Raw genomic sequence first — 72089 nt, 5'->3', positions numbered from 1 at the left:
TTGCATAAACCCATATCCGGACATTAATTCTTAAGAAGGATGCGAAGTTGTATTAAACATCTAGAAACGACTAGTCGTTTCAGGGATAGTATTTCGGTGCATACACACGTACTCGCATAAACAGCTCTTTTTAGAACCATCAATGATGTATAAAGTCTACCGGAGAAATGGATAACGCCAATAATGTCGATATATCAAGTTTGAGATTTAATATTTCGATAATATTTTATGCGGAAAGTACGTAGTAGTAGAAGCAGGTAATGTTCTGAAAATGTTTTGATGTTGTATGGTGGTTGCAGGAACGTGGAATAAGAAAATATTGGGCTTTTCAAGGACTCTTCGGGGTGAAATAAACATCACCATGATAAACCCCTCGAAATCGTGTAATATCTGTTTTATTGTTCTCGAGATACGCACGTGTTTCCGGGTAAAGTGGATAAAACCGTAAAACGTTGATAAATGTATGTTCGTGTTGATTATGCTTAAACCAAAGAGTATTGCCCGTATGAATAAACGAATGAAATAAGATAAATTTCGAAAATTTGCGAAGAGAATGGGGAAACGTATGTTTACTTCCAGAGTCAAAAAGCAATTGAGGTAATAGGCTGATCGACGGCGTACTGAATTATAAAGCTGTTTTTTATCAAAAGAGAATAAGAAACTTATCGTGTTCTTTCCTCATAGTTTTCAGTTGTGACACTTTTAGAATATACGTGCGACACTACGAACGCAAGGATGTAACAATAAAGGCAGCTCGCGATCGTATTTTTCTAAAATCGAATTAGAAGATTCGAGAAAATTCCTTTGATCTCGTTCGAATCGCGAATGCATCTCACCACCGGTTTCCTAAATAATGTAATTTCTGAAAGCTTTTCATAGACCAGTTCGATGTTAAATTAATCGAAAGTGCTTCTGAGAGAGAACGAGTCGGTTTCTTACGCGTTGTCTGAATGCAACACGGAATTCTTCGTCGGTGCTGGCAACCTTTGTGTTACGTAATTCGTCGTCCATCTTTGCAACCTTTGTGTTACATTTTCATCGATTCGACGCCGTAAATGTGGCGATCGGGTGCAGAATGCCGGAAAGAAACGGGAAATTTGTCGTAAAAGGTGCGCGATCCGATAACGCGAGCTGGGGACGCATAAAAATACGAGTTAATCTAACCTTAAGCATCCTAAGCAAGCCACGATCCAAATATTGATCGTCACGGAAGCAAGGAGGCCAAACACGATAATAAGTCATGGAGAATCATTCTCCCGTGGAACGTTCAATTATCAAAATAACCGGAATGTTAAAATATCGTTAGAGACGTTCTATCGATCGAGGTTCAACGATCAAGACGGTAGGAAAATGCCATGGACGAAACCTTTACGTAGGAATTTTCCATTTAACACAAAACAGATCTCTATCAAAAGAACAAATCTGTGTTTGTTTCTCTGCACAAAATTAGCGTAGTAATTCACAATGAAAATCGATCAAAATTCAACGAAAAGCATAAGTTCTAAAGGAAAGGCGAGTTTCCTTTAAGTAAAATTTTCAGATTGAAAAGCATATAAATTTTTCACCACAAGGATGCAAGTTAGAAAATTTCCTATTCAACGTGTCACAATTCTATTTCGAAAGAACAATCCTAATCTGTTATTGAATCTGTCAAACAGATAACACGGTAGACTCGTATAGAAATATTCTAATGAAAATCTTAATCGAAACAAGATTAAGACAAATATAATGAACAAAATTTAAAAACACGAATAAAAATATAAATTTCCATATATTAAGTTATACCGGATAAATGCAAATTACAAAATACCCCTACGTACTCTAACACGTAACAGTCCTCGACAAAATAATTCTGATTTGTTTCTCTCTAGGAAATTGCCACTTGTAATGTTAATTAATCAGAATTTCTCGACTAATAGCTTTGGTAGAAATCTCTACCTACGCTCTGCTATCCCCGACACGGCGTTCTTTGAATTTATTAATTGTAGCGTTAATGTATGAGTTAGGATAAATGTTACATTGTAAATAGTTTAAAGGAATACAGCTTCTGTTTAGTTTTAAAATCAGCAGACAACAACGAGATGGTACAGTTCTTACGAGACACGTAGGCTTAGGTTAAGATATGTGCATGTGTGTACAGCTAGTGCCTGCGTGAGGGTAAGGGAGTGTTCGCCAGTGAATGTTTCTTTTTATCTAGCGATAAAATAATAATTCAATTTCCAGAAATAGTCATCCGCTCTGTCATCCTTAGATAGTTCAGCTTCTGTCTAGTTGTATTAGTTAGAAAATGCAAAGCAAACTGCAAATTCCTAACCTCTTGTGTCCGATTCAAAGTTCGTGTCGTTGAATTTTCACGTTGATATCGAACATAGATGTCGTGGTCCGCGCGGTAACTTCGTCGGAGCGATAACTATCCAACGCGTATTTGCATACAATTTGAATAAAACGAAGGAGACATCATTGAGTGTCGAACAAGAAGATTAGTGACGAGATCTGGCATGTCAGTTACTCGTTAAATTAGCGGCACAATTTCGTGCGCGTAATTAAAATTGATCGTTTAACCGACGAGGGGGGCGTGTAATGCAATGACGTGACTATAGACATCGCATTGTTAGATGCTGCGGTCTGGTCTCACGCGACGAAAAACTGTGGTTTAATCTAAATAGACTCTATGGAACAGATTGCCCGTAGCCAATAAAATCGATGAAAAGCACGCACCGTTTTTACAAAAACATCATTTACGCGATACATGCAAGTTTATCGATTAAAATGTACACTTTGTGCAACGTAACTGCGTCGGAACGTTAGGAGTTGATCGACTGTTTTACCGATCGAACGTGCAGCTTTTATTTTTGAATTGAGCGCCAGAAATTCCACACATACCTAGAAATATCAATAGAGCAGAGTATCGTTACACAAACTTTTCCTCACTTTTACTTTGATCTACGCTTGATTTCCACGTCCCGTCATTGATCACACAAGACGCGCGAAAGGACAAAAGGAGGCAAAGTGACAAACGGGGCGAAAATCCGGGAGGGAAGATTCAAATGTCTCGAGGAATTTACGTGTCGTAGAATAGTGACAATTTACTTACGATTGATGAACGTCGTTTCGAGGGTGGCCGTAGCGGATACTGAACGAAAACCAAGAAATCGGCGAGAAAGGTAGAAGACAACCGCGTCTGCTCGTCACCGTGATACTACTGGCGGTGATTGCTCTACCCACACCAGAAAGTGCGACCCAGGAAGCAACCCCCACCGGCCGTCGACCGGTCGCGATATAGCAAGCTACCCCTGTGAATCGGTGATCCTTCGATTTCGATCAACCTGATCGAGTTTCACCATTGACGTCGTTTACCACGTTGATGTCGAGGTGGCCGTCACGCGGTAACCAAGCATAATTCATTCCATCGATCAGATCTCGATGGAAATTAATATATTCTACCGATAAGGAATCGCTGAATATAAGTTCGCATAGAAATGTTACAGCTACGGTGCATTAAATAGATTCTTGATTTATTGCGATGATATTCATGGAAAGTTAATATAATTGTAATGGCAGAAGGTGATGGGTGGATGCAAGCGACATTCAGTTACACGCATAACATGATATCGATGTGTAACATGTATACGTAGATGGTACTATCGTACTTTCGCGTTGAAAACTTTATAGTTCAATTCCATTGTACCTTAAGTCGTCCTTGGATTTCTGGCATACGCCCCTATAAACCCTAGAATATCTTAGGAATTTGCAGATCGTTTCCGAGTCAAGACATCGTGCAATTTGCCCCTCTCCTTTTCACGTTCTTTCTTTCTTTCTATCTCTTTCGTCGATAGAATTTTCTTCTCCAATACCTTCATTTATCGTTGCAATCTCTTTTAGCAATCTCTGCGCCTTTTGATCGATGATATCCGTTTGATTTTGTATCTTTACGTTGGTTTTTCTACTATTTCCTGGTATTGTTGTAATTTCTTCTATTCGTAATCGTCAAAGTGTCTCTCTCATTTCTAAAATCCTCCTGATATTGTTACGCCCACTTAAACATTTATTTTCATTGTTAGATCGTCCTTTTTGTTACGCGTGTGCTGTTTTCTTTTTACTGCTAGAATTTTACTTTTTGAGATCGATGCTGTTTTTCACTGGTGGAGTTCTTTTTCTGGCCCAAATTGATTGATATCTTCCGTGGGTGTTTAGGTTCTCGAAACAATTATTATAGATATTTATTAATCCATGTGCACGTAAATCGAGAAAGAGTATAAGAAATATTCATAACATCTATTGTTTTTACGGCAGAATTCACAATAAAGGAATGCATGCCATTATGGTTCATTAGATTGCTTGAACAGGATTAAAAGCTTTATGATTCTGTTTCATACAGATTGTATACAAACGGACTAAAACGTATCACGATACGGTTAAATATTGAAACAACTGCAGATTGTAGCGAATTAAAAAGTTGCTCGTCGATCTTTCAAGCGAAAAGATCCCCTATTGACTCTATTGCTGTACGAACGCCGATATTTTTCCAAATTAACGTGTGAGAAATGTTAGCCGAGTTATAATTCGCTTATGTGATATATGTATCGCACGTAGGGTGTGTAAAACGTAAAATTTTTTTAGTCAAACTATGAGAGCATAATCTACAAGTGAAAATAAGAAAAAGATATTACATAAAATTTAGCAGTAAACTATTTATGCAAATGCATATTTTTTATGGATATAAAATTGATTTAAAAAATGCACCCGAGGTAGAGAATTATTTTATTTATTAAATATAACAAATAACAACATTTCGTTAGTGAGACCTGACATGAACTTGTAAATAAAATACTCAAATACATTTTTTATGTTTTATATTCTGTGTATTTTTGCAGCTTGAAAATTCCCATAAATGTGTAAAAATAGTCGACCAACTCGTCATAAATCATAAATAAATAAATCAAATTTATTATATTGAAGATATCGCGAGAATATTATCAAATATCAACAACTAACTTATTAATTAGTTGTGTTAATTCTTCCTGCGTTGTTACTTTTATATATTCTGCAACAACAAATTTGTTCCCATGCTCATATTTTATATTTCAAACTGTGTTCAATAGTGGCTGATAACTTTGTAATAAAGCGTTTACTGTGAAATTCGCTACAACAGATTTCTCTTATTTTCGCTTGAACATTCCCTTACCTTTTTAACGACAAAATAGAAAATACCTTGTATAAGAATTATTGAAGCTAAAAAGCGTGGTAATAGCTACGTTTCGTTGCATTATGATTCTTCTGAGAATACTCAAAACGCAAGGACTCTCGCAGTAGAATAAGGAGCCACGAACAGACTTACTTCATTCACGTGATCGTAGTTGTATTGAGGTGCACGTCAATGCCATCTGCACATATCGACTTAGCGGATTCCACTCCGTGTCCCATCGTAATTAAAACGGTTTAAGATAAAGAGTTGGCATGCTTGAACGAGTCCTCGTCGCCGGGAATTTATCCACTGTGCGAATATTCAAACGTCCATACGTACCATCGTAGTTGGCCTTAATTAAAATTTCTTAATCGCCTTCAACAGTGGTAAATGGAACTCATTTTACGGTTACTTGAACCGCTATTTCAACCACATAATACGCAAATTGTTAAATACCGATGACACAATGAAGGATTAAGCAATAAAGAGGATGGAGAGAGAATAAGGAAGTCGTGAATAACTGAATAAATCATGATTTAAATCCTGTTCTACATTGTAGAGTGCATTGTGTAAAATATATTCCTTCTTGAACAAATTCACCAATAGTTCCGTAGATGTTATAACGACCGGGTAAAGAACCATAGTTTCGAAAATATCTAAGAGAAATGTTAGAATAAAAATTAAGAATTTCCCGCGTATTTATTTCCGTAATTTTGTCACAAATTTGAACTGATATCAGTAATTTCACAAAAATTACAAAAAACAAATTCACTGTTTCAAACTCTAAAGTTAGTGTGTTCCCTTGAACGACGTCAAATACAATTTTCGTATCTGGGAAAACCACTCGACTTGAATTACAGAACATGCTGTTACATAACACCAGGAGGCAAATAAAAATGTAATATTCGAAAAGACTTGTTGATGGAATATGAAATATCGTCCCGGTGGTTCGATATTGGAGTTTCAACGATGGTAATATCATGGATTACATAATAGCACCGCTTTCACGAAATCGCGACTCGATTCGAACATGTGTTTGAATTTTGAATACACGAAAGTTGGCCGTCTTCTGAAATATGGATCAGTGAAGTGTACACCGTGTGGCCTCGAATGGAGGCGTTTTCTCGCCCCTCTCCCCATCCCTCTCTCTCGCTCTCTCTCTCTCTTTCTCTCTCTCTCTCTCTTTCTCTCCTCCCTGCCATTTCGTTCTCCGACCAAATATTTGGTGCAAACACTCGACTCTGATTTTATAATTCCGGTCGAGTGGGGCATAGCTCTTTCAAAGAAACTGCCTACCATTTCAAACTAGTTTCGTGCTTTTCCCACCTGGCCATATATGCATAGCTACACAGTGATCCGTGAAACGAATGAATTTACTGCGACGGAAAAAGCAACTGTTTGTTTCTCTTGCGGCACTAAACGAATCCACAGCGAAACAGGCGCCGCGAGGACCTTACGCCCTCGTTCGTTTGGCTAACCGATTATACGAGCAAACTTTTTTATCACGGTACAAACATAAGCCGATTATAGATCTGTCGGTTTAATCTGCTGTATGGCGAGATAGCAATTTTGTAAGTAAACTTAGCGAGGAGCAATTTTGAGGTATTATCGCTGTACGAATGAGTAACTTTAAAACTAGCACGCAAATCACGTCGAGCGAAAAATTTGCATGGTTAATTCGAAAGTTATTCGACAAATTACGGACAGCCAGCAAATACTAAAGTGTGTCGTTTCGTAGATGTCAGTAACAAAAAGCTGGCAAAAATTTCGCTTGTTTTTCCTGGATCAAGCGTGTATCAGATGGCGTTCAAAGCTTACTTTTCATGGAAGACATGTGGGATATTCAGATTCGTGTTTTATCGTTGGTATTTTACTCTTGCGGTAGAGAAAGGTGCGATTGTTCTTATCCAGGAGGGATGATGGAGCGCGCTGATTCTGGGTTTCATCGATCAGAATCTCCCGCATTGGGAATAATGTATGTAACGGCCACCAGATGGAGGTAGTGTTAGCTAACGGAAGCTATCTTCAACTCTCTCGTCGAATACTCAACTGAAAAGTTTGGCTTGCTTTTACGATGAAATTGCAGCATAGATGGCACTTATTTACGTGATATAACCAAAGGAAATGGATATTAAAAGAACGTCTACTTTTTCATGGTTCCAAAAGGAAATTTTTATTAAGCCATCGTAAAATACCATTTCTACGCATGTAAAGTATCACTTAATTAAATTCGAAAAAATATGTGGGATAAAATCACTTTGGAATATATCATGGTCTCCCGGTGTTCCTAAAGACACATAAATCGAAAAAAATGGCGGACATTATATCCATTGGAATACTATAAAAAGACATAAAACGTATTGTCAATATTTCTCGAAGTTTTACCAGAGGATTCAATAACCGTACCGTGAACCGTAGTAAAGGTCTTATTTATGAGTTTAATACCTATCGTTAATCCAGCCTAGCAATTGCTGCTAAATTAGAAAAAAAAATATTAGGGATATACTTCTGAAAGAATGCCTGTGGAAACGCCATGCAAAGAAATTTGACATTTTCAATTGGAATTCGATGAGAGGAAAATGTTACCGTAATAACACCTGTTCTTTCATGAGATTTGTTGTTTTGAAATGCATACTTTCGTCGAATTACGACTAGAACGGCGCAGACACAGAATTTCTTTTAGAATACCATTCCCGACTCTATGAGAGGACATCAGTTACCATATATCGGGAATAACGGTGATTGCGCGCAAAGTGCGACAATGTTGTGATATCGTAAATTTCTGGTCAGTTGAACTATCTATTACGAATTAACCAATGGCAATAAAAGAAACAAAATATCAAGAATTTCTCTAAAAAATCGGAAACTACATGAAGATTGCTAAAAACCAAATACCTCGAAAAATTCTGTGAGTGAATTGCATAATGTCTGTCCCATTTCGACCAGAATACTACGAATCGACGTTTGCGATTTAACGGATAGTGGTTGGCATAAGGTAACGGAATCGTTTGGTATTCCAACGACGCTCTGGTCAACTTAAATGCTCTTGATTGCATCGATTGTAGCGTGAAAATGGCATCATCGAACCCGATAGGTCGTATCGTGTACATACCATGTCACTTTGATTCCGAAATTGACCGCGGAATTGTTTCCTTCGTAACTATGCATAACTCTTAACGCGCGGAGCAAATAGTATCATTTTAATTTGTATAGAGACATTGTAATGCAGTTACAAAGTCTCCTTGTATAATTAAACTTACTAGTAACATTATAAGTTATTATTGTTATAAGTTATTAGTATGCAAAAATGAGTATGTAAAGAAAACGCAATAAACAAAAGTATAATATAAAATATTCAGAATATAGTACTCGTTATAATGTTCAGTGAGCGAAATCTTTAATTAAACTGTAATTAAACTTGATGTCTTTAATTATATCAAAAATATAAATATGCATAAACATTCGTAGCTCATAATAGAATTAGCTTCAATTAACATAATTAAAAATATACCGAGATTTTGGTTTCTTTGATACACTTCCCAGTTTTACTTCGTTTCAATTAACTCCTATGTTTTTAGTTTCTCTTTTGTACACGCGACCTCTATGAAACACAACAAGGCGTCTTTTCATAGCGTTAGAGAAAAATGGCATAATACTATTATCGAGACATTTTAACTTCGATAATAACATAGGTTTCAATCATTGCACGCATCAGGATTGCTTTAATTCCTCTTCAATAATTTCCAACAGATAGGCTACGTACAAACTACTGTCGCGTCGAGTGCGATAAAACCACAGCCGTCATACCGAAAGTTATGGATTTGAACCAGCGGCGAAGTTCTACTAACTCGACATCGTGTAAATTAATCGCGGGAAACTTCGAGCGGCTGCACTGAAAAGTTACCATACAGAATTTAAAATAAATGTTGATTCATTTTTCCCTCGTTCCTTGTTAGCTTCCTTTATTCTTTTTTTTTTCTCCGTTACTAGAGTACATACACTACCATTCACAAGTATCTGGACGCTTTTGGTTAACTAGAATTTTACAGAAATGTACGCAATAATAAATTAAAAATCGGAAACAGCACTGACTATGTTTCTTGTAGAATCAATAAATAATTATACATTTAAATGATCTCTTTAGATCCTCGATCCTTAACGTTTCATACAATTATACTTCCTCAAACATTTATTTCTATTGGGAAAACTTCAAACCTTTCATTTCATGGGCGTATAGTATAATGAATTGTACAGTGTAAACGAGATATCGATAATTAGAAATTTTTCAAATATTTAAAAAATTTAAACGGAGGGGAAAATTAAGCTTGGATATACCCAGTTTTCTCTTGAATTTAATTTATATTGCAAATTGGAAAATCTGAAGATACGTAATTACAAAATAGTAGCAGATATGCAATTAATAATTCCATTAATCATTATATATAATTATTAATAATTTATATTAATTATTCCATATTGGTTTCTAAATGTCAATGTAATTGTATCGTAATATTCTATTATACGCAGTTATGGCAATTATAAAGAATAAAAAGCTTGCAGGTTCATTTAAATAACTCTTTGATTAAAATACATTTTATATCTATATACTAGTCTATATACTTAGTCCATATACCTAGTCTATATACTTATAAAGTCTATATACTTTAGAACTGCTGAACACATAAAATAAAGTATCAAATGTTTTCTTTTTTTATAAACACTGAAACACGTTCAGATATCTCATAATGTTAGTGGTATTTAGTATATTCGATTATTAGAAGCTTTCTTTGAGATAGACACGAAATCCATTAAGATTTTGCGTCGACGGGTCTTATTCCTCTTCCCTCGGGACATTCATCGACCAATGTATTTTCCTTTCATGCTGTATTTTCCTTTTGCGTTGGCACGGAGACCAGACTGTACCGTGTATACCTTTATAGCAATTTCAACGAAACGCCAAACCCGCTTAGGGTATCCCTATTTGCTTCCTACTTAACCAAACCAGACAGGGTGGCATAACGATTGGTAAATAAGCGGCAAATCTGGACAACCCACTATCGTTTTGTAGCTGAAGCATGTGGGTTATGAAGATGACAGTGATTGCGGGGCGCCCATTTTATTCGTTTGGATGGAACAGGGTCAATCATAACTTGGTGACAGAAGGAAGGGTGGTAAAATTTCGGATAACCTGAAGAAGATGCTGTTCCAAAAATACCACAAAATTATCTCTCTCTCTCTCTCTCTCTCTCTCTTTCTCTACCTCTCCCTTTCTGTTTGCTTGTTTAGTAGAGACGATATAAATGGAAAAGAAAATGAATGGAACACAAAAAAGGAAAAATAGATAGCAAACAGGAAATGACGAAACACGAATCTGTGAACATACGTATCACTGTCAATTCAACGTTTTAAACCGAGATAAAAAGGATAAAATAAATATCTATCAAACGAGTTGAATATATAAAAACCACGAAGCTTCTGTTTATATTTCGTTTGGAATTGAACGGTTGAAAGTTGAATTTAAATACACTGAAATTTATCAGGACTTTAACGAAACGATTGTGAACACGATACAAAGGACAAATCGCAAGTATCAGTGAGGAAAAGGAACCATCGAGCAAATCGAGAATTAATAGGATTAATTGTTACAACGGCGAGTCAATATCTCTGCTTACCTCGAAGCTTGTTGAACGAAGATCTTCTCCTTTCAATGGATCCTGTTCCTGGCTCTATAATTTTATTAAAAGTCCGTCTTTTTATCGTAATCGATCAAACGGACCTCCAGTAGCAGCTGTATACCGACAGGATCCATTTCTGCGTGGTAGATGATTCGACACTTGCAGAATTATATTCACGCTGGAAAATTGATCGACACTCCCGATAGACCGAAATTACATTGGTATATGCGGCGAAATTTTTACAGTAATTTAGAAGCGAAGCATATTAGAGTAATTCGTCGATTAATCGCGAGCAAAGGCTACGAAATTTCCAACGAAAGCATAAATTAACCAAATATATAAATTAACGCAATTTCCTATCTCACCATCGATCCACAATACGAGTCGTGTACGAACGAATTGCGATCGCAACCAACGAAACTCGAAGATTAAGGGATTAGCGGAATTTTATTTTTTCGTGTTACTCGTTTCGACGTGGCAGACTTGAAATCCTCGTTACATATTAATGAATCGTTCACGAACGTCCCAAGATCGCGACCAACGAAATTCGAAAACTAAAAAATTAGCGAAGTTTTATGTTTTTGGCACATTTGCCAATTATTTCTACGCGAGAAACTAAAAACCTTCGTCACATGTTAACGAATCTACGAACGTTTCGCGACTAACGAAACTCAGAGCCGGAATTTTGTTTCCTTCCTTCGTTTTATCGTCGTCGTCGTTCGGTCGTCAATCGTTTTGACAGGAGAAACTTGAAATCCTTGCCACGTGTTATTGAATCTACAAACGTTTTGCCATCCACAACTATCGAAACTCAAATATCAAAAAATTTGCGTATTTCTTTTTTCTTCGTGCAGTACGATTAGCAATTATTTCAGCACAAAATGCTTGAAATCTTCGTCACGCGTTCGTACACAATTCACGGTATAACAGTGTACAACTGGCGATCGTAGCTATCGAATCTTGCAGACTGAAGAATTAGCGTGCTTTTCTTTCTTCTGAACACGGTTACCAATCGTTTCGGCGCGAGGAACTTGAAATTCTACAACTGTATGCGTCACGGTTCGATGTGTATCTGTTGGTTGTTGTCACTTACCATAGGAATTCTAATTGAATTCCAAGTGGATTCGCAAACGCAACAAGGAACGCGGCGCTGCGTAGTCGTAATCTGGTCGATTCTAGAAATTCCTGGCGTGGCTAACCCGCCGGAGTGACCATCGGTGACGATGCTGAAAGAAAAATACGGTGGAGGATGCAAAATAAATAACGCCTCTGTTTGGCTACTGTTACGTCGTATTGATTTAATCCAGATCGACCAGATGCAACAGATGCATTCCTACGGGAAATCATTGCCACTTATGAACGCGAGCTCTCTTCAGCGATTCCAAATTGGCGCGGAATATTTATCCTCGCGCGGTTTATGTGTACTCCTAATTCATTATATCATTTGCACGAATGTTGCATCCAAGATAATGTAATTAAACCGATTGTATAATTAGATATTTCAGTTATGATTTATCCACAATTCAACGTGACTGTCTATCGTGAATTTCTAATTAACTCCGATTAAATTACATCATTCAGTATACAAGGAAATTCATCGTACGGAATTTGCTTACCGAATTTGTTGATTTGACAAAAATACAATTGGAATATTGGGTGGTTGATTGTAGTATATGGTAGAAAAAGGTTGAACAGAGAAATAGATTAACGTGAACATTCTTCCTAGATCGAATAGGTGTGTTTTTGATTACGATTTGAAAAAAAAAACGGGTGGTTCGAGGAGGCGCGCCCTTCAGCCAATGTCAGGCGTCGAAAGAGGAGAAAGAGTAGACAAAACGATGCATCGTGTTTTGCGACTGCGTCGAGGGAGCGTGGATCCTCAGCGAATCCCAGTTCCGCTTCAGTTTACGGCGCGCTGTCGATTTCGACGAATTGATATCTCGGAGTGCATCCATCGGTGGATTTTCTCCTTGTAACAATAAATGATTACGACCTACTCTAAACATCCTATTTGAAAAAGTTACCTGTAGTAATGTAGTATCGGGGCCAAAAGGCCTAAGGTATCGGCCGAACTGTAAACAATGTACCGTTGGGTCCTTTAAGTGGACAGTTTTCGTGAAAAGGCTGCGTGACCTTAACCACGGGGGTTTTCGGGATACCTGTTCCGAAGAACGGGAAAAGGCAGAGTGTGTAGAGTGGGTAGAGCGTGCAGAGCGTGCAGAGTGTGGAGAGCGTGTAGAGCGTGTTGAGCGTGCGGAGTGGGCAGAGCTTGAATTGGGAGTCAGAAAGCCGCATGCGAGAATAGAACGTAGAACAGCATTATAATCATTTCGTTGCTCTTAATAATATATATTAAATCAGAACATCATCACTTGTCCTTTCTCTCTAAGACCCATTTGGATACTACATAAATTTTGGGGGCTCGAGCCGGGATCTAGAGCGCTAAGTGACAAGTGAGAGGGATATTTCGGAACAATGAGTGACTACAATGCAGGAGAAGCAGTGTTGACTGACGAGCAGGTGGCTCAGATGCAAGTACCGGAGTTAAAAGACGAGCTGAGAAGACGACGGCTGAGATTAGCGGGTAGAAAACGCGAGCTGGTAGCGCGATTGCTGGCTGCGGTACGTTTAGAGCGGGAACACGGTGCACGAGAAGAAGACGATGACGACGACGATGATTTAGAGGACGACGATGACGATGAGATGGGCGTGATTGGGGACAGTTTAGACGGCAACGATCCATGGAATCACGATCTCAATAGTCAAGTTCGGGTGACTCCAGTGGGAAGACGTCGAAGCCAAGATGAGCGTAAGTGCACAGTGTTAACGTTTGAAGACGTGGAAGGCTCGTTAAAAAAATTCAGCGGAGATGACCTACCGAATGTAACTCAGTGGATAAGAGATTTCGAGGAAATGGCGGAAGTGTGTGGCTGGTCGGACATCCACATGGTGGTTTTCGCGAGGAAGCTTCTCACAGGCTCTGCTCAAGCTTTCGTACGCCAGGAACGATGCATGAAGTCCTGGGCGAAGTTTAAAATGGCGCTGGTAGATGAATTCGAAGACGCAGTGAGTGACCGGCAGGTACATCAAGAGTTAGCGCGTAGAATGAAAAGAGCAGACGAGAGTCTGCTCCAATATATGTATAGTATGCGTGAGCTTGCGGGGCAAGGAAGAATCGATACACAGTCGGTGATCGACTATATAATCCAAGGTATTCCCGATGGAGTCTCAAATAAAGCTATACTATACGGGGCCAGGAATATGCAGCAGTTGAAGGAACGCTTCAAGCAGTATGAAGCGATGAAAAGAGATATGAAGGCGAAAACAAAATTTGGAGAGCACAGGGACGATAAAGCAGAACGATCAGCAATGCGGAATCAGTCGAGACAAACGAGCAGTGATCTCAAAAGGTGTTTCAATTGCGGCGGTGACGATCACTTAAGTGTTACATGTCCGAAGAAAGAGAAAGGTGTGAGGTGCTTCGGGTGCAACGAACTTGGACACATGGCGTCAAGGTGTACAGCACAACCGAAGAATACCTACATCATTTCAAGACCCGAGAAGAAGAGATTCATGAAGGAGGTGACGATAGATGGATGTAGGTTTACAGCGTTGGTAGATACGGGTAGTGATCTCACGTTCATACGATCAGACGAGTATGCGAGGTTAGGATCACCACCGCTAGGAAATGGTAAGCTTAGGTTTGATGGTTTGGGTTCCATGGGCAATGAGACGTGGGGCGATTTTACAAAGATAATGATGGTCGACGGGTGTGCATTCACGGTCACGTTGCACGTCGTCTCAAACAAGGTATTGAGGAGCCACAGCCTGCTGCTGGGTACTGACTTTTTGGATCAGATAGAGTTGCGGGTCAAATGGAGCGAGGTGAGCTTCCTACGGCTTGACGGGCAGGATGATGGTCACGAAGACGCGTCGGAGGTATTGATTGTCAACGCGATAGAACAGACCGACGAGATAGATCTAGCGCACGTACAAGAACCGCACTACCATGAAGCGATCCGCGATATCATTAGGGGGTATAAGCCAGAGAAGACGCGGGAGGTCGGGATAACCGCGAAAATCGTGTTGAAAAGCGACAAACCCGTGGTACGAAGATCGCGACGGCTGGCGCCGTCTGAGAAAAGGGAAGTGGACGATTTGATGGAGGCGTGGACAGACGAGGGTATTATAAAACCAACGGACTCGGAGTATGCGGATACCCCGAGTAGAAATCCACTGCCGGGTGCTGTGGATGTGGCTGAGTGTGAGGACGGGCTGATTGCACGGTTGAGAAGCGCACAGAAGAAGGGCATTGAAGTCCGTAAGATTTTAGATGCCGCAACGTGCAGTCAGGCCGATGGATATGTAACCAGAAGATTAATCGACGAAGAATGGGCTGCAAAATTCGGGGAACAGCGTCGTGAGTTACGCGAGGACGCTAAAAGGAAGATCGCTGCGACGCAAGAAGAAAACAGAAAGAATTTTAGCAAAAGACGGAAGAGCGCGAAGCAGTACCTAAGGGGAGATTTGGTAGCCATTAAGAGAACCCAGTTTGGCCCAGGTTTAAAACTCGGAGGAAAATTTTTAGGTCCGTACCGGGTATCACGAACAATGCGGAATGACCGGTACATGGTGGAGAAAGTAGAGGAGCATGAGGGGCCTGCGCACACATCGACGACCGCAGACTTTATGAAGCATTGGGTCCTCAACGCCGAAGATGACGCATCCGACGATAGCGAAACTGAAGACCACATCTGAGGGCAGATGTTATTGCAGGATGGCCGAATGTAGTATCGGGGCCAAAAGGCCTAAGGTATCGGCCGAACTGTAAACTATGTACCGTTGGGTCCTTTAAGTGGACAGTTTTCGTGAAAAGGCTGCGTAACATTAACCATGGGGGTTTTCGGGATACCTGTTCCGAAGAACGGGAAAAGGCAGAGTGTGTAGAGTGGGCAGAGCGTGCAGAGCGTGCAGAGTGTGGAGAGCGTGTAGAGCGTGTGGAGCGTGCGGAGTGGGCAGAGCTTGAATTGGGAGTCAGAAAGCCGCATGCGAGAATAGAACGTAGAACAGCATTGTAATCAATCTCGTTGCTCTTAAATATATATTAAATCAAAACATCATCACTTGTCCTTTCTCTCTAAGACCCATTTGGATACTACAGTAATAATTACCTGTAATAATAATAAAAAGTATTAGACGTACGATAGCAATCACGATAATAGATAGAAACGTTAGAAAAGTAATACGTAGATTAACAAGCTTTGACATTTCATATTTTATGTTTCGGCAAAGTGATTTCCTTCTAATCTCCACCATTTTATCACAGTGGTAAATAAAGAAACAAATTCGAATTTTTTCATGGAAATCTGAATTTCTTTACGGCCGGCTGATTTTCATTTTAATTTCTTATATTCTGGTTCCATAGATTCTTGTTTGAATGCCAAAGAAGAGTATCTCGTCGACTTGAAGGTCTAAGGAACGTGAAACGACGAAGCACCGGGTTGCGACAACGTAACGAGTGAATAGCACATAAGTGTGCATTGTAGGATTGCCAGAACTGAACGCGTGTGAAACGCGGCGAATTTAAGCGGAGCGGATCTACGAAGGCCAAAGTCCTACAGTGGTGGAAAGAGGAAGGCAGAGTAAAAGGTATTATTTACGAAATCTCTGACGAATCGAGTTACCGATAAACAGGACACATCGAGTTAAGTCCGTTCGACTTTATTTTACAAGATGACCAAACACGAAAGCGTTCGTAAAATTCTAATATCATTAGAAATAATTGCAAGCACATTTGCAGCTTACACAGGAGTTACTTTAATAATTTTTAACGGAAAATCGGTCCGAAATAAAAACTATAAGATAATTCTCGACGATAGATTTTTAGATAGACTTTTAGATTTGACGATAATTAATATATAGAATAAAAAGTAGTGCGGAATATTGAAAATAATTTGATAATCGAAGGATACAAAAGGATCTGACAATTAAATATTTCGTTTATGACGAATCATCGAACTTGTGAAAAATTTAAAGATACAAAAATGCAGACAAATATTGAAAAATATGTGATATAACCAAAGTAGAGTATTCTTTCCAATATTTATGATAATTTTGAGATTAAGATGATTTATGGTGTTCTGAAGATGAAACAAATCTCCGTTTACATTTAATTGTTGTATACGTATCTTTAAGAAATATGTGTTTGTGGATCAACTTGACCGAGAAATCTGCCAATTATGAGTTCACAAGAAGTGTGATTTTTCATGAACCATACGAAAAAGATTTTGTCGTGCGGGGTAAAAAAATAGAGCGCAACACATATGTACGCAAATACGTGCAGCAGAAGAAGTGGCGAATAATTGATAGGCAAACATTTTTTGCTCGGCCAGAGTGTTCTAACACGCGAATATATAGCCAGACTTGCAAGTGGTTTTCTAATTTTAAACATTAATGCCTTGGGTCCGACAATGTGTGATCACGATGCTGTTAACGTCGTTTTAAATTAACAACGTGGTCATTTGCAACGTGCATCCATTTTCACGAGTAATTCGTATTGAATTATCGTCGAACCACTGTCTTTTCTTTGCATCGCGCTTTCGAGACAATATTCTTCTGTAAATTATCCATTAACGAGTTTCCTCAATATAGTATGTGTGTTGCGCGAAACATGTTAAAACTTGATTAACCCTATATCAAAAGAAAGACTGGCGATTATATTGGGAAAATTTGACAGAAATCTGAAAATGTTTACGAGCAAGGGATTACGAGCTTCATAAAAGACACCGACGTATTTGAACAGTCGTTTTTCGTTATATTAGACATCATCCTTTGTTTCTTCAAACAGAAAATTCATATGCATGAAACTACCCCTCAAAACGATTGCGAGTAGATTTCATATTCATTTAAAATTTTGCAAATATTACAGTCTCATTACAATGCTAATAAAGTTTCGAAATGTTTTATACGACACACGTACAAGTGGTTTGATAATTCTCCGAACACTTTCATGAACCATCGTATTTTACCCGATACTACGTATAGTGTGCAAAGAAATACAGCGAATAATATTGCAATGTGCGCGAATAATTTGATAGAAATTATATTCTGACTAGGTCCGATATTTCATGGCATTTAAAATACGGTCGAAAAAATTCGTGTAAATGTGGACCGTCGAGTTGATGGTCATATAAATTGTATTTCACGAATTGTAGTTCGTGCACGAAGAGCGAAATTAAACTCAGCTGCTTATACGTGACAAAATTAATACGGATGGAAGGGAATTTTGATTAAAACTAAGGAAAAAATTCGACTGGAATAAGCTCGAATAAAGCCTTTGATTTATCAACCTATGATCATCGAAGCGAAGAAGCGTTTGCAACAAAAATGGAAAAACGAATATGTATAGAGAAACTAGCGCATGTATGGAAAGTAGAGCGAGGGAAGAAGTTTCTAGTTATTTTGTTCGATAAGAGTTTCGGCGAATCGGCGTGGCTTGCCGCTTGCGGCAAATTTCCAGTTTATTAGATGAACATGCAGAAATCTGCATGATAAGAAAACTCTGTTAATTTTAATTCGCCTGGCGTAAGAAAACTACGGGAATAAAAAAACATTTTCTACTTCTTCGCAACTAATTTTTCAATTTATCTGAATCGGCAGCCACTCGCTTATTTATGAAAGGAATAATTCCATAACGCGAATTTTATTCACTTTGAATGCAGATTGACAAACATTCCACTAATTGTTCTAAAATTAAATTCGTAACAAAGTTCTCTATTTATATTTAAGTTTATCGAGAGAGCTAGTTGTTCCATCTAAAGAACTGTGTTAATATTAAATACCAAAGTGGTTTCCAGAGGTAGGAGAAAATCAAAGGTAAAGGGAAATCAAGCAGGAAGATTGTATCAAGAAGTAATGTATTCCGTGACCGTCAGTTAAGCGTACAGTGGTTGCTTCTCGTGTCAACTAAGTTTGACATAGTACCTCAAGTTTCTTGGAAATGGTGTTGCTAACACTTACCGTTTCTCATTTGCATCAAACTAGGTAAAGGTGGGCCTTGGTAAACTGCTGAATAAATTTATTTTAGATTAGCAAAATAAAAAGTGGCGAGTCATTACTGTCTCTCTCTTTCTCTCTCTCTCTCTCTCTCCCTCTTTTATTTTGAGTTTAGAAATATTTAATAAATACTTACAGTCGATGGATTTGTTTGCTTTGAATCTCTTACGTAGATTGCCAAAAGAACAGTTAAATTTGATTGGAAACTAATAATACCACATCAAACACGACTATTTATTCACATGGCACACGTCATACTAATTATTCGAGAAATTCTATTATAATAATTGTCTCCTCTAAATTGTTTTTTACGATGTTACTTGAACAACGCGCACGTGTTACTTCGACAATCTGGACTTTTACGACATTTCCAAATTTTTCAATGCCAGTTGTGGTTAACAGCTGGACGTTTTATTGCTAAGATTTTCCGCTGAGATTGCGTCGTGCAAGGTCCTTTAATACGCACAAGAAATACGAAAAGCGGCAGTAAATCGAGACTCACGGGAATCCATAAAAAGGATTCACAGAAACCTTACGATACCCTTGACGTTTCCAAATTTCGTAAGTTTACCGCGATCTTCGCGATTAAAAACGTATGTAGCTCCTTCTATTTATTGTACGAAGGGTAAGCTTGCTCCTCCTTTCTGTGTAGAAGAAACTGGAAAAGAAGAGAGTATCAGTCCCTCTTTGGACTTTGTCCCTTTAAATAAGATGCAAATAAACCCGAAATAAATTATTCCAGAGCTCTCTTATACAGTTGGATCTTATTACTAAAATTTTGTAAGTCACGCGAGACACAAATTGTTGCTGTTAAATTCTCATGACGAATAGTAAAGAGCTTGTTAAGAAAAAAAGGGGCGGAGCCTCTTGTAGCTCTGGAATATTTAATTCTGTTCTTTTGTTTATCTTTAACAAATGTACGTGATTTATCCAGGATTTTAAAATGATTGGTAAATACTTTCTTACTATTCCTGGTATTCGGCTTCGAGCTGTTCGTTGGACGTTGAGTGAAATCACTCGAAGTCACGAAAGTCACTCGATTATCGAGTACCCTCAGCATCTAGCGAAAAGAGTAGAACGGTGAATACGCTATAGACCTTGTCAAATAAACAGGGGTTTACGAAAGTATTGTATCTGAATACGTCTCATAAACAAAATTTTATAAACATGTTGCGTGTATTATAAATTATTTTATCTGTTAAATTGCACATTTTCCTTAGCAGATTTAATTTTATAAAGTTACATACCGCTTGTCTCGCACCATTTTAATTTTCTTACCCTTATATCCACGTTCCAATTGATTATTCGATGCAGAGATAAACCTAGCGTCACGATTAATTAAAAGAATCATATTAAATCCATTCAGCCATTGTATCATGTCCATATTATCATAATCATCGTACTATATTTCTACTATATTTCTGTGATATCTGTTGAAATATTATCTTCCACTTTATCCTATATATTATCTTCATTTAATATCTACCCAAGTATAAATATACGCTGATTCATTAATATTACAGCAAAGCACGGCTTCCTTGATGACGATCAAATATCAGCACACGTTCCTTGAAACATAATAACTTTATTAAAATCCAGCCAAGCGACTTCATCTTTTTAGGGAAGTTAGAAAGATTAGATTACTGGATGACGTGTAAAGATAATTTGAAGAAATAGCAATACGGTTGGAATTTCGAAATAGGAAGTAAAGGTCACTTTTTACGTCATTTTTATCTGGGCCTGTAGTAAAATTTAAACAACACATATTATATCAGTTAGACTAGACTACGGATTTTTATATAAATTCATATTTTCGAGAATGCAATTAAGAGAGAAGAACCTCGGTAGAAAATTGTTTTACCTAACAAGTATTAGAGAAATCATAGTACTTTGAATATTTTAACTATTTTTTATATTATTATATATATAACGTTCAATAATTGGATAGTTCCGGGATCGATTCTGAAGTCTGAAAATCGAGTTTTTTTCTATTATGAAATAATTAAAAATACAAAAATAAACAACAATTAATATGCGTTTATAACAATAAATAACGATAATTATCAACACGGGAAATAACAAGTCTTTGGTAGAATGTTTACCTGAAAATCGAGAATCGATTTTCAACGTCCTCAGCTACCGATATTTCTTCTTCAGTCTTTAAATCTTAAATCTTCAGTCTTTAAAATCTTAAATAACTATTCTGTAACCTTGCCTGTCTCTAATGTAACTCTCTGTCCGTCCGTTTGGGAAAACGTGCTTCTTCAAATGGTCGTCCGTAAAACAAAGGAAGATCGTTCTATCCGTGAAACACAGCCTGTCGTGCTACCCCTAAAACAGAAAGAATCTCTATCCTACATGAACTCTAGGGAGTTTACATCTCCCCTCCTCGTGTTAATAATTACATCGTTAATTATCTTCTCTATAAGGGATCAGCTTACTTGAGTGGAAGAAATTCCCATCAGATCTCCGATTACCGTTATCCACTTCATATATGGAGTTTGAAATCCTTCTTAGAATTTCGAGAGGTCCTTTCCTAATTTCTTCCAGCTTATTTCTATTCATTTTGTTTCCGTTGTGGATGAAGACTATATCACTGTGGCGGCACTCGACAAGTATTCTTCATATTCTCCATTATTCCTTTAAGGACGATTTCAATCATTTTTCCATACAGTAAATGATTTGGGGCAAATCCCGTTACACTGTGTCTGGTGTTATTGTACTCTTCTACGCTTTCTTCTGCGATTTTTGTCCAGTTTCTCTTTTTTTTTCGAATTGATCTTACATCTGATGCTGTTTACTAATGTCTGATTTACCCTCTCGTTTAGTCCATTGGAGGATGGACAGTCTGTCGAGGTGAAAATTAATTTAATGTTCTTCTTTCTCGCATACTCGAATTTCTTTGGATGTCATTACTGGGTATCGATCTGCACGGATAATTTTTATGGAATCAGTTTCTCCAATCTTCATATTGTCCCAAAATTCCCATTAGGTTATTTGTTGACTGTATACTTTCTCTTTCGATTTTATCTTGGATTTCGATAGGTAATCCAATGACAATCAGGTGCACCCTCACATCTTCAGGCATTCTTCTTTTTACTTCTTTTACTTCCAATATTAGTCGTTCTTTCCCTATTGCATATTCTATGAACGAACCTGAAAGGTATATAAAATTGTAAGCATATCGTATTACCGACCAACCTTTACTCTTAACCTTTGAGTGCTGAATACTCGCGGCCTATGCCGTCCGTACTTACGGCGCGTATCTAGCGCTGACGACCGCTATGGACGAAATAATTTTTCGGTAGATTGAACTCTGTTGATTGACTATTCAAAGCACAAATCGTTATAAGTTATAGCAATTCTTTTGCGCGATATTAAATGATTGAAGAAATTTTTTAATTATTTTTATTATTTATTATAAACATTGAAATTTACAATTAACTAGAATTTGGGTAATAAACTAGAAAACTAAATTTAGTAAATAGAACACAAGTTAATAATTTAATTGTATGTGAAAATCTCAGTGCTTGAGAAAACTAACAAAACCATATGTAGAGTTTTCTTACAAGTGGTGATCACTTCAACAATAAGGAGACACTATTGGCATTTGTTTAATGCCGTAAGGAATGCATTTATATTTATTTCACACAAATGTAATAGTATTACTTCTACGTAGGTGTTTGGAACAATTGAGAAACCCATACATGTGTCGTTAGTCCATGCCAGTCACTTACAGAAAACGAGTATATATATCCTTAGTCCTTACTGATAGCTTTCACCAGACACCTATATGGGCCCACAACACTCAAAGGATTAAAAGTTTTGAGAAATGCTTCCTCCAATCTTCCCAGTTGTGTCCTTCAGCTTTCAGTAGATTCCTTTGGTACCATCTTTCTGCTGTTTTTCCTAGATACTTTCTTAAACCTTTGACTTTTTCCTCATTACCTTTTATTTTGTATCTTTTGCATTCCTCTTCATGCTCCGATATCCAGTCTGTGGCTTTTCGAGTTCCTTCAAATTGTTCTATATTGAAGTTTATTTCCTCTATTTCCCTCTTATCTCATTTTCAGAGAGTCTCTAGAATATTTACCATGTCAATTTCCGTCTTTGTTTTTCTTGTGCGAGTTATTTCTGCTTCCTCTAAGACAATGTCTCGGAATACGAAGCTTGAATCCGTAATGATATACAATGTTGCTGTCTCGTCATCTATTGTGAGTTTAATATTTCTACATTGGCCTACCTTGGTTAAACTGTTTGCGACCTTCTTCACTATTGGTAAACTGAATAATTGTTGATGGTACTTTTCTTCTTGATATTCCGGGGAGAAAATACAGCATATTTCGTCTTCTGGTCTTCTGATAGATTCTATATCTTCTCTATCTTCTACTGTTTCGCGTTCTCGTTCATGACGACGCGTAGGTTAACTTTCAGCAACATGGCGTAGGGAAAGTCGATTTATAAGGTTCAATAATTGGATAATTCAGGGATCGATTCTGAAGTCTGAAAATCGAGTTTTTTTATTATGAAGTAATTAAAAATACAAAAATAAACAATTAATATGCGTCTATAACAATAAATAACGATAATTATCTACACGGGAAATAACAAGTCTTTGATACAATGTTTACCTGAAAATCGAGAATCGATTTTCAACGTCCTTAGCCACCAATATTTCTCCTTCAGTCTTTAAAATCTTAAATAACTATTCTGTAACCTTATCTGTCTCTAATGTAACTCTCTGTCCGTTCGTTTGGGAAGAACGTGTTTCTTCAAATGGCCGTCCGTAAAACAAAGGAAGATCGTTCTGTCCATGAAGCACAGCCTGTCGTGCTACCCGTAAAACGAAAAGAATCCCTATCCTACATGAACTCTAGGGAGTTTACATCACCCTCCTCGTGTTGATAATTACATCGCAAAATTCACGTGTGAGATGGAAAGTTCAATAAGGCGGTTATGTATATTAACCCGAAAGAAAGCTCATGGCTTTGCAACGCGTTACACGCAACACGGAATTTCCCTCGCTGAAATAATCCTATTACAAGGATACGATATTCCTTAACAGATCTCGCAATGTAATTCTCCCTCTACAACTTTTTGTTAGGTTTGAAACACGAGAGTTTCGAAGCTCTGCAAAGTCTCGCGAATCTAGAAGTCGAGTTTCAACGTATTTTCGCTTCTTATTTTATAGCTGTTAATAATTATTATCTCACTCTGCACGTACATCAAACGAGTACTTATGTAAATCCAAAGGAAACGGAAACAACCGAGAATAGTGAGGATAATTCGAATACGTACCGATTAGTAAAGTGTTTCGCAAAGAAAAAAAAAGGAAAATTGTATCGGAGAAATAGGGGAAAAACGGTGGCGTACATCAAGCAATCTTTATAGCTGTAATACATTTATTATTCATTTATGTTCATTCTCTATCGCGTAACAGACATTGAAATAACTGGCAGAACGAGCATATAAATCTTGTATCGCTCGACCTGGCTTCTCCCGATGGAAAAATATTCACCAGCCTGGGATCGTGCATCGCTAATTACTCCGTTCTACTTTTCGAACGCGTTTCCATCCATACAGAAAAGCAAGAAGGCAAACCCTATCGCACAGTCATGAAGAGATGCAAAAGCAAGAAACCAACCAACGACATGCCGATCGACATGGTGGAAGCAGTCCTACAGAGGCTATTCATCATGGGACACGGACCCTCCCATTACGAGGGCCGCGAAGAGGCAGAGACCGAAGAAGTAGGAGACATCAGCTTCAGCGTCGTCATCGGCGAAGGCGATGTCGTCGATGCCGCCGGAAGAATGAACACCAAGAAGGCTGCAGGAGTCGATGGAAGACTCCTGGACTGCTGGAAGCAGGAGCTGGAAGCAAGCTGGAACCAGACTGCTGGAAGACGGCCAGAGTAATACTGCTAAGGAAGCCGGGAAAGGATCCCAGTCTCCTTAACGCGTACCGGCCGATAAGCATACTCCCAGCCATGAGCAAGATCTGGGAAAAATGCTTTAAGAAGATCATCGAGAGATGCATCGGAACGGACCCGTTCCATCGGAGGCAGTATGGGTTCAGAAAGAAGAATTAGCTTAGCGAATACCGATAAGAACAGGAAGAAGCTGAAACGGGCACAACGAACGGCCCTGTGCATAACAACGACGGCATACCGTACCGTCTCCCACGCGGCACTTTGCGTGTTGACCGGGAATCTCCCGATCTACATAAAGATAAAGATGCTCGGAGAGACTTACGAGAGGAACAAGATCCATAAGACCAAGATCGGCGCGGATGACGGCAACGAGCTGAAGGGGGAACTGGAGGCGCAAGGAAATTAATACCGAGTACGCTGCTATTTACCAAAAAGAAGATGGACATCGATCATCACACCATGCAGCTGTTAACCGGGCATGGGAATGTGGCGGCACTCGACAAGCCAAATACCACCACTCGACACTAACTAGTGTCGGACGACGGCAGCGCGGTGGTTAACGTCTTAGGTTGCGAACGTTCGGAACCCGGGTTCGAATCCCGGCGACCGGAGTCCGATTTTACCTCCACGCACCAAAAAACCGAGGGAAAATCAGCAGTACCCCGGCAGCGTCATCTACAGCCCCCAGTGACAATTACTACAGCGGACCAGGCCCAACAACTATAACTCACAACACGGCCACCTCAACATCACCAATTTTAAATTCGTGTTCTCTTCTTTTTTTATCGTATTTTTGTTTGTTGATTTCGAAATTTCTTGTTGAGTTTTTGAATGCTTCTCCTCTGTCTCTTTTTAGGTTTATCTTATCCTCCATTATTCCTTTAAGGACGATTTCAATCATTTTTCCATACAGTAAATGATTTGGGGCAAATCCCGTTACACTGTGTCTGGTGTTATTGTACTCTTCTACGCTTTCTTCTGCGATTTTTGTCCAGTTTCTCTTTTTTTTTCGAATTGATCTTACATCTGATGCTGTTTACTAATGTCTGATTTACCCTCTCGTTTAGTCCATTGGAGGATGGACAGTCTGTCGAGGTGAAAATTAATTTAATGTTCTTCTTTCTCGCATACTCGAATTTCTTTGGATGTCATTACTGGGTATCGATCTGCACGGATAATTTTTATGGAATCAGTTTCTCCAATCTTCATATTGTCCCAAAATTCCCATTAGGTTATTTGTTGACTGTATACTTTCTCTTTCGATTTTATCTTGGATTTCGATAGGTAATCCAATGACAATCAGGTGCACCCTCACATCTTCAGGCATTCTTCTTTTTACTTCTTTTACTTCCAATATTAGTCGTTCTTTCTCTATTGCATATTCTATGAACGAACCTGAAAGGTATATAAAATTGTAAGCATATCGTAGTACCGACCAACCTTTACTCTTAACCTTTGAGTGCTGAATACTCGCGGCCTATGCCGTCCGTACTTACGGCGCGTATCTAGCGCTGACGACCGCTATGGACGAAATAATTTTTCGGTAGATTGAACTCTGTTGATTGACTATTCAAAGCACAAATCGTTATAAGTTATAGCAATTCTTTTGCGCGATATTAAATGATTGAAGAAATTTTTTAATTATTTTTAATTATTTATTATAAACATTGAAATTTACAATTAACTAGAATTTGGGTAATAAACTAGAAAACTAAATTTAGTAAATAGAACACAAGTTAATAATTTAATTGTATGTGAAAATCTCAGTGCTTGAGAAAACTAACAAAACCATATGTAGAGTTTTCTTACAAGTGGTGATCACTTCAACAATAAGGAGACACTATTGGCATTTGTTTAATGCCGTAAGGAATGCATTTATATTTATTTCACACAAATGTAATAGTATTACTTCTACGTAGGTGTTTGGAACAATTGAGAAACCCATACATGTGTCGTTAGTCCATGCCAGTCACTTATAGAAAACGAGTATATATATCCTTAGTCCTTACTGATAGCTTTCACCAGACACCTATATGGGCCCACAGCACTCAAAGGATTAAAAGTTTTGAGAAATGCTTCCTCCAATCTTCCCAGTTGTGTCCTTCAGCTTTCAGCAGATTACTTTGGTACCATCTTTCTGCTGTTTTTTCCTAGATACTTTCTTAAACCTTTGACTTTTTCCTCATTACCTTTTATTTTGTATCTTTTGCATTCCTCTTCATGCTCCGATATCCAGTCTGTGGCTTTTCGAGTTCCTTCAAATTGTTCTATATTGAAGGTTATTTCCTCTATTTCCCTCTTATCTCATTTTCAGAGAGTCTCTAGAAGTTTTACCATGTCAATTTCCGTCTTTGTTTTTCTTGTGCGAGTTATTTCTGCTTCCTCTAAGACAATGTCTCGGAATACGAAGCTTGAATCCGTAATGATATACAATGTTGCTGTCTCGTCATCTATTGTGAGTTTAATACTTCTATATTGGCCTACCTTGGTTAGACTGTTTGCGACCTTCTTCACTATTGGTAAACTGAATAATTGTTGATGGTACTTTTCTTCTTGATATTCCGGGGGAAAATACAGCATATTTCGTCTTCTGGTCTTCTGATAGATTCTATATCTTCTCTATCTTCTACTGTTTCGCGTTCTCGTTCATGACGACGCGTAGGTTAACTTTCAGCAACATGGCGTAGGGAAAGTCGATTTATAAGGTTCAATAATTGAATAATTCAGGGATCGATTCTGAAGTCTGAAAATCGAGTTTTTTTATTATGAAGTAATTAAAAATACAAAAATAAACAATTAATATGCGTCTATAACAATAAATAACGATAATTATCTACACGGGAAATAACAAGTCTTTGATACAATGTTTACCTGAAAATCGAGAATCGATTTTCAACGTCCTTAGCTACCAATATTTCTCCTTCAGTCTTTAAAATCTTAAATAACTATTCTGTAACCTTATCTGTCTCTAATGTAACTCTCTGTCCGTTCGTTTGGGAAGAACGTGTTTCTTCAAATGGCCGTCCGTAAAACAAAGGAAGATCGTTCTGTCCATGAAACACAGCCTGTCGTGCTACCCGTAAAACGAAAAGAATCCCTATCCTACATGAACTCTAGGGAGTTCACATATATATGTATGTATATTTTGCGCAATTTTGCATTTTTAAATTTCCTCTAAATGCGCGAAAGTTCATAGTTCATGTACGTAGGAGGATGACGTTGTTCAGTTACAGATATGTTGAACATTTTATCGAAATTGGTTGATCAATGGAATCAAGTAACAGACATCGAAAGATCTTTGCTATTTTCTTCTTCTTTCGACTAATTGCAATTTCTTCGAAATCTTTTTACACTTGGTCTATTAAATTAATCCTTCCAAATTGTCAAAAAAGAAGAAAAATAATCATGTCATGTTACAGTGCTAATGAAATGAAATTTCAAAATGTTTCATGTAGCGCGTACAATATGGACATACAAGTTTCCTATTGAAAATGTCAAAATACTTATGAAAACTTTATATCACGTACGCTGTCCCGCTTATCGTGGCCAATTTAATTAATACGAAGCAAAGGATCGTAAGATCATCTTGAATCAGAAGACACACGGAAATTGGCAAGCGTAGACGGAAATTCGGGACGATAAGTCGAGACGAGAGCAAGGAAATTGAAGTAGAGCTGAGGCAGATACCAGTTATGTGGAATAGAAAGGATTCCAAAATGGTAGATAATGATACGAGGAAAGCCGGGTTACTCAAATATCCCGATTAATCGACTGTAATGTCTTCGAGGATGTCGCTAATTAATTATCAAAGTCCACGAAAGCTTAACTCGACGAGGATAAACAAATGTTTCATATGGTCGACCAGAGATAATTAATTTTCCTTAATCGCGTTCGTCGAGCCAGCAGAAATTGGTTGGTTGAGTCTAGCGGAAGACAACTTGGATCTCTTCGTCGCGCCGCAGGAAAATCTGTGATCTTCTCTCCACGTTTTTCTTTTTGTCCCTTTTATGTTCGATGGCGGATCAATATTTCCCAAGTGGCGGATTACAGGCCAGGCGTACCAGGAACTGCTAGACGAAGGTACGAGCTGCTTGGAAGCTGCATTAGCTTGGTAGCTTGTGGAATAATCCGCTTGAAAAGGACCTATTCCGCGTGGAAACTCCGGACGCACAAAACGCTGAGGAAACGGCAACCCCCTTATGAATTATTCCATCCCTTTTCTTGTATTTGAGAATTAAAGCACCAGTTCGTAGCCTGGTAGTTCTTGACCATAAGTTGAGTTCTATCGAATGTTCCATATTCTTCGACCGACTACAATTTCGGACAGAAATAAACGAACAGATAGTGGAATTAGGTATCGCTGAAACATCGTTGAATTAGGCCGCAATGGTTAGCTGGAGTTTTTGAAATTGTTGAGATTTTAGTGCCGAAGCACTTTTTGATCGACGCTTATTTTACATAATTTCATCAGTTTTGTCTATTTTTTGTTTTGTGGGATTAATCGATCTAATAAATAAGCGATTAGAAAATACGGCTTGTTTACACAAAAGAGTAGACGTGTAATTACAATAATTGGGTAAATAATCTATTGCACTGCAAGGATATATAATAAATAAAATTCAACACATTGTTGACCGGAAATTTTACTGAGAATTTATCTCATGTCATCGGTTATTATTTCGTAATTGGATGTGAAAGTAAAACAATATAAATAAACTTTAATAAATTTTATATATTTTTATTTCAACTTTTAATATTTCTTTTTCGTATGATAAACAGTGTAACAATCATCTGCGTGTAATGGTGCACAATTTGGCCATGAAAACACGAGTTAACTCGTGACCGGTCAAAGATGTGTTAAGTATGTACGACAATACTGTAATTCAATTAAACTTCATTAACTGTACGTGTCTGACTTGAACGTATCTCATCTACTTCCGTTTCGACGAAAGCAAAGAGCTTCATATCGCAACAAACTGTTATATGAAACGAATTGAAAGTCTGATTTCGTTTGAAGGCAAAGGAACATTCTATCTGCTGTGTATGCATCGAGTTAACTTTAATGATCCAAAACCAGAGTTTCCGGGAGGAATCTCGTATCGCATGCAAATGTGACCACAGTTGTTACAAACGTGAACTAACAAGCGCGTTGTAACGTTAAACTGGCTGCATAATGCAGGCAACTGATATCCGATACGAACATTAAGCAATAGGTGGTTTAATTTTCGAATAAATAATGTGGGAAATTTAAACAAATTGGTTTTGTGTTTCTGGCCAGCGAAATTGCTCTGACTGACTGACATTTCGCATCGAAATCGCAGAATGGAGATGTTCATGTTTCTTCGAATGGTGGTCAGGTGTCTGATATTTGGAGAGGTGCACGGAAGAAAAATAGCGTGAGATCTCGAGTATCGATCGAACGTGGTATTCATGACGACGACGTGGAAAGTCTTTGGAGAAGAATAAGAAACACATTGGCCATGATGGCACCAGAAAGATGGAAGTAGAAGTCTGGTGAAGAATCGGTCACGTCTAGAAGAAATGGCGCGCGTGAATTGACCGCGCAAAGTGCCCGTTAAAAATGAGAAACTGTGTCCCGATCCTCAAAACGAGCAACCAGACGCGAAGGCTAATTACCGTGGCACGAAGCGAATAAGATTAATATTGGGTCAACACTGAGGATAACTATGGAGTTTCAAAGAAAACTATTTCGCGAATTTACCTCGGCGAAAACAACTTATCGCGAATCTAGATTAAAATTACAATTACGAAAGGGCGAGAAAGACGGACATTTAATCGATATTAATTAGCGTAAGAAAATTAAACAAGTTGTGAAATTAATAATACGCCCTGAAACACCCGTAAAATCTAAATCGAATATTGAAATTAAATAAAAACAAATTTAATAGTAAAATTAATAAGATTTTTATCATAACATTTTATCTCTACATATTTTTACATACGTTTCAAAGGAAATAATAATTCAATACTTTCTATACGATTGCCCTGACTTTTGACCAACTTCTAAAGACCTGCCTTTCCTTTTGACATATTTTCGTGGAGTAATTAATCGTGAGACGAAGACCTCTGATCCTGCTCTCGATCGATAACCTTTCCACTAAGCAGAAGAATCAAGGTTCATCTCCGTGATATTTCATTCCCTCTGCTCTCTGCCTGGCGCGTCAGCTGCTTTCGTCGGTTTCCAACGGAACCGTATAATTTTTCTGTGGACCAGTCGCGCCATCCAAAAGAACGAGCATTACGTAGTAGAGGCTCATCGAGAAATTCTCTTCGTAGATAGGGGAAAAAGTCTTTTATCGTATGTTATACGAAACTTGTTGATTAATTAATTAATGAGGTAATGAGATGTAATGAAACACTATTATCATGATTCGATAACTAATCGTATACTTCGAGCATGTTTATGAAGCGTATGCTTGCAATAAATATTTTCAAACTTCTACGTACATTTACAAATTCTTTTAACATTTCACCGACACAATCGGTGTAAATGTGTTTCATTGTGGTTTCAACGAAATTTCAAAATGTGTAGATTGTTTCCTGTCGTTGATAAAGATAATTAAAAATAATTGTACGTACGAAACATGCGTTTCTGGTGGTATCGTACCACGAAATGCAAATCGATCCTATATAGAGACGTATAAAGCACTATGCTAATTGCACTAAATCCTACACACGGTGCAAAGGACAGATCAGCAGCTGTGTCAAAGCGATATGGCTAAGAGATATTTGTTACATGATCGATAAATACCTCGTTAATGAGAAAATCAAATACGACGGTCAACCGGTCGCTTTTCATATCAATAATTGCCATTTCCAGAAGATCTAATTAGTAACATAAAATAATAGGACGAAAGCACTAAAACGGCGAAACGTCAACTCTAGTAACAAGAACGTGACAGGAAGTTTCAATGACCAGTCGATCAAAATCGAGTTTGTCGTCTGAAACGCGTTCCCTTTTTGATATTTACCTTTATCCTTATCGGCGAGGATAAATGAAATTTCTTTTTTATCGAATCTTAAATACATTAGCGATACATTCTTTTTAATTACCACGAGCTTGTTTCCGAATTCAGTTACTCGAATGACAATCAATGGATTAAAGCTCTTTGCCGGTCGCCGACAACATTATAACGCAATTCCCTCGATAAAGTAGCTGTCATTCAGCCGCTTGTACCTCGTAGACGATGAATCGACAGAATTTAACGCCTTTGCCGAGACAGTAATGTAATTCGTTAGTTTAGTAACTCTATTCTTTCGCGGACGTGAAATTATTTACCTGAAATATGAAATTGCTAATTGGGAAGAAGATAGATGTAGAAGGAAGGTTCTGTATTGACAAATTAAAGCACCCCTAAGATAAACCCAAGAAAAAGAGAGGGAGAGACAGACAGACAGGGAGATAAGTAAGAGAAATCTAACCCAAACCTAACTCTTATAAATGTTTCTTCTCCACCCATATTTAATTATTGTTTGAAACGCTTCAATTTTGTAAAATGAAATACTCGTAATAAATAATTCTTATCCTCCGGCATTTTTAATTTCTGTTTGATACATTTGAACGTATTTTAATAAAATATTCATTACGGTACATGACTCTTATATTTCAATATCTTTAATTTCTGTTCGATACATTTCAATTTCCTTATTTACACAATATTCATTATAATACATAATCCCGGTAAATGTTTTTGCGATTATATCGTAAAAGAAGTATATTTAATAAGATCGTGAAGTTGTAGATCTCATGATAACCGTGTTTACAGCAGCGTTAATTTTTATTCAACAACAAATAAAGATATAGGTCGTTCATGATGTCATGTTCGTAAAATTTTGCGTAGATATTCATAGTTCGTTATTAAAACAGATTTTTTCTTTTCGTCTACGTATTTTTTCCTCGTTTTCCTGCTTCCGTCGGTAAACAGACGAATGTTCGACGATGTTATGAAAAAGTATGATATGCTCAGGGAAAATAAAACACACGCGCGTTATTTTGAAATGAATATCACGAACGTGTTAGTGCACGTCGGTGCTTCCAGTAGTTGATATCAGCTGGATTTATTACCAGAAAATGACGTTGGAAATCTCGGCGTTGCAATGATTAAAAAGAATAGTCTCAACGAGATTTTTTCTGTCGAAAAATAAACCTTTGCCAATGGTTAGCTTTTCCCCGCCTTTGACTGTATACAGCCATCAACGAGAAAATCTCGAAGTAGTGCGAGTTAAGGGATGAACTGAAATTAAAAGTTTTCAGTGGGATTGAAAATTTGATTAAATCGAAAACAAGGTAAAAAGTTTTCGCTATATCAGGGCTATCATACCGCGAATGGTAGTACAGACGTGCTGCAATTCCGTCTCTCCCTTCGTATACCTTTTTTTATTACTGATCTTTAGCATCGTTAGGCTATTTTTTATTGATTGAACTACTCTCTTTGGTGTTCCTGTTTCTTTATCAGTAAAACTTCAGTTTAGTGCTCTCATCCAGTCTTTTCTTCTACCTTTTTTTTCGTATTTTATTCGGTGATATTCTTGATCTATTCTTATTCTTCGAATTTCGTGTCAGTTTTGTTTTTTATTGCTTTGTTTGTTATTTTTTTTTTTTTTTTGATATTTTATTAGAACTTGTTTATTAGAACATGTTTTAGCGTCTATTACTTTTCTCCGGAGTGTCTCCCTTTCGCTTGATAGAATCTGCATCTCTGATAGCGAAAATCGTTCTACTTTCCAAAGAAGGTCCCGATAGTCTGTTTATTTTACCAATCTTGGATAGACACTGTCTGTGAAAGTAGGTGAAACTACTAAGAATCCCCCGGAAAGTTTCGCAGTGATCAAGTGGTCGACAATTTTGGTGAAAGTAACCACTAAATAACCAGGAAATGGACGTCGTCCACAGAAGCTGATTTGTCAAGGAAATAATTGCAAGTTTACACGGCAGCGTCTACAGAGAGACTGATTAGAGAGACAGATTATTCTCCGCCATCGATGTAGCTAGTGGACACTGTCCAAGAAAACAGTTGGAGCTGGAAGTGCACCCACGAGGCATTGAGCCATGGAAAGATTTTAGTGAGGATGAACGGTAACTGAAGTTGCTGATCGATGGAGTGAACATTGCCCAGGGCAGAGATTCGAGTAAGGGTTAGTTATTACAAGTTACTAGAGAGAATAGCTTCGGATATTTTAGCTGATTTACAGAGAAAAATCTGACAGATTCGAAATTTGCATTCGATCCCAATAACAAAACTTGGATGAAACTCGAGGGTGCACTTTGTGGGCTTGAAGAACAGTCACATTTATAATTGCACATTCTTGTTAGTCGCGATAACTGGAGTTCAAGGGATGAAACCACCCTCCAGAATACGACACGAGAGGAGAACATTCTATTAACAAAACTTGAGTGCTACTTAATACGTTGGAAGTCAACATACAATTTTCTAAAGTGTATAAAGAATCATGGTCACAAATTTTATTCATAAATGAATTCGATGGTCCATTCCAAAAGTAAAATAATAATTTTTTATTAGAAAGAATAATGGAACAGTCCGTTGATCGTTCGACCCGCCTGTGTACATTTGAGAAGCAGAGTTTTCCATAAAAATGCGGCAATCGAGGGATGCGCGATCATAGCCAAATAGATTTGAAATTGATATGGAAACGGAAGGTTTCCGTTGCAAATCATGTTAGCTCAATACGTTTATCAGCTGATTGACAAATTCTGTGATCACTATCCGTAGAAATTTTCGCTCGTTCTAATAATCGTCGAAGATATAATTCTAATGTAGTATCGTGGGCAAAAGGCCCAAGGTATCGGCCGAACCGTATACAAAGTGGCGAGAGCCGTGGCGCCGTCGAGTACATCAATGTGTCGTCTGTCCTTTCGAGTGGACAGTTTTGTGGAAAGAGTCTGCGTGACCCTGGCCACGGGGTTTCGGGACACGTGTTCGATGGGACGAGAAAAGACAAAGAGACGCTAAGGGTAGAGTTAGTTGAGACGCCGGCGAGAACGAATGCAAAAGGCGTACAGTATGAGTTGAAAAGCGAGAGCGTGCGAGTGCAGATGCCGAAGACGAGAGTTGTAGAGTTGCTAGCGTTGTAGAGAGATCGAGTTGTTAGAGTTATAGAGTTGCGAGAGTGATTTGAGCGGAATAAGACTTTTGTGTTTTAGTTCAAGTTGAACATTTATCGTTCTCTGTCCAATTAATCTCTGTTATTTTCATTTATCTTAATAAATAGTATTAGGAGAATTTTACAAATCTAAATTATCCTAATCCTATCCCTTTTTCCCGATACTACACTAATTTGATTCCAATCTCGCGAATATTGCAATTTGGGAAGCTAATGAAAGGGTAAAGCCTATAAAAGCGTGTCGCGATATCGACGCGACAGGTGCTTGCCAATTTCAATGGTGTATTTGCTCGGTTTGGTTCTATATTTTCTCTCAATTTCGTTATGACATCGTGCAGAAATCAATTCCTAACGATCACCCTTTATATTCACGCGGAAATTTTAATCGCATTCAAATGTTTTTTGCGCTTTAGAACTAAATTAAGATTATCCACGAACCTTTAAGAACTTTTTCGACTTCTTCGGCAGTTCGCAACTTTCACGAATTACTTTCGTAGGACGCTGAACTTCAACATCAGCACGGCACTTGTCCCTTTCCGTTCGGTTCATTTGCACACGAACTAATGAACGGAAATTTCGATTTGAAAGTTCAAATTCTGTACCTAATTGAAAAAGTTATATTCTGGAGATTGTCACAAAGTGGATAAAGTTTCTCATTAACTTCGTACCTCAAGATATCCGTCGTGATGAGTTTTCGCGTTACCAGAAGGAAGAATGCGAAGTGGAACACTTCTGTAGCTAAAGAGTTAGAGAAATGGTCGCAATAGATTTGTCAAACCCTGATTCTTCTCCTTAGATATAATCAAACCACAAAATCATAGAAAAATTATCGAATTCACGCCATTTATTTTTTTTAATTTTTTACTTGGGAAAGTACTTTGTTATCAAAGATGGCTATAACGTGTCTGAAAGGTATAAGCAAATTGCAGGTCGATTATCGCGAAGATATAGTCAGTTATTTATCTCGTTGATTGCATAACACAATTTTTAAAACATTTGACTGTAACAAGAGACGAAGACAATAGGATGATCAAACGTACAAATGAAATAAACTAATTTGACAGTATTTTTATGTTACTTGGATCGAACTATGCGTAGTATAATAATTTTATTCATAAACTTACATTCAGAAGAAATATATTTTAGTCTATCTCTGTTCACAATGCCTCGCATATGTTTGCTATGTTAAGAAAAAAGTTGTATTATCAAATGATGACACTATGCATTTAAGGATTAATAATTTATACCCAAAAGATTACCTCGTGTACTAAGTGGTTTCGCATGTTCTTCTACTTCCAGGAAGCGGTATTTACATTTTAGAAAACCCTTTAGCCACGCGAACTTTGCCTTAGAGTCCCGCTTTGTGAAGCTTCGCGCGAACATTCCATAAATTATAGACCAAAGAAAACAGCCTGCCTTGAAAAACTACGAAACCAGCGCCATTATGTTTCTATAGTGTATCCTGCATTTACTCGCCTCAAATAGCTTGAATGTATCGTAGTATTTTATCTACGAGCCTATTACCAACGTATTACGAACGTGTATTGAGAATATCTCTTTCATATCAGAAAATTTTCAGCTTTTACATACCAAGGAAACGATCCACCGATGCAATTTCTGTGACACAGAGACGATCGTTAGGGAGAAGTTAAACGATCCCATAGCTCATAAAAGAATATAACAGAGAATATGGTCGATAAATATACGTAAAGTGAATTTCGGATCGGATCTTCCCTGTAATGGTTACCTCTTAACAGTCCCCCATTTCCTTCGACGCGGCGATGTATCGTTCATCTTCTTCGTTAGGACGACGTCTCGCGACACTGTGCGTGGTTCTACAAATCATTATAATTCGACACAACATTTGCGAACTTGCGTGAATATTCCATTCAAAACGCTTTAAAGTTTAATCGAAGCTGAGACATCAATTAAAGTTACACAAGCTGTGGAATATCTCCGCATTGCAAACGTGGAAATAGTATGTTCATCTATCGATACTTAATGCTAGTTCATCCGTAAACACGACATCGACAATACATCAGGAACTTTTTTCTAAAAGAGCACGCTTCAAACTCACAAGTTCCGACTAGTAAATAATTAATGGAACCTAAACCATAGCTTGGACTTTCCGAATACCAATTTCTGGTTATCCCGAAATTAATGGGCCACCATTCGGTTTCCATTGCAATATCATCTGCAGTACAGAACGCTATGAATGTATTGGAGCTTCTATATAGGTATTGGTTTCTACATACATATGTATATTATTGATTAAAATGTTCCCATACGCTGGTGCGTAAGAACACTCTTGAAGATATTTCATTTGTGGTTTATCTTAATATAGTTATTACCATTATACATACACGTTGCGTCGATACGATTATCTTATTTGAAATTATACATCTTTTTTCGTTAGAAATGTCTTCCCTTCATATTAAATATAAAAATATTTATTCCAACGCATTATCCATTGTCTTGTTAAAATGAATAAAAACAGAAACGTAACAATTGTATGAGCAGGAATCAACGTCATTATTTAACTCGTAGAATATACCTGAAATTAATCGATATATTTTAATACCGTTGTTATCACTCGGATTAGCTCGTTCTAAGAAATAAGCTAGCTCGTTCTAAGGTATTTGTCCATTAGTTTCTGGAAAGTGTTCTAATGTTTGTACACAGAGAACCTCCAAAATAAGCACATCTCTCATATTCGACCTAAGTTTTTACTATTCTAAAACAGAATTACAGTGGAGTATGTTAGTATGAATATAATTGGTTTTAGAGCGTGATTCAGGTATTCGTTCCAGATCGGCTAAAAAACAAATTTATCATTCAATACACATAAGACTGAAATACTATCGAGTTAGTTTATTAATTTTTCTGTATCGTATATCCGCGTATAATATCAAACTGGGCAAATTTCCTATAACAGGTACAGAGAATCCAACTCTCGTGAAAACGATAAATCAATATCGTAATATCAGCTGCTTTTATTGTGTACTGATTCTATACATGAAACCAGATTATCGCCTTTAAGAATAAAAGAATAAAATCGCGTTTTTCGCACGACTGGTCGAATTTGAACTTGAATGAATTTGCGTGGCCCATTAGAATAGATCGTTGAAACGTAGTTATACATACATCGTCCATTTTTCGGCCATACTTCATCGGCAATCGGTTTCAGTCCGTTGATCGTGGCACACCATAGAATATGTATATGACAGACGTATTTTTACAACGTTAAATCTGCGCATCGCAATCGCCATTTCGCTCGTCGCGAGTACGACCAGGATTGTCGTTATTATAAAATTACATTTAGTCGCGTCCCGCTGCGTTGTATTTACAACATGACACCTGTTACTCTCTGTCGCAACGAATTCACGGCATTTCAGTCCGAAGCAATTTCGAATAATCACTTTCAGCGACAAGGCGGATAATATTCGCATAACGTCATTAATATCAATTATTGCAAATACTACTGCAACTATGAATGCACTGACAATCCTTTTAATTCCGTGTGCGAGCTATAGTAGTAGGGCGATTTCTAAATGCCTGTCGATATTTGCCAAATTTTGTGTATTTTACTTATGCAAAGAATAGTATAATAATAATAATAGTATAGTTTATAAAATTGTGTATCGCTTGCATACCGGAACAAGATGATTTTACTAGTGCATTATCGGAGGGAGTTACATAATTATAATATTTCTAATAATCTATGTGATTGGATTACGTCAAACTTGACACATTTCCGTGGCATTCTGTTTTCCGTAAATTTACTTCAACTGATAGAGTCTGACACAAGGTATACTCCTTCTATCACGATCATTTCTCTTTGCGATCGAGAAATTCCAAAACCGCAATTCAATTTCACCCTACCATATTCCGAATGTCGAGGGCATGGTACTGGTGCCATTAACGGGTCTGAAACTAGCAGATTGAATGTTTCGATCGCAAGTACGAGAGTTATTTTTCAATTGCTCTAAGAGAACGTAATACGATAATTCTCCTTTCATCTGGGATTGTAGACGATTAAAAAAACACTTTGAGGACTACATCTTTAACACGATACTTGTAACAAGATGATGAGGAAAAGTGGGCGACATTTATAGTGTATCATTCAACAGGTCAAAATATTCATACACAAAAAGATTTACAGCTTATTTTTCATTTAATAAACAATTTAATTTTGCGGTAAAAATTTATGAATTACGGCTTTTTCTCTTTATTTTACTCGAACTTTACGTCCCTTGTTCCTGAGAAAATAAACGACGATAGAATTTCCATTGTTATATATTTAATTTCTATTTGACTCAAAATGAGAAACGCGAGATGTGAATGAAGAGAATGAAGAGAAAGTTTCATCAGCTGATTCATCGATCTATGCAGCTATCGGTGAATTTAAAATGATTTTCGAATAACTATCCTGGATAAATATTTATTTCGAAAATAATTCGTTAACCAACTATGTATATTAAAAAATAAGCCTCGAATAATATTTTTCTATATAAGCGTTTTTTCATTACCTTCACGTTTGACATGTAATATATAAAATCCTATAAATATCGTCCACAGCTTTAACACCCTGTATATCCTTTTATACCATGGCCAGGGTTGCTTTACGTTTCACTGACTGTTTGAAAACTAAGTTGGACTCTTTTAACGCATGGCACGAAACTCGTCACACGTTGTATTCGCTTCAAACTCGTTCACGAAGTTCAGGCGTAAATCTAATCTGATTCATGGGACATGGAACATCGCGCTGAAGCTGCAGAGATCTTCGTAAAATTCTACAAACAGGGAATCGAAAGGAATATATTACCAGTCACGAAATCACGAAAGCGTGATGAAATCGTTGGAAATGTTTGTGAAATAACGAGGTTTCAGCGCTTCTGCGACGTGGATAAATTAAACTCAGATGGTGCAATTTCTTTCGAACGCAATCGATTTCGTTCCATTTCTCTTATTTATCAAATCCGTGAAATATCACTTCGACACCACGTTTAACTTCGCCGGTAACGAAGCAAGACAATACGTAGTTTCACAGACGGGAGAATCGTTATGGGGAGCCATAAAGTTTCGAAGAATACGATCGTGCAAGATACGCGACTCAGCTCGTGAAATTTACACATACGTTCATCGATGGTATCGTTACTACGTATAAAACACTGTTTCCTAAGAAGATAAGAAATTCCTTTGGAAATCAAACGATGTAGAACGAGATTTCATTAATTCGTGTGTATCTGCGTTTTACTTCATTAGAAGAGCTAGAACTCCTTTTCAAGTATCGTTAAAGCGATATCGTTAGTATTCGATTGGTATCAGGACATCTATTACACATTCGATTCACGTGGAAATTAAACTGACCAACTCTATCAACTTTCATTGTTCGACTTCTGAAAAATTTTTTCGATAACAGTCGTCTATATTGGTGCGAAACTGAAAAAACTTTTAGAAATTGGAATTACGTATTCAGCTTGCCTTCAGAATTATTTGTTCTTTCGAATGCTGCTACTTTACATTATAAACCCTTACATTATGATAGTCAATCTGGAATTATCTTTCCAGCTGTAAATTTTTATATTGAACCATTCGTTCATTTCACCATTAGGTAGTCGAGGACTGCTGCTATACATGTCAACAATAGTAACCTTTTTCCATGGAAAATTGACTTTCTAAACAATTTGTAGCTTCTATTATAGTAGCTTCTATTCTAATTACTTTTGTATTGATTTCTCGTCAGAATATGAAGTTTCGAAATAGCATCGACGAGCATTTTCGAGTCGAACAGTTCTCAACAGCGTCACGCAGGCTGATTCTTTACCACACTTGTCTCAACAAAATTTTTTACATAAAAACTCTGTTCTTTACTAGATGTTTAGAATATCTGACAAAAAATCTTATTTTTTTTAATTTAGGAAAAGGGACTAGACAAAAACAATAAATAATTATAATATTTGAACTGAACCAGGAAGTAGGGAAAATACTAAGGGATATTTGGTAAATAGACTTTTATTCACATCGAATTCCCTGATATTAAGTTTCTGGAAAACTGCATATTATATATATTGTAGTATCGTGGGCAAAAGGCCCAAGGTATCGGCCGAACCGTATACAAAGTGGCGAGAGCCGTGGCGCCGTCGAGTACATCAATGTGTCGTCGGTCCTTTCAAGTGGACAGTTTTGTGGAAAGAGCCTGCGTGACCCTGGCCACGGGGTTTCGGGACATGTGTTCGATGGGACGAGAAAAGACAAAGAGACGCCAAGGGTAGAGTTAGTTGAGACGCCAGCGAGAACGAATGCAAAAGGCGTGCAGTATGAGTTGAGAAGCGAGAGCGTGCGAGTGCAGATGCCGAAGACGAGAGTTATAGAGTTGCTAGCGTTGTAGAGGGATCGAGTTGTTAGTTATAGAGTTGCGAGAGTGATTCGAACGGAATAAGACTTTTGTGTTTTAGTTCAAGTTGAACATTTATCGTTCTCTGTCCAATTAATCTCTGTTATTTTTTATTAATCTTAATAAATAGCATTAGGAGAATTTTACAAATCTAAATCATCCTAATCCTATCCTTTTCCGATACTACAATATTTTTAAAATGTTTGTCCCGAATCCTCATTCAAACGCCGCACTGTAGAACCTGAGAACGTGGCCTGCAAACGTGCAAACGTAGCCCGCAAGCGTGCGAACGCGGCCAGCAAATTCTGATTTTTGTCCTAAATTCTCATCTAAATGCCGTACCGTGCAGCGTTCGAAGTTCTCGCTGTCGTTGAGTTTATATCAATTTAAAATGGTAGAAAGGTCATATAGCAAAGCGATCGATCTGATTAGTTTTTATTGTGCCGCGATTCGTTATCGAACATCCAGATATGGACGCGTGGGTTTTGCATGGGACAAAAGGAGCGGCGTATCGGAAAATGAAAAATGACACTATAGCGCAAGGCTTATTTCTTTCCATTTCCAACTAAAATATTTTGAATGATAAATATAGAAGAGACTTATTTAAAGACCTGGGAAGATAAAAAGGAATAAGAAAACAGGATGAAAAGCGGAGTTAAAAGACAATTACACGAATATAATTCCAGTATATTGCATTCTTGAATCGTTTCACCAGCACCAATGTTTTCTTCTCCTTTAAAGGGTTTTCTAAGATGTTGGCGTTTTCAGATCAGAAAGATACAACGTCGCAATTTGCAATTCTAACGTGCAATCTTCAACGTATATTATACTTCGTTAATGACAATTTCGCTTACGTTCGTGTCTTATCTTTGCAATCGCGTACAACGTTTACCCGTTTGCGCTAACTATAGTTTCCCCTAATCTTCATGCTTGATCCCCAAGAACTCTTGTATCTCGTGTATACGCTGAGAGAAAATTTCATAATTACGTCCCCTTTGTGCCTATCCAGCTTTTAGCTGATTGCAAAAGAGCCCGAAATTGGAAACGTCTGAAAATTTTGGCACGCAGCGTGAATTTCCTTGTAGCAATTAACAAATTTTAATGAAACGCGCCGCGTGGTAAACCAAGAAAAAATTACGTTCAAAATGTCCTCGTGCTAATTTATCGTTGAGTATTATACCCTTTGGAACATTCGGAAATTTCGCTTTGAGTAATGAGACTCGATTATCGTGATTAGATTGGTAAAACTTAGAACAGGCTAGAAGGTATCTATTGCAATTAACAATTACCTTAAACAGGTATTAATATTCAATAGCTAAAATTATTCTTTGCAATATAGTATTTACAGTTGCAATTTTGCATTATATTAATGAACTACAATATTGTTAGTATTATAAAACCGTGTTTACCATTAATTATATATTTAAGGTATACTTGTTTCAACATACAACGCTATTACTACTGTAGATTAACTATTCAACGAGCGAGGAAATAACTCGAAAGTTCAAACAAATTTGTGCTTTACAAAAGCATATATATGATCGAAATTTAAAAAGCAGACGTTGGAAAAATATTTTACATAATGAGGTACACGGATATATATCCATCTGACGCGGGTGGCTCAACTACATTAATTCGAAAACAGGATGCTGAAGCGATGGAACCGTGATATTGCAACTTCGTCTGTAACTTGCTGGAAATGACAAACAGACGATGCAAAAGTGAATACACAAGATGTTCGTTCGCTTGAAAAAAGTATCGTGGAAAATATGCAGACGCCAAAGTATTTGAACGTTCCGTCAGATTGGCTTACATGAAGTTATTTTCGTTTTCATTACTCTCTTGTCGTGTTTAAATAGAGAAAAACACGGACCACGAACAAACAAGCCATATATTTTATATACTAATGGAATTTATAGGGATGCATAAATGTTATTTATAGAAATATTTTTCATGGAAAAAAAAAACTAATATTTCAATGAAATGTCGCTTGTTGGGTGTGCGAGCTTCGTTTTCCTCGTCGCTCTGCCTGTGTTTTTCTATTTTAAAGAATACACATTGGATTTTTGCGGCATTGTTGGCGAATGATATTAAAACGTCGAGACAAAAATTTAATCAATAACTGAGGGAAATCGCACTCATCTCGTAAAAGGGACCTTTTTTCCCTCACGTGAAAAGAAATCCATCTGGTATCGAATGATACATCTTTTCTCTTTGCTTCTTTTACCTACAGTGGTTCGCCACGCTGCATATATTTGAATATTTATCGTAGACAACTTTTATGCATATATTGTCTGTGTTATATAAAACAGTTTGGAATTTAATTAGAACTATTAATGGGACATTATTATACCTACATAATATAAAAATGTATACATGACATAAAAATTACATGACAATAAAAAATTGCTTGAAAAATACTAAAATACTTAATACAAAAATTAGTATATATTATAAACACTTATTTTAAACACATAATGAATGTTAAAAATAGTCTGACTGAATATTTAGGCTTAACAACATGATGAATTATTTAAATAAATATTGTGATCGCTACGAAATATTAGTGACACGCGACGATTTAAGTGTATGTCTTGTAGTTTCTATATACATTTACAGATTTCTTTCAAACCTTACCGATATAACTATAATAATTTCATATGAAACACATAATATTCATAAAAGTTTTCTATAAATATTCCATTTTTCCCAATAACTACATAGCCGAAATACAATTTAAATATATTTGTATAGTCTCCTTATCGCTGCAAACTACAAAGCTTCCGATTACAGGGTATTATCACGTGCCATTGGGCAAATAATTTGTTTAAAACGCGCACACAGGTGTCGAGGTAGTTTTCTTGAAATATCAAAAGAAATGGACAATTTCTTTGCCTACCTACCTTCCACGGGAATGTGCAGTCTTTTCGTTTTATTTCCAGTGATAAACACACACGTAAATTCACATTCGTCCACATACCAATTTAGCTAACCTCCATGGAAATACACGAAAAGTAGAACGTTTGCAATACATTCAAATGACTGTATAGTTTTACGAGGGAGAAAGGCACGTTTATTGGTACCGTTTCAATTTTTGAACTAGTAGTTGATCGTCGAAATCCGACCGATTCTCCGGCTCGATGAGAAATTGTTATCCAATCATTCGATAGTTAGACGTGGAAGCAGCGTGAGGAAATAACGATGGACAACCGGCGCAATTTGTCGAAGAGCAATCGATCGAATTAAAATAAATAGAAATATCTGATTGATGAAATTCATGTTTAATTTCAATTTAATTCAATAAAATCTTGTCTCTCTATAAAAATGTATACGCGTAACGAATAGAGTTAGCACGCGCGTTCAACGTTTGAAAATGAAAATAAAATACATAACGCATAGTTTGCTTTGTTATTCCGCGGAAAACTAAATAAATTTGCTGGAAAAATGTTGAAGAATTTCAAGTTGTCCTTAACGCGGTAAAAGGGAGTAAATTGCAGTGACTGCGGTTGTATATTCAAGAATGGAAAAGACGTGGATTTATTCTTTTACAGATGGCTGTGAATCTGAATGCAACGAGCCTCGTCGAGGAGAATGGTTACATTCCATACATCCATCGCCCGGAAACCAACATAGTACCTGGGATATTTTTAATAATCCTGATAGTGGGTGTATTTGGAAACGGAATGATGATGATTACTTTGGGGGCCGATTCCAACACGAAAAATACATCCAACGTTTACATCTTTTCCTTGGCTCTGGGCGATCTTTTGGTAAGAAAGGACAGGATGTGTATATATTATCTCTAATGTATCTTTCAAGACCGACGTTTAAAAAAAGGATCTCCGACGTCGAATAAAATGGAAAAATCATTCATAATCATTCATAAAAATCTCTAGAAATATTCAAATATTTTCATAAATAATTTCTAAAAGAAGCACATGCTATATGAGACCTTGAATCAGACGTTAAAATTCCGTTGTTCTGGACACGTAATCGTGGACCAATAGCGAGTTCGATTATAAACGCGCTTATTTTCGTGGATATCGAGCTTACTTTATGATATATGTAGCTATACATCTTGATCCATGGACAATTTATAGCCGGACGGAGAATAATCAAAGATTAATGCGATCCATACGATATCATTTGTGAAAATCATAAATAAATATTTTCTCGATTATAGTGTTCGAACGATCATGCTTAAACAAAAAGAAAATGTGTATTTCACGATTAACACTGAGAAAAAAGTGCAACAGCATAATTGAGTGTTCGATCATACGACGAAATTTGTACATCCCGCATGAAATTGCAGAAAATTCGCTTAATCTACATTTTTTATTATAATATTCAATACAAAACGTTCCTGTTAATATCCCCCTTTTATCTCGAAATTCATCAGAGACGTCCGTATTTCAGACGAAATTTAGCGAGTTAATGAGGGAATCTTTTTTTCGCAAATTGAGTGAACGTTACACAGTATGATAAAAGGACGTGGGATGTGAATTCATCACGAATAATTTTAATAGATTTTTCTGTATCATAATCGCGGATTGTTTTTATTTTAATTTTCTCGATAACAATGAATCCTGATAAATGTTTTCCTAATAATTTTACTATATGCTCGATGCCGTACAAATATAATATCAAGTGTTGTTTATTTTATCGCTCTCACCTATCGAAATGTCGAAGGCGTCGTTTTCAACGAAACAGATTTTCAAACGTTTCCCATATATTCGTAGAATTCAATCAAATTTCGCAAAATTACAGAAAAATATTCAAATAAAATTTCGATAAAGGGTTTTCAACGAAACAGATTTTAAAACGTTTCCCATATATTCGTAGAATTCAATTAAATTTTGCAAAAGTACAGAAAAATATTCGAATAAAATTTCGATAAAGGGTAGATTGAATAACACGAGTACAATTGACCGTGGAAATACAATACAATAAAATACACGTGTATATTTTTAATTTTAATTTTCGTTTATTTCAGGTGATCCTAACGAGTGTACCACTCACGTCTGTTATATTCACATTCGATTCATGGCCGTGGGGACAGACAGTTTGCAAATTATCGGAGTGCGTCAAGGATATTTCAGTCGGTGTCTCAGTTTTCACTCTGACCGCGTTATCAGCCGAGAGGTAAGTTGTCAAACCCAGTTAGGGTTGAGGAAATTGTTGTCTCAGGGATAGGCTGGTCGTCCTAACTTTAGTGAAGTTCCGCCCCATTAATGGACCAATCGACTCTTTAATCAGTAATCGAAATGAAATCTCAAACGTCCAATTTCCTTTTCGCTATTAAGAAAATCAATTAATTTACATTAATAAGAAAGTTCAACGTTAAAATAAAGTATAACTGAAGAATTCATTTAATCAGACATCATTTAATCTTAACCCTGCAATACTGCATTTATAAACAATCCAATTAACGCTATATTGAAAATTACATATCATTTTATTAACACAACGCTTATTTCCAACAAACGATACGTTGCTAAATAATTTTGATTTCTTCCATGTTAAATAATTATCAGGATCTATCTGCATATTTGAATTAGTATCGTTAGTGACGTTTAATAAAACAGAAGGCGTTAAACACCCTTGTCCAATAGTAATAAATTTAGTAATAAAGCAAATAAAATAAAATAATAAATAAATTGTAAAACAGAAATCTATATATAATCTAAGATTTCTATCTTGCCAACATATTAATATTACAGTTGGTACATTTGTTGCACGAGACAGCTCGGAACGTATAAATAACAACCATTTCTCAACAGTAATAAATACACGCACAACAGCCATCTGTAAATGAAACATTTAAGTGGGGTATAAATTACTCCGTTCTATATTTCAGGGTTAAGGTTTCAATAAAAATTGATTTACAAATAAAAGAAAGATATGCTCGTGTTGCATCGTAGGTACTACGCGGTCGTAAATCCTATTCGCCGCCATGTAGCCGGAATGAAAGCAATACCATTAGCGATACTAATAGCCTGCCTTATTTGGGTGCTGGCGATTGTTCTGTCGATGCCTGCTGCTGTTTTCTCTCACGTGATGAACGTAGATATAGCAACTAACTCCAGCGTCCACATCTGTAACCCTTTCCCCGTGGAATTGGGTGAGTATCTCACACGCTGAAATATTTCTATCCGGATTAAAAAACTATTCTACTCAATCCGGGAACGAATTATAAGAACGAATTATAAGTATTCTTCTCCTAAACTGAACATACAGAAAGCAAAATAGTTGCTCGTTTACGATCTCTGCTTGGACATTTCTCCGTGTTTTCATTTCACACCCACGAAGTCGTATTAATTTATTTCTCGTTCTGAAACGCAGGGGCAAGCTATAGGAGAGACGTGGTGTTATTCAAGTTCCTGGCCTACTACGTGATACCGTTACTCATTATAGCAGGATACTATTTTCAAATTGCACGACACCTTCAACTGTCCACCAGGAACATGCCCTGCGAATTATCTGCAATTCAGCGGCTGGAGCAAATTCGATCACGCAGAAAGGTAGAGTGAATCGATATTATTATGAAATTATACAATTTTCAAGTAAATCTAATTTTGACACAAAAGGTATACAGGTATACCAGTGAAAAGGTGTAGAACAGAGAAATTGAAATTGCTACCTGTATGATATTTTTATGAAATTACACTGCTTATATATGCAGTCAACTTGCAAATAAATTTAAATTGTAATAAATTGTTACTTAGACTGTGATGTAAATTGAGTTATAGCTATAAATTATTTACTTTGAAAAAATTTCACGCTCATCATGTACCCGAGTAACAAGGTGCAAGAAGAAGCGGAATTAATTTAGCGGAAATCTCGAGTCGATGGTGCAATTGTTATAAACTATACTTTACTTACGCAATCTTCGATACGATCAATAATAAGATTATGTAATACGACCTTAAGCCAATATACGGTTAAGCATCGATGAAACAAGTCTAGTCCAACAACTAGAAGAAGGCGTTCCATAACTTCCGGGATAGAATGCTAATTATAAATCATTATAGATCGGGATATTCTCTGGCAATATCTTTAGCATGTAATCCAATTTCACTTTCCGTATTGTATTTGAATGAAAAGTGACGGTCGATCATCTTAAAGTACATCGACGTATCGACCAATGAAGTTTCTTCAACGAGCCAACTCTTCGTCTTCCTCGTTTCTGTTGTATATAAAACAATAATTTATTTGAAAACTTCGTACACAATTTAAGATGAATATCGTTCGCATATTTGATCAAGTCTTTCGACCAATTATTATTTCAATAGAAATGTATTCCTTTTTATGCAACGTGAGTACAATGGCTTGATCTAATACACCAAGTCAGTGTATTAAAATACTCGATAACAGAAAGTCTTTGTTGTCTGATTTAAAAATCACTTCACAGGCGGCTCGATATTCTGATTCACTTCGACTAATTCGATAGAAGGTGGCATCGAAGCGTGTCTAGCGAAGATACGACAGAACCTTCAATAACCACGGTTCTTACTTCTACTTTTCCAATGTTTTCAGCCGTCAAATGCATTCAACCGTTCTCTAATCCATTTTGATAACAAAGAGCCATTTCGTAGTAGTAATAACGGTAGCTATGTTTCGTGAAAATAGAGTTTCGAGATTAATACAATTTCATGGAACAATTCGGACAAATAATATAATCGATTGGCCTATAAATACAGCGATGACAAGTCACCTCTAGATAACGGCTGAGAATTACGCCTGGACGAGAGATTCGATTTAACTACTATCCGCTGGCAATCCATACCAAGACACGCTGCATGCGAATCAAAATGATCCATTCGCTCGAACGACTACGAGTTATCGCCTCTTTATTTTTCGTAGATGCTAGAACGCCTGCACTCTTCCCAGATTTGTTCCTCGGCTGTGAAAATACTATTTCTCTTGGCGACGTTTTCTTCCAGCTAATCTCCATTTATCTTTCTGATAAAAAAGACTTCTGCGAAAGAAGTTAAATATCGAACTTGAGAATTTATTTAACGTAATATTTCAAAAGTTGAGGCAAAGGCGTATTGTCTAACGACATCGGTGTCGAGACGTTGAAAGCATATTTACAGGATCAATTGAGCGATGACTAAATCTGCTAAGGTCGCGGTCGATCTGAGGCAGATACCTGCGAAATCTTATTATAGATATTGTAGTATCGGGAAAAAGGGATAGGATTAGGATAATTTAGATTTGTGAAATTCTCCTAATACTATTTATTTAAGATAAGTAAAAATAACAGAGATTAATTGGACAGAGAACGATAAATGTTCAACTTGAACTAAAACACAAAAGTCTTATTCTACTCAAATCACTCTCGCAACTCTATAACGTAACAACTCGATCTCTCTACAACGCTAGCAACTCTACAACCCTACATAGTATATATAGTCTATATAGACAACTATAGTCTTCGGCTTCTGCACTCGCACGCTCTCGCTTCTCAACTCATACTGCACTCCTTTTGCATTCGTTCTCGCTGGCGTCTCAACTAACACTACCCTTAGCGTCTCTTTGTCTTTTCTCGTCCCATCGAACACGTGTCCCGAAACCCCGTGGCCAGGGTCACGCAGGCTCTTTCCACAGCACTATCCACTTGAAAGGCGCCACGGCTCTCGCCACTTTGTACACGGTTCGGCCGATATCTTAGGCCTTTTGCCCACGATACTACAATATTTTTAAACGGACATATCGTAAAACTTGCTGACAAGCGCTAGTTGTCATATCAAATCTTTGTCTGTTCATCGCGTAAGATGATGGAAAAGAGAGAGGAAGAGAAAATCTTCTGTATATTCCAGAATTTAAGAAGTAATACTGTAATGCCTAATCTACATTTAACTGTTTATCTCAGATTTTTTACTGTCTTACTAAAAAATATTCTAATCTAGGTTTCTAATAATTAAATTTTAACTAATTAGACCAAGTACCAAGTTAGTTGTCCCAGTTTAATACGTATCTTTCGTTCTCTGTGATCAACAGGTTGGAAATATGGTCATCTCCATTGTGCTTATCTTCTTCATCTGCTTCCTACCGTATCACACGTTTATGATTTGGTTTCACTTTTTTGCTTCAACGATGAAAGACTACAATAAATATTGGCACATCTTCAGGATTATTGGTTTTTGTATGACTTTCATCAACAGCTGCATCAACCCTTTGGTTCTATATTTTGCCAGCACAACATTTCGCAAGAGGTGAGTGTTACGTCGCGTGAAGAGGTCCGCGCGACGTTTTTTATTGTCTGACCGTAAAGGCCCAAGAGTCGTTAGAGAAACCCTCAATAAACCTAAGGCCCATCATAAACCGAGTCTCATTAGCTTGCAGGAACCTTGAATCCTGCAAGTATTTTGGGTTTATATCTGGTACTTAAACAAGTCATTAGGTCTATTGAGCGTGCTTAAAGATTACGGAGAAAGCTATGATATGGTAATTATATGATAGATATAATTTATGATATGGAAAACCAGGCATTTATAGAATAGAAATGTCTGGATTTTCCCACGAGTCATGCCGATGGGGTGCTTACATCTCCCATCTTCAAGCGTTAACGTCTTAGCCAATGGGTAGCGCGGATACTTGTCCTCAACATTCCTAACTAAAAATGTAAGCAACGAATCCCATACACACTCGAAAAATACAATATTCGTTATTTCCTTGTTAACAATGATATCAGGTCCGTTTTATAGTCAAACTTTATATAACGCTACGATATAGTATCTTTCAATTGTACTTTACAGTAATAAAAATCCTAATATCGTCCAAATCTCAAGGCTTACAATCGTTGTGCTAGGAACTAGGCAAACGAAAATACATAAATCTAAAATTCTATCACCTATAAATAGTACAATACTAAAAAAACTGTCTTTCGTGTGTTCGTTGTATATATTATATCAATATTTTGAAATAGAATTTAATACGAAAGACATGTTTCGCATTCCTACAATTTAAAAGATTGCCTGTCTTTCTGAATTTTACGATGTACAATTAAAATATTTCTTGCGATAGTCATCTGTGACATATTAGAGTTAATGTAACATTTGACTTGTATGTGATTATTAAAATTAAACTGCTTAAACATAACGTATAGAGGGCTCCAGCAGCAGGATACTAAATTATTGCCAATGAGAACAGAATCAACGAGGAAAAACATGACAATCGGAGTACATCCCGCGAAGGTAACGGAAGTCGACGATAAACAAGTCAAAGTTGAAACGACCTAAGTTTCTCGGGATTCATGAGAAAATTCATGAGAATATTTCAGAAATAAATTTCCAGTATCGATAACGATTATTTGATTTTACATGTCGTTTCTTTCACGCGATCTATCCAATCTATTTATCTAGAATTGACTCCGATATCATCATCTTCCGTCTCATCGAATCTGTGTTTCTTAAAGATACCTTAAAGCGATCTACTTATACATATATACGTACTAAAAATATATTCAATCCATACTTGCATGATATTTCAAATCTTCATCCCCTGCCTGAATTCAAAAGCAAAAATATTCCAAGAAGACATCACTGCTGAAAGCTCCAGAGGTTACAAACAAACAGACATCGAATTTTCGACGTGATCGTGGATCTCCGAGCGGTTTCTCAGTGTTGTTGTATGAGAGTGGGTCCGCTGCCAAGATTTCGCCAAGGATCCGGTATGTCGAAATGTGCTGGGACTGTGAGCAGAGCATCGTCCGCAGTTCTGTCCGCGCTACAATTATTCGGCTTCACGCGAATCGTGTTTACGCACTCTATGGGTAATTTGAAGAAGTCCACCTTGTAATTGTAACCATGGCTGCTGACTCGGATGATGGTATGCAGTGGCACCTCAGCGTAAGGCACCTCTTCCGGTTTTTTATCTGTGAAAACGCCAATGATGCAGCGCAGAATAGCTTGATGAGACACGACCAAGATGTTGTTGGATCTCTGTAATTCAGCAATAACCGGTTCCACGGGGTGCATGGCGTCGATGTAGCTTTCTCCCCATGGATAACGATAGCGCAGCTTATCTTGATCGCGCCATGCAAATTCCTATGCAAAGCATTGATTTAGAGATGTAGAAGGTATATACGCTATCTATGTACTATATACTAAAGTATATAGACTTTTGCCTAAGTCGTGGAATGGTTCGTACATCGAGGTCCTCAAAGCATTAAAACCTAGCTTATGCAAAGTCAGGGAACAATGGCTGATTTTAAACATAAACTTTAATAAAATAGACCTGCGATATAATATTCAAATCATGGTATGATTTAAGATTCGTTATAGTACACGGTTAATAAGTACACATCAACTTCGTATTGCAATTATAATATTCATTTATCCATGTTCTAAAACTTCGTCCAGATTAATCAGACTGATTGAGTTCGATCTAGCAACGTGAAACATTGTGATTATCGTCTATGTGCTATGTACTTGACTGGGAATATTTCTTTGAACTTCAACGCTCATTCTCATTAGTCAAGCAAATATTTCGTGGATGTAAGTGGATAAATTTGCATACAACTGAATTTTAATCAGTTACAGACTATTAGCGCAGACGTTAAGTCACTCGATACTTTTCTCCAGTGGCCAAGTATTCAATGCTTGAGTCATCCGTGAAGATTTATGTTATTATTCATTTTCCAAGATACGATTGAAAGTTGTTCGCTTAGAGAATTAAATTGACAAACCTAGTAGATAATAAATATTCCATATCTAGGATCCCAAACTTATTGAAATACAAATTATAACTGCATTAACAAATCGATCACTGGGAAAATTTTGATCAAATACTAATCTTAAATGTGTCAATTATAGTACAATGTTTCTAACATAATACTGATACGATTAGATTAATTCAAAAAGCTTATACCCTATAAACCCTATATACTCTATATACCCTAAAAGCTTATACCGTTATACCCTATAACCTACAATGATAACTGTTACAGCTATCTACCATTTACTACACAAATAAATTAAAGCTCTTAGAGCTAGAGACTGATAAATTCAACCGATTGAAGGCTCGTTGAAATACAGCCAGAAGATTAGGCAAGTAGTAAGTGAAACCGAATTTACGCATTTTTGATGAATCATCCTTAAAAGTATAAATTATCTTCACTCGCTATTTCACTTTGGTCAACAACACTTGAAACGTAATTCAATGCAAGCAGTGACGAAATTTCGAGGAGGAAGACGCGTTTGATCTGAAATTACCTGCGGATAATGCTCCTGCATCTCTTCATAAGACAGCCCCTCACAGATACCGGCGTGGAGTTCTTTGAGTGCTGCCACGTGTTCTTGGGGCGCTTCCACGCCACGAGCAGTCGCGATAGTCCTTCGAAGGCGACTAGTTAGTACGCGCAGGTCAGGAATACGCATAGCGTTGAACTTGGTGGCCAACGCTTGTGCATATCTCTCGCCACGTGCGCTTAAAACTGCGTCACCACCAACCTTAACCAATACGTTGTACTCGCTTTCGCCGTGCTGTAATCAAAAGAGAGAGGGAGAGCTTTAGTTTTACCAAATCGTAGAATATTCTGATTACGTTCAAAAAGAGAGGCGTAGCAATGATAAGATTACGATCAGGCGAGAAGAAATTACTTTTGGAACCAAACCCTGATAAGATAGCAAGATTTTAAAAATACAATATGTATGTTTTTACGTATGCGTATACGTATACGTATGCTTTTAAAACATGTTGTGTGTAAACAATTGAGGACTCGTCATGCTAAATGAAGTGCTCAGTTATGTATGTTAATCTTTTTAATAATTGCAAGCGCCACGACCTGGCTCAATTGTCCTTGACTCAGCTTGTAATCTAAGAACAAACACGTTTCTTCATTATCGTTATCATTATCACTTGTCGAAAAATTCTTATAATTAAGACTAAAGACGCTAAGGCTGAGCTTCTAGGATTAGAACATTTGAGATGGGGATTAAACGATGACAAATGTAAAATTTGATGGATTACCAACCCGAGAGAAATAAAGAGTATGCGGCTCAACAGTGACGCTTCCAAGATATCCAAGGACATTTGTCTCCACATCGCCAGACACGTTGCAGGACTCGATATCCATGCTGCCGGTGTCGATACGGATTCGTGGATACGTCTTCTCATCCATTGGCTCGTAAGATCGAATGTAATGAGCTATCTTCAATCGTAGATCTTCTTCGGCTGTTATTGAATCCATGCCAACATAGTAAGCGCTGTACCGCAATATCTCCTTGTAATTACGCTCCAGTACAACCGGATCGTCGCAGACGCACTCGATAATGAGGACGCGATAACCGCTGCCCGGAAAAATAGTCGAAGACCTCGGCGCGCTGCGCTCGCATCACCAACGTGGCGTCCAGGATCTTCAAACAGGAAAATTCTTAAATGCAACTAACTGTGACGACTCGCAAACTCAAATTTCAGTATATTTCTTCCTACGCATTTTAATTAAATAGACATTAGACTATATCGATTTTCAGTTGTCTTTCTTTGTATTGTATATTTGGAGAGATTGCTGCAACAAGGAGGTAGCTTTCCAATAATTTGTGTAAACCAGCAGAATGCAAGTCAAAATTAACCAAAACTATATCATATTTTGACACGTGCTATAAATTCATGATCTAAACTAATATTTGTATTATTTAAACACATTTGAATATGAAACCTATACTTTTGTTTTTCTCTCCCGATAAATGCAATTTAAATACTGAAAGTGTCTTCATGTTGCTACAGGCCCTTCGTCAAAATTAATTATCGCTTTGTTCAATTAAGAACACCGCCGGCCATAAATATTAGGGCACATATTGATATTTAATACGAATGGAGTGCTTTCGTTTCTAGTAATTTCGTTATAAATCTGTTATTTCATTCGCGGCATATGTACTTTGTAATGTAAGATATAGCAGATAAAGAAAAGTGTCAAAGTGTTCCAATCGATGCTTATAACGTGTAGATGTCCTAATAATTATGGCGAGTAATTTATATATGAATTTACATGTTGGTTTCTCTTATTGTTAACATATATATCAAGACCACATAGAAAGAATACGATAAATTAGAATAAATAGGAATATTTCAATATGATATAATTTGGAAGGAAAAATGCACCGTTAATTTCAGAATTAAATAATTAGTTTCCTATAATATCTAAGATACGTTTCCACATAGAATTTAAAATTTAACGTGAAGACACGTTTTACTGTTGTAGTCTTCATATTGAATTCGTGTCATATTTGTTCAATTCTCGACTATTTCTAAAGCGCATAATATCGAGAAAATAACGAGCCGATCTTAAGCTACTTTCAACACCATGAACTATTGCGGTTTCTATCGTGGAACGTTGGTACATGTTGTTAAAAATATTAAGCAAGGTAAAACTCGTACGACGATATTCGGTTCGGTCGGAGAAAGCTAGACCGGCTTGACTAGCCTCGGTTTAATCGCGTCGTCCACCGTTAGCGCGATCTATGTATAAATACGATCCTTGACCGTTCTAATATTCTAATCTATTCTTGCAGCTCCGGTTACATAATAACAAAAAAAAACACGTGTTTCTTCTTCCGGTCGGATTCTTCAAATGCGCAACGATTAAAATTCTTTCTTAACTTTGTTCTATTATTTTCGATCAAATGCAATCGCGCGTGCTTGCATTCGTTTCGACATTGAATCTTTCTCAACTTTTTTCGATTACTCTCAATCAAGCATAACCGAGCGTATTCTCGTTCTCGTGTTGATACCGAATCTTTCTCAACTATTTTCAATTATTTTCAATCAAATACAATCGCGTGTGTTGTTGTTCTCGATTCGATACTGAAATCTCTTGAACTTTTGCGATTATTTTCGATCGAATGCAACGGCACGCGTTCTCCTTTCGATACTGAATTTATCTCCAGATTCTATTCAATTTCACATCTTTACTAGACGTTTGTCACGCGTCTAATTGATGCTTACAGCTACGGAATTTCCGCCTGCGAGCCATGTAGCGCACTCGTGCATCGCGTCTCGTTGGGCCAGAGCTCTCAACGCTGCGTTCGTCGTATGGTCCGGAAGAAACAGCTCGTGCGATACGGCCTCTCCATATGGTTCCAGCCTTTTCCTGCGGTAGTCGCTAACCCTCATCACTAAAGTAATAATTAAATGTAATTCATTAGTTGTTGGAAGGGTCTAGGAGAGCTTAAATAATTGGATATTTTTTGATTTACGTTTGTATCGTTAGATGGAAACAATATAATAGTACGACGTAAAATATAGTGAGCTAAACTACCCTTCTTTGTCAATGTCTCATTTGTCATTTTGAAGCATTCGAGAAAATTGAAATTACACTAATTTTCCTGTGATTCTAGTTTTTCATCGAAACATTCAACAATTCGCGAAACATTCAGTCATTATTTAACACGTTAAATGCCATAGGGGTCACCGGTGGCCGGCACTCAACTTGGCCGTGGTATCATCGAGGTCACCGGTGACCGGCGCCCGAAGATTAGTAGCAATACATAATTTGAATAATTATTTGTTATTAGCAATTAATTATAACTATTTATCAATAGTTATAAATTTTTTATTATTACCATCGTTACTACAATGGTATGACGAAATTAATGCAGTATAAAATATATAAGAATAGTTTTATTTATACATGTAGTATCGTGGACAAAAGGCCTAAGATATCTGCCGAATCGTAGACAATGTCGCGAGAGCCGCGGCATCGTCGGGTACATCAAGGTGTCGTCGGTCCTTTTTAAGTTTCGTGGAAAGGGCCCGCGTGACCCTGGCCACGCGCGTTTCGGGACACGTGTCTCGAACGACGGGAAAAGACAAAAGAGACGTTAAAGTCAGTATTAGTTGAGAAGCCGGAGAGAACGGATGCAAAAGGTGTGCAGAGTGTGAATTGAGAAGCGAGAGCGAGCGAGTGTAGAAGCCGAAGAGTGTGAATCGGGAAGTCGAAAGCCGCGTCTGAAAATAAGACGTACGACAGCATTGTAATTATTTCGTTGCTTCGACTATTATTAATTAAATCAAAACATCATTACTTGTCCTTTCCTCTAAGACCCATTAAGATACTACATACATGAAATATAGATAGGTCCCGGGACGTAATAACATAAAACAATTATTAAGCATTTCACAAAGGAACAATATGAAATAATGCTTTTTTTCCACCATGTTATATAGTCTCCATCTGGTATACGTATATGCGTATGTAGAGAATATATCTATTTGTAGTATTTTATAAGGTTGTAAAAGCTAGGAAGAGCACAATGTAATATATTACAAAATAGAAATTAAAATTTGTTCAAAGCGCCGTAAATGTTGATTTAGCGTATAGCTAATTATGTATAGTTATAAAAAATAGTAGCAACGCAAGAGGTTAAGAAACGATTTTCCCCTGCGACGAGATTACAATAATTGCAGGGATCATGATAATCCATGTCGTTACCATAATTTTCTCGTTTACATCTCTACCTCCTGCTGACCTTCGGGATCTTATCTGCTTTTACGAACTGTGTGACTGTACCCGTCGCGTTTTTCATTGACACGCAATTTATCGTCGTTAAAAGAAAACCGGGGACAACCTTAGGCGACAGAAACGCCTCTTTGAAAGGTGCACGCTAATTGGTCCGACTGAACTGATGATAAATGGAAAAGGACAAAATATTTTTTATCAATGCATACTAACTTTTTAGGCGACAGACCTCCGTTATTAGACGCCGTAAACTCTCGCGATAAATTTATCTCTCAGATAGCGCGACAAGTGCAAATCTATGTACAGATTCCCCGTTTTTATACTGTGAATCTTTCTTTGTTTATTGTTTTCATTTTCCATGCGAGTTCAATGAAAACAACAAGTTTATCAATTTTAAGTTATTTGTTACATGCTGAATTTTCATTCGTCGCACGCGTTTCGAACATACGACACGGATATCTATTTAAATCGTGTTCTATTTATAGTCACCACTCCTATTACAAGTGGAGATCACAGATTCGTGAAACCGTGGCCTGGTTTCGTGGTAATTTCGGTGTAATAGCTAAAGATCTAGCTGACACGAATCGAGAAATTCAAAGAGAACGAGCGAAAAAGCGTAATGCGTTTCAATGAGAAAAACAAACGATGAAAAAAGCCATTATTTCATCCGGTATTTCCGCAGGTGGCATTTTTTAATTTCGTTTGCATATTGCATTTCCATGCAATTTTTTATGATGACTGTTGCATTGCATAACGCACAGTAATCCGATGCTTTCGTTTTCGATAGATAAGAAATAAATAACGTTTCCCATCGAATGTTTCGCAACCTGATTACCGATTGAATTGCTATTCAATAACATCGTTACCTATCGAATATATCGAACATGGTGTGATTGTACGAGTAAATAATATCAATTAGATGAAACTCATATTACTAGTGTTCCATTTAATCGATTTACCTTGGCGCTGTTCTTCGACGCTTGGTGCCATCGTATCAGCGGACGGCGCAGTCTCCTTTTGTACAGTCGACGTATTGATTCCGTATTGAACGGGATTCCGTTCCTCCCGGTCCAGCAGGTCTGGAGCATTCGGCTGATTCGAGACGTTTTGTGTAGTTGAATCAGATGGTTGCGATGCTGGTGCTGTGAGCGTGGTTGTCCGATCTCGGGTAGTTGACACATTGCGAATGTCACGCGGTGAGCCCCGCGTGGTATGCGACGAGATCGGCGCTGGAGTCGAAGCGGTGCCTTCCGTCGGAGGAGTACGACCGTTGTCGTCTTGGACGGGATTTAGCTTCTTCCGATCCAGAGAATTTCGAGCGATTGATTGATTCAAGACGTTGTGTAACGTCGAATCAGATGCTTGCGATGCTGACGCTGCGAACGTGGTCGTCAGATCGCGTGTGGGTGACACGTTGTGAGTATCACGCGGTGAGCTCCGCGTGGTATGCGACGGGATCGCCATTTGAGCTGCGGCGATGGTTTCCGTCGGCGGAATTTGATCCTTGTTGTCCTGGACGGGATTCAGCTTCTTCCGATCCAGAGAATCTCGAGCGATGGACTGATTCAAGACGTTTTGTGACGTTGAATCAGATGGTTGCGATGCTGACGATGGGAACGTGGTTGTCGTCAGATCGCGTGTGGTAGTGTGAAACGAATGTGTGCCCGATTGCGCGGGTGGGCTCCCCCCGATAACCTAACCGAAGCGAGTTTTTTGCAAACATAACTCATTATCGATGGATTGTGGTATTTTAATCTGCCCGACACATAATGATGTTAAAGTTGGTCCCGAGCTTAATACTACTTCGATCGGGCTTGGTATGTGAAATGTTGGATCGGCTAATTTTAGATTTTTCCAACACTTTATACAATCAGACAAAGTAGTAACGCCGTTGGTTAAGATACAGATAACGAAGAGAAGGATTATTCTTAGATGAGAGAGTGAGAGCTATAGGAGCTGTCAGACTTGTGGGCACCGCGAGAGATGATGGAAAACTCTGAAGTTCGTTCTGATGTGATTACGGAGGAAAGCTCGGTATGGGTGTGCCTTTTGAACGAAGAACGCGGATTCGTTGCTTACATTTTTAGTTAGGAAAGGTGAGGACAAGTATCCGCGCTACCCATTGGCTAAGACGTTAACTCTTGAAGATGGGAGATGTAAGCACCCCATCGGCATGACTCGTGGAAAAATCCAGACATTTCTATTCTATAAATGCCTGGTTTTCTCTATCATATAATTATCAGTTTTTCCCGTTATAAATACCAGCTTTCTGCGCAATCTTTAAGCACGCTCAATAGACCTAATGACTTGTTTAAGTACCAGATATAAACCCAAAATTCTTGCAGGATTCAAGGTTCCTGCAAGCTAATGAGACTCGGTTTATGATGGGCCTTAGGTTTATTGAGGGTTTCTCTAACGACTCTTGGGCCTTTACGGTCAGACAATAGAAGACGTCGCGTGGACCTCTTCACGCGACGTAACTCTCACCTCTCGCGAAATGTTGTGCTGACAAAATATAGAACCAAAGGGTTGATGCAGCTGTTGATGAAAGTCATACAAAAACCAATGATCCTGAAGATATGCCAATATTTATTGTAGTCTTCCATCGTTGATGCAAAAAAGTGGAACCAAATCATAAACGTGTGATACGGTAAAAAGCAGATGAAGAAGATAAGCACAATGGAGATGACCAGATTTCCAACCTGTTGATCACAGAGAACGAAAGATACGTATTAAACTGGGACAACTAACTTGGTACTTGGCCTAATTAGTTAAAATTTAATTATTAGAAACCTAGAATAGAATATTTTTTAGTAAGACAATAAAAAATCTGAGATAAACAGTTAAATGTAGATTAGGCATTACAGTATTACTTCTTAAATTCTGGAATATACAGAAGATTTTCTCTATCGCGTTCTTATTTTTCTCTTCCGTCATTTTCTTCTCTGTGATCCATTTCCTACTCTCTCGCTTCGTTTGTTTTCTTGTTTCTCTCCATTTTCGTCTTTTGTTTTTCTTCCTTTCCTTCTCTACTCTTAGCTTCGCTTTTCCTTTTTTCCCTTAGCTGCCTTCTTTTCCTGCCGTTGCCTTCGCTTCAGCCCATTTTCTTCCATTTTCTTTCTATTTTTTTTTCTTCCTCTCTCTTTTCCATTATCTTACGCGATGAACAGACAAAGATTTGACATGACAACTAGCCCTTGTCAGCAAGTTTTACGATATGCCCGTTTAAAAATATTGTAGTATCGTGGGCAAAAGGCCTAAGATATCGGCCGAACCGTGTACAAAGTGGCGAGAGCTGCGGCGCCGTCGAGTACATCAATGTGTCGTCGGTCCTTTCAAGTGGATAGTTTTGTGGAAAGAGCCTGCGTGACTCTGGCCACGGGGGTTTCGGAGCACGTGTTCGATGGGACGAGAAAAGACAAAGAGACGCGAGAGTGATTTGAGTGGAATAAGACTTTTGTGTTTTAGTTCAAGTTGAACATTTATCGTTCTCTGTCCAATTAATCTCTGTTATTCTTATTTATCTTAAATAAATAGTATTAGGAGAATGTTACAAATCTAAATTATCCTAATCCTGTCCTTTTTTCCGATACTACAATAATGAAACAAACAAATATCTTGTGATGTAGTTATGATATTAGCAAACAATTTTTTAAATATTGTTTTTGTAATGTAAAGAAGGCAGAACCGTACAAAGTATAGAATATAATGGACGTAGAAATCGATATTTTTACTGATTTTGATTTTTTGTTACTATCATAGAAAATAATAATTCTTTAAAATTGGTTTACAAACCGGAATCGATATGTAACAGTTTTCGTGCCTCGTTCTGCCTTTTTACGTTTTTACAGTTAATTCAACCAGACACAAAGTTAACACCTGGAACTTTTCGCCAGGTGAGTCCAGCGGCGAGGAAGACCTGACAAATGAAGTTCTTCGCAAAGTGTTCGAGAATCTTCCCGGAACACCCGACTCCGTTGAAACAATCATGAACCGAGTGACTAACAGCAAATTAAATAAGCCTCAATTCGACGCGATTCACGGTAAAAAGATTCAACTGTTGGGTTATGACACCTGTCGCAGAGCTACAGTGGGGTTCATGAAGAATGTTGTTCCCGAAACGAAATGGGATGTAAACTCGAAGTCGTCTCAATCGAATTACTCTGCCTTTCGTCTGGGGATTTATTCGAGGAACGAGCCGAGAATGGCGCATTGTAGAACTGGTTTATGGAAAAGTACTTCGTCTCACGACCAGGAGATTCAAGACAGAATGCTGAGAAGCTTGGAGCTCCATTTGGCGAGTAAACAAAGAGATTATACTGCCAAATTGATGAGGTCGGGCATTTAAAATGGATACTGACGGGATTTTATTGAATCTCGTCGTTTCTCATTGAAACAATGGTGAAACTTTATGAAATATTTGTACTTTTGCTGATTTTTTAAGATTTGTGGTTAAGACTTTGTCTAAGCTTCCATCAGGGTCTTGAATAGTAAACTGCGAATATTTATTCAAATTCATATTTTTATGGATACTGCTGAAGGAATGCAACCTAAGCAGAAACTTGCTTTACTAAATATTCTAACGACTACTCTATTTTGCGTACTTTATATATTTTTGCATATTACGTACGTTCATAAGTTTCTCACAAATGCATGTTCGCAGTTTACTTGATAATCACTTTTTATCTAGTCAAACTTATTCAAAGCTGTACCTGTTTCTATTGAATCATTCTAGTCATACACACGAGTCATTGAATGTTAATTGCGGAAGTTATGTTAGGCCTACACGGCCTAGAGTCTCCTACCGCTCTCACAGTATCCAGAAGTCCGACAGCTCCTACAGCTCTCAAGGGCCTAGAGCTCCTATAGCTCTTCTTCTCTCATCTAAGAATAATCCTTCTTTTCGTTATCTGTATCTTAATCAACGGCGTTACTACTTTGTGTGATTGTATAAAGTGTTGGAAATATACATTATTATAACTCCGTGACTCCCAGTGTTATACCGCAACAACTACCCCGATTATCCTAACCGAAATACGGGGATCGAACTATTCGTGGTGTTGATTATTCTAATCGTAACGGGAATTTACGATTCCCGTTGACGCGTATTCTAACGACCGCGTCTCCCCGCGATAGCTCGAAAATACAATATACAATTAAAAAACAAACAAACAAAGGAGTTTAAAAGGTATTAATACGACTTAACATTTAGAACGCTGTATAATTTTTTATGTCGATTCCCGCATAGCAAAAGAGAAAAGAAAGAACGCCAGAATGTTCAGCAATGAATGGACTAGATAACTTGTGCCATTTGTATACTTGTATAGAAAATTAATTTGCCCTCTGCCGTACTTAGTTCATCTCAGAATAAATTATTTATTTTTTATTCTATTCACATTTTACGAATCCTCGAGCTTGTTCTGGATAAATAGATTGCTCGGAGATTTCCACGTGATGCCTAATAAAATATTATGCATATTTATGCGGTCCACGAGATAGAATATAACTCTAAGTGAAACGTAACAGTATATCGACAGAAGCAGGCACCATTCGATATCGATTTTTTTTCTTTCTTAATCGCCTCTGTTGATTATTTCTCGCGCTTTCCTTCGTAGAGAAAAATACTTTGCTCGAATGTTTGACATTTCTTAATGAGACCGTAGCACAGTATACCGCTAATTTTGTGCGTAGAAATATACATCTATCGTTCGAACACTCATACACACTCGAAAAATACAATATTCGTTATTTCCTTGTTAACAATGATATCAGGTCCGTTTTATAGTCAAACTTTATATAACGCTACGATATAGTATCTTTCAATTGTACTTTACAGTAATAAAAATCCTAATATCGTCCAAATCTCAAGGCTTACAATCGTTGTGCTAGGAACTAGGCAAACGAAAATACATAAATCTAAAATTCTATCACCTATAAATAGTACAATACTAAAAAAACTGTCTTTCGTGTGTTCGTTGTATATATTATATCAATATTTTGAAATAGAATTTAATACGAAAGACATGTTTCGCATTCCTACAATTTAAAAGATTGCCTGTCTTTCTGAATTTTACGATGTACAATTAAAATATTTCTTGCGATAGTCATCTGCGACATATTAGAGTTAATGTAATATTTGACTTGTATGTGATTATTAAAATTAAACTGCTTAAACATAACGTATAGAGGGCTCCAGCAGCAGGATACTAAATTATTGCCAATGGGAACAGAATCAACGAGGAAAAACATGACAATCGGAGTACATCCCGCGAAGGTAACGGAACTCGACGATAAACAAGTCAAATTTGAAACGACCTAAGTTTCTCGGGATTCATGAGAAAATTCATGAGAATATTTCAGAAATAAATTTCCAGTATCGATAACGATTATTTGATTTTACATGTCGTTTCTTTCACGCGATCTATCCAATCTATTTATCTAGAATTGACTCCGATATCATCATCTTCCGTCTCATCGAATCTGTATTTCTTAAAGATACCTTAAAGCGATCTACTTATACATATATACGTACTAAAAATATATTCAATCCATACTTGCATGATATTTCAAATCTTCATCCCCTGCCTGAATTCAAAAGCAAAAATATTCCAAGAAGACATCACTGCTGAAAGCTCCAAGGGTTACAAACTAACAGACATCGAATTTTCGACGTGATCGTGGATCTCCGAGCGGTTTCTCAGTGTTGTTGTACGAGAGTGGGTCCGCTGCCAAGATTTCGCCAAGGATCCGGTATGTCGAAATGTGCTGGGACTGTGAGCAGAGCATCGTCCGCGGTTCTGTCCGCGCTACAATTATTCGGCTTCACGCGAATCGTGTTTACGCACTCTATGGGTAACTTGAAGAAGTCCACCTTGTAATTGTAACCATGGCTGCTGACTCGGATGATGGTATGCAGTGGCACCTCAGCGTAAGGCACCTCTTCCGGTTTTTTATCTGTGAAAACGCCAATGATGCAGCGCAGAATAGCTTGATGAGACACGACCAAGATGTTGTTAGATCTCTGTAATTCAGCAATAACCGGTTCCACGCGGTGCATGGCGTCGATGTAGCTTTCTCCCCATGGATAACGATAGCACAGCTTATCTTGATCGCGCCATGCAAATTCCTACGCAAAAGCATTGATTTAGAGATGTAGAAGGTATATACGCTATCTATGTACTATATACTAAAGTATATAGACTTTTGCCTAAGTCATAGAATGGTTCGTACATCGAGGTCCCCAAAGCATTAAAACCTAGCTTATGCAAAGTCAGGGAACAATGGCTAATTTTAAACATAAACTTTAATAAAGCAGACCTGCGATATAATATTCAAATCATGGTATGATTCAAGTTTCGTTATAGTACACGGTTAATAAGTACACATCAACTTCGTATTGTAATTATAAATTTTTTATTATTACCATCGTTACTACAATGGTATGACGAAATTAATGCAGTATAAAATATATAAGAATAGTTTTATTTATACATGAAATATAAATAGGTCCCGGGACGTAATAACATAGAACAATTATTTAGCATTTCACAAAGGAACAATATGAAATAATGTTTTTTTTTCCACCATGTTATATAGTCTCCATCTGGTATACGTATATGCGTATGTAGAGAATATATCTATTTGTAGTATTTTATAAGGTTGTAAAAACTAGGAAGAGCACAATGTAATATATTACAAAATAGAAATTAAAATTTGTTCAAAGCGCCGCAAATGTTGATTTACGTAACAAGTCTATTTAGCGTATGTAATAAATCCTCTTAACGACCGTGTTGAAAACAAAAACGGGAAAAATGAAAAACTAACGAATTAATGATCAGACACATGACTTGTACACATAATACAACCACAAAATAGGAAGTAAAAAGGGAAAAAAAAAGAAGAAACACAAATAATTGTTGGTCGAATGGAAATAATACTACGAAACCGCTTATTTAAGATGACTAATATGATTTAATGAATAGGTTTCGTTTTTAAGTGTAGCAATTGGCAGTAAACAAAACAGAATTCCCAACCTTTAGTGGAATCGCCGTTCCAGTTGAGCCTGCGCGAAAGGCATTGTGCCACTTGGCTTTTTCCACGACCTGGTAAACCGCACATCGCGATTACAACCCCTGAGAATTTTCGGGGAGACTTCATTATCCCCGACATCCTTATTGTGATTTTATCCTTGGGTTCTGAAAGCAACAGAATCTATGATACTCGTATAATTAATTGCATTTTCACTTGCTTGATGAGTAGACGTATGGCCATTGATAAATATCAAGGAGACAAAGGATTGTGCAACAAAGACGCGAGTATAAATGTACAGATCGTGAACAAATTTAACAACGCCAATACGCGATTACGATAGAAGTCAGATATTTTCTAAGGCATTTCATTGTAGCATCCGGTTATTTTTATGTGTATAATAATATAATAATAACGACCAATTTTAGAAGATGCACCCAAACGACTATGATAGATCTGACCCGGTGCCAAGCTAGTTTGTTAAGCCAGCCAACAGTCGAATGATCGTTAACAATGTGAACGTATGTGACGTAATTCGATAGAAAATCGAACAATATGATCGTATAATAGTAAGAATGAAATTAGTGAGAAAATTATCGTTTCCCTCCGACGCATCTTCGATTCACAAAAGAACTCTTTCTCGCGCGCTATGAACAAGATGTTTTAAATTTTTATTTTGTTTTCGTCGAATGAAATATTTAGGTTTCTACGAAACAATGAACGTAAAAGTGAAAATAAAAGATATACGCGAGCATTATATTGCGTGCAACATTTGCATGAGCATTCTGCTTTTTACCCGTACATTTAGATTAAAATCGCTTTCACTATTGATCGATGGAAGAATAATCCTTACCGATCACACACATGTTCTTTACAATGTACCGTTAACAACACTGTTCGACAATCAACTAATGACGAATCAATAATAAAAAATGCGTTTCAATGACACAACCGGCTAGACGAACTCGCGAGCTTCAGAGTGCGAATTTCAACTGAGTACTGATGCCTTCCTGTTGAGTTCCACGTTCAAAACCGAGCGTTGGTGAACTTTATATTTAGAATTCTCTCTTCATGCACGAGAGCTTTTGACTACACTTTTGCGACTGCCGCTTCTTTCGCGGTATTAATCTCAACAACAAACTTTGTTTTTTGTTTGTTCGACATTCTGACTTATTCTATTCTCATTTTTGGAATACGGATATTCATGCGAAATATTTGTGAGAAATATTTGTTTCACTCGCTAAATGTAGTAATTTTATAGTTCATATATTTGAAAAGTTCGTAGTGAAATTCAAATAAAATGTATTTTCGTAGAATTGACATTCTATCGAATATAAAATACAATACTGCTTCATATAAATTAAATTTATGAAATCTCTAAAAGGTATAAATTAACCCCTTCAAATTTTATCGCAATCGATTACAGAGCTTATCAATTCTCGGAAATGTTGCGAACTTTTCAAACATCTTCATATTTTTATATACGTTTTATATGATTGTGTAATTATTTGGATTTTTCTATATTTCTCAGAACCGTATAAATATCCGTGATCTACGTATTTGATTGCTATATTTTCTAAAACTCTATATGTCATGCGATAATTTATGTAATATATCGTGTAGTCGTTCGTAATCGATATGTAATCGTACGCAATATATTGCGGTGTATAGAATGAAAGTACAAAACAGGATTAAAGTTCAAGTACGAAAATACGTACGACGACCTGTCTGTAACGTTATAATTAACTCGTTGTTTACAATATAAAAAATTGAAATGGAGTAAGAATTATCGAATTGTCTGAGGTTCACGAAATTCGACATGGCGATAGAAATATGCGTTATCGCGTGTTGTTTCGAATCGGCATGTCCTTGTGCCTAATAATCGAAGGTCGAAAAGCGATAAAGGTCATTACATTTGGACTAATTTAACGAATCTCTGAGTAGATTTTTTACCATAAGCAAAAGCACGTACGCCACGAAACGATTTCGTCATTCGCGATATCTGTCTTCATTTTTATTTGCGTGTCTGTTTTTCTCGACTTAACGCGTGTCAACAAAATAATTACGAATTAGACCCCTTGATCCGTGGATAAAAGAGCTTCGATGCACGTTTATAGATTATACAAACGAATCGCACGTTTCGCTTTGAAAAATAAAACATATTGAAAACGGAAGTTTTTCAACCCAAACAATCGGATTATATACCGATGTATGTATATTGTTTTATAATTCAAAGTGCAGCTTCGAGTGTCGTATTTACCAAACTGTTGCACGCGATACACGATCGATACCGATCATTCGCGTATACCGAACGATGTACTATCACCTATCGAGAATCCCCATGAAACCAGCTTTAACAGTTGGTATTTTAACCTGAAACGTGTCGTCACTCGATTTATTATTCAAGCGTTGAATTGTAACAACGCATGTACTCTCGTCACGCTACGGCTACCAACGTATGCGTGAATACTAAATTATTCCATGGAATATCGTGTCGATAATATTTATTTATCTATGAACAAATGGCAATGAAATTTGTAACGTCAGAATACAGTAATTAATTATGAAAATTGCGTTACGTCTTCGCGAAGATTCATCACGGTCATTTCCATATGCTGTCATGCGCAGGATAAGAACAAGCTCAGTGGCAGAAAATCAATAATCGGTCTTGTGGAGAAAACCATTTTGTTGCATTGGAACATGCGCTGTAACGTCAGCTACCACTACATCGCATTTCACCAAATTTGCCAAAGAATTTCGTTAAAAAAAAAAAAAAAGGAAAAAGAAAAATTGAACTGACAGCTACTTGAACTAGATAAAACAAAATATTTTCTGGAACTCATCGTACTCGAAAACTCTTGTCAGAATTTTACGATAGAGAGGAGCTTAAATTATTGAAGCTTTATAAAATTCGAAAGAACTTGAGTTTGATAAGATGAGATACTCGTGGGACCTGGTACGATCGTTTAGTTACTGAGATATAGAAAAAAGAAACGAAACTTTTGATAAGAAACCACCGTGCTCTGAATGAAAACAACAAGTTTATCAATTTTAAGTTATTTGTTACATGCTGAATTTTCATTCGTGGCACGCGTTTCGAACATACGACACGGATATCTATTTAAATCGTGTTCTATTTATAGTCACCACTCCTATTACAAGTGGAGATCACAGATTCGTGAAACCGTGGCCTGGTTTCGTGGTAATTTCGGTGTAATAGCTAAAGATCTAGCTGACACGAATCGAGAAATTCAAAGAGAACGAGCGAAAAAGCGTAATGCGTTTCAATGAGAAAAACAAACGATGAAAAAAGCCATTATTTCATCCGGTATTTCCGCAGGTGGCATTTTTTAATTTCGTTTGCATATTGCATTTCCATGCAATTTTTTATGATGACTGTTGCATTGCATAACGCACAGTAATCCGATGCTTTCGTTTTCGATAAATAAGAAATAAATAACGTTTCCCATCGAATGTTTCGCAACCTGATTACCGATTGAATTGCTATTCAATAACATCGTTACCTATCGAATATATCGAACATGGTGTGATTGTACGAGTAAATAATATCAATTAGATGAAACTCATATTACTAGTGTTCCATTTAATCGATTTACCTTGGCGCTGTTCTTCGACGCTTGGTGCCATCGTATCAGCGCACGGCGCAGTCTCCTTTTGTATAGTCGACGTATTGATAGCGTTCACCGCTTGTGTTACGATCGATTTGTTCGTTTCTTCTTGGAAAAAGCCGGCTTGCAGTGCAAGTTTCCTCACGGCCAGACAGTAACCCAGAATCGGTGCCGCCAACAGGTCGAGACAGGCAGTAACCCAGGGCATAACCCGACGATGAACTATTCAAATTGGGGTCTTTGGTTTCCCTTCCCTTCCAAGGAAAACACAAGTCAACAGGTAGACCAGTCGAGAAGTCGATAATTACAGGAAAAGAATGAAAGTGATCCTGGTAACGCTTTTGCTTGAAATATCCAGCAAACAAGAGGCCTCTATTTGTATAAAATACTCGGAAACAGTGGTCTATTGCTAGTCTCCTTTTTACCCGTTTTGCTGCTCAATCTTCGGCTAGAGTTCTTCCGAAAAATGATCGCTACTTGTGTGCCGTATTATGGACAACAGGTCCTCCCTCGTTCCAATTTGCTTGATCCTCACCTCTGGAGCCAGTTTGCGTGCTTCTTTGTCTATGCTCGAAGAAAAGCCCAGTTCTCCGATTTTGTCCTCTTCTTTGGTTAAATCTTCTTTTACCCTCGATTCACTTGATTGTTTGATCGTCGACGATCTATCTATCACGTCACAATGTACCTTTATAAATATTGTCGATACAGACGTTGTCCGACTCTGCGCACGCGCTGCCACAAGTATATGCTAGTAGTTTACATAGTCACGGTGCTGCCTCACCGTTTTCCAGCACACTGGTGTTCCCTTCTCGCCACCACTTCAACTCTGCTTTGGTTATGTATATTTATATGTAAGGTATTCCTTACCCTTTTTACCTCCTTTTCTCTCCCTTTACCGCCCACGACAACGTGGTTTCACACGGACAATCTGTGGAGTTGCCTCTGCAGAATCAGTTCTCGTACAACCGGTTTACCAGATTAATTTTATCCACCAAAGACCTTCGAATATAACTGTCGACTCTCTATTGTCTGATTCTAATCTCTGCGTTTGTTGATGTTTTGTTCACTATATGTTGCGTGCAAATCCGCCTAACGTTCTGTAACTGAAGTTATACGAAAGTGTTTAAAAGTCAAAGTGAAAACGAAGTAAAATTGTGAAGTGAAAACGGTCGTCTCTAGTCAGATCGAGGTGGTACTAGCGACTGATATTCCCCCATTTGCTGCAGCTTTTAGCAACATCGATCCGGACCTGGTAGGCTCCCTCTGTTGAAACTGGCCAATCAACGATTCGCTTACCCCACTACTAGTATACAGCAATCATATTGGGGACACGTCGAATGTATTTACGTTTGAGGACAAAACGTCGATATTTACTGGGCCACTGCAACCTTAGACAATGCGACTTTTTACATAATATTTTACAAATCTGCGTGAAAATATCAACAGCGGTCATGGAGGAATCTGGTAGAATCTTTATTATATAATATCGTACAATGTCTCAACTATAATTTCGACAGACGCGAGCTACGTTCCACCAAATTTGAATCACCGTTATAGTGCTCTTTACGTTTATTTTGGTCGATTAACTATAATCGCTTTACTTAGACATTATTATAGACATTACTTAGACATTGTATTATAAAAACTAGTCTAATTTGGACCATTAACGTATTAATTCTTGAAACGATGACAACATAGAATTTCGTTCTTAAGTGTACAATTGTACACGCCTTCAGTTCACACGAACTGATACCAGAATCATTCTTTCCTCTCGTTCCATCATTGGACCTTATGCCTCATAAATTGTTACCGTAACGTATCACGTAATTCATAATTGCACGGCTTAAGCATTTTACTCTTGCTTCCTGGGTAACAGTTTCGACGTCACCCAAGTATTATTTATTGCAGGCAATAGATTAGATAATACATGATTCGGACTGAAAACAGGATTGCAATAACAAATGATAATTATTTACAATCTACTTGGATGAAAAGATGCAAGCTTTGAATATCATTTCTTTTGCAATTATGCGACGATTGAAATAATATTTGCTTTGATCGGTATCTAACGTTCACAAATCGATCTTCTCATTTTTCTTCGTTCGTTAACCGACCAAAGTCCACGTTTGTTTCTTCTATTTCTCCGATGATATTTAGCGAACATGAGCGGTCAGACTCGTGTACTTCACATTCAGCGTCATTTAATTCAGTCGGTGAATGGTAACGCGTTATTACCCTGTGAAATTGCAGCAGGTACAGTCTAATACGGCATAAATTATGGAAATAGTTCGCACACTGATGTGGATTTGAATCATACGATTTCTTAGAACTGATTCTATAAGTTTGATTATAATGTATGTTTATTGCTGCGTCTAGTTTATTGAAAAGTACACATTTTTATGTGACAGAAGATCTGTAATCATACGATTTGCGTAATTATCGGAGAAATGAATCAGTGTATCTTGTGATTTATATAGATAGCTAAAATTAAGGCAGTCGTTATCGTTGTATATGATAAATATTATTATCTGTTAGGGGATGATGAATGATTTGAATGAATTCGTGGAAGATCTAAATTAGTCG

At 37.3% G+C, this 72089-nt stretch overlaps 1 protein-coding gene, 5 long non-coding RNA genes and 1 pseudogene across 9 annotated transcripts; 2 read left to right on the top strand and 5 right to left on the bottom strand.

Annotated features, from left to right (window-relative positions):
* Positions 1-3494: 3494 nt before the first annotated feature.
* Positions 3495-4171, bottom strand: LOC126928067 (uncharacterized). Its single transcript, XR_007716236.1, has 2 exons — positions 4115-4171; positions 3495-4036 (listed from the first exon to the last, which is right to left on the bottom strand). It is a non-coding gene; the product is annotated as an uncharacterized LOC126928067 (long non-coding RNA).
* A 578-nt stretch (positions 4172-4749) lies between these two features.
* Positions 4750-6749, bottom strand: LOC126928066 (uncharacterized). Its single transcript, XR_007716235.1, has 3 exons — positions 6482-6749; positions 5212-5560; positions 4750-5143 (listed from the first exon to the last, which is right to left on the bottom strand). It is a non-coding gene; the product is annotated as an uncharacterized LOC126928066 (long non-coding RNA).
* A 12010-nt stretch (positions 6750-18759) lies between these two features.
* Positions 18760-27964, bottom strand: LOC126928063 (uncharacterized). 4 transcript variants are annotated; one of them, XR_007716231.1, is made up of 7 exons: positions 27719-27964; positions 27332-27590; positions 27037-27257; positions 25903-26242; positions 21357-21654; positions 19882-20483; positions 18760-19573 (listed from the first exon to the last, which is right to left on the bottom strand). It is a non-coding gene; the product is annotated as an uncharacterized LOC126928063 (long non-coding RNA). The 4 variants fall into 4 exon arrangements; XR_007716232.1 differs by lacking the exons at positions 25903-26242; positions 27037-27257 and adding exons at positions 22864-22929; positions 23009-23158 and having other exon boundaries at positions 21357-22071; XR_007716233.1 differs by lacking the exon at positions 25903-26242 and having other exon boundaries at positions 21357-22071.
* A 7960-nt stretch (positions 27965-35924) lies between these two features.
* LOC126928068 (uncharacterized) lies at positions 35925-36909 on the bottom strand. Its single transcript, XR_007716237.1, has 2 exons — positions 36250-36909; positions 35925-36170 (listed from the first exon to the last, which is right to left on the bottom strand). It is a non-coding gene; the product is annotated as an uncharacterized LOC126928068 (long non-coding RNA).
* Positions 36910-44938: 8029 nt separating this feature from the next.
* Positions 44939-47917, top strand: LOC126928061 (neuropeptide CCHamide-1 receptor-like). Its single transcript, XM_050743977.1, has 4 exons — positions 44939-45157; positions 46381-46529; positions 47309-47508; positions 47730-47917. Exons 1-4 carry the CDS (start codon positions 44939-44941, stop codon positions 47915-47917), a joined length of 756 nt encoding a protein of 251 aa, XP_050599934.1.
* Positions 47918-51085: 3168 nt separating this feature from the next.
* On the bottom strand, positions 51086-69714 carry LOC126928062 (6-phosphofructo-2-kinase/fructose-2,6-bisphosphatase-like; annotated as a pseudogene).
* Positions 69638-71450, top strand: LOC126928064 (uncharacterized). The gene is made up of 2 exons (XR_007716234.1): positions 69638-69786; positions 70733-71450. It is a non-coding gene; the product is annotated as an uncharacterized LOC126928064 (long non-coding RNA).
* The last annotated feature ends 639 nt before the right edge of the window (positions 71451-72089 follow it).

The sequence above is a fragment of the Bombus affinis genome, unplaced genomic scaffold, assembly GCF_024516045.1.
Source record: "Bombus affinis isolate iyBomAffi1 unplaced genomic scaffold, iyBomAffi1.2 ctg00000513.1, whole genome shotgun sequence".
In the NCBI taxonomy this organism is placed as follows: Eukaryota; Metazoa; Arthropoda; class Insecta; order Hymenoptera; family Apidae; genus Bombus; species Bombus affinis.
This window is presented reverse-complemented; position numbering and strand designations above follow the sequence as displayed.

Coding starts and splice junctions, on each gene's coding strand:
- LOC126928061 (XM_050743977.1), top strand. CDS start 44,939: ATGGCTGTGAATCTGAATGCAACGAGCCTCGTCGAGGAGAATGGTTAC. Junction 46,530..47,308: donor ACCGCGTTATCAGCCGAGAG/GTAAGTTGTCAA, acceptor GTTGCATCGTAG/GTACTACGCGGTCGTAAATC. Junction 47,509..47,729: donor CCCTTTCCCCGTGGAATTGG/GTGAGTATCTCA, acceptor TCTGAAACGCAG/GGGCAAGCTATAGGAGAGAC.